Source organism: Chenopodium album, chromosome 18 (genome assembly GCF_948465745.1).
Source record: "Chenopodium album chromosome 18, dcCheAlbu1.1, whole genome shotgun sequence".
Lineage (NCBI taxonomy): Eukaryota > Viridiplantae > Streptophyta > Magnoliopsida > Caryophyllales > Amaranthaceae > Chenopodium > Chenopodium album.
The window spans coordinates 49,670,969-49,743,057 of NC_137851.1; the positions used below are offsets into that span (position 1 = coordinate 49,670,969).

Here is a 72,089-nt window from a genome sequence, read left to right on the forward strand (position 1 = left end):
GGGTAGAACTTATTATTCTTGAACTGGACTCATTAGACTTTTAATAAGTGAAAATAAGATGGTTGTTGAAATGTACAGGCTCTAATATTACTTAGCTAGGTTTGCTTTCTTTTAGTGTGTGTTACAAGTGTATTTATTTTATTTGGTGCTATTCAAATATTGCAGTAATTTGGATAAACAAACGTTAGTCAATAATATAATGCTTGTTGTTTTGAGTTAACTAGCTTGAAAAGTTTTGTTGAGTGTATGAATGTCCATTTCTTTAACCATACAGCCTATTCAAGCATTATTGAAGACCTCCTTTATTTTTATTTTTATTTATTTATTTATTTATTTTTTTTAATAGAAGACATAACTTCAAATGAATCCTTCGAACCAACTAACATTCTCACGACGCTAGCAAATAAGTTGTCAATTTTTTCTTAACGTGTTAATTTCTTTAGAAATATACAAGTATACTGTACCAAAAGTTAGTTTTGCAAGCTAAAGAATGGACTGAAGCAGTTTACAAGACAATGGCATAGTACAAGAGTTTACTCAATGATTCTGTATGATTGTTGTACTCATTACAATATATCTGGTCTTGTACCTAGATGGTATGTTGGTTTGTAGAGAAAAGGTGTGATATTAAGAAATTGAATTAAAGTGTCTCTCAAACACTAAATTTAATTTGAGATGAATGATATATATGTAGGGATAAAGGTTAGAAAATAAATAAGTAACTAATTATCTCATAACCGTGTATTATTGTTAAGTAGTATCAGTAAGCCTAAAAATTTAAATACTCTCCAATTAATTGCAAATATTCAAATTTCTACTATGTTTCCATTTTAAATCATGGAGACAACATCCCCCATTGATCTTATTAATAAACATTTGGTGTTGATTTGATGGCGAATTTGTAAATAAAAGAATTAGTGGAACCACACACGTCAGATTTGTGGTGTTCATGTTTCATGCGTTGATAGACTAATGTGCTGAGCTAGATCGACCTCCTTTCTTCCTTCCACGATCTCTACTGACACTTCCACCAACAACCTCACCATTTTCAGCGGTTTTGATGCCATATTAAATGAAAATTCTATGAAAAATGTGAAATTCAAGGCATTGTTAATCCCAAAGGATATGAGTGTCCATGTCACGAAGCAACATTTTAGGATATGCTTCTGGTTGATCGACAATTTGTTGGAAAGCTGGTAGTGGTGGCGATGATGGGTTCAGGCAAGCGATTAAGAATATCGATGATGGCGGTAATGGGTTTCAAAGAGGAAAGGGGAACATTGAAGGAAATAGTGCTTCATTGGTAGGAAGATGGAGGAAGGTGGTGGTGGCAACAGTTAGTTATAGAGGAAATAGAAGCTTGTTTTCATTGGGAAGAAAAAGGGGAATAATCTGACTCAATGTATAAGCTTGCAGTTTAATGAACTGTCAGCAGTCCATCGTTGCTTCGACCACTAGATTAACAAACTTCATTGATTAAAAAGATCATCTTGTATTTCCTCATAATCATGTATGGAATACCTAGCAAGAGCCTAGTTGTTAGGGATAGAGAAATTGGGAAGGCGAAATTTGAACATGTGTCTCTTAGTACAAATAACTAAGTCAAGACCTTGTATATATGTCCTATTTTTTTATAATTTGATTTAATAATTTGTTAATCAAATAAATAATTCTAGTTGTCCTTTTTAAAATTTAACTTTAATCAATAGTATTCACTCTACTATAATTCTTTTTATCTAAGGATAGAGAACATAAGTAGGAGAGATTCGGGCTTGCGTCACACAGTTTTATACACTAGGCCGACACCTTATATACATTCTACCTTTTTCAATTGTGTAGGACTAGTCATATTAACCGGATAAACAAGTTCAATTGGTTTTTTTTTTTAATTCAAATTTAGTAATAATATCCACTTTATATTCAAAAAAAAAAAAATCCTGTACCTAAAAAAAAAGATACACGACACATTTATCAAGAAATATAGAAAATCATTGATACATAATCAGGTATCCCATCCCATACAAAATAATACTCCGTAAAATATTCCGTTAGGCAACAAGCACAATAAAAAAAAACTCAAACATAACGGTCGAAAAAAAATGAACAAATCAACTCAATGAAGAAAAAATTCCGTTAGGCAACAAGCACAATAGAAAACACAACAACAAAAAAAAAATAAATAAAAAAATCGATGAATCCGAAAAATATCTCCGAAAACCAATCCAAAACCGAGCACACGGATCAGTGACGTGTCAAGCAACAATAAAAAAAAAAAAATCCCGCCTAAAAATCCTAAGCTTTAATGAAATTGTATTCCACTTCAGAAAGAGAAAACTGAAAAACACTCGCGTAGGAATATCAATTCAAATTCCCACAAAACCCCTCCTCTTCTCCCCTTTTATCCCTCCGCTCCTTTCAACTTCTCTTCTTGTCATTCTCTCTCTCAATTTCGCATTTCTCTCCTCTAACCGCATATCTCTCTCTCTCTCTCTCTCTCTTCCTTCAAACCCTAACCCTAGCCTCCAGGTACCTCTTTCTTCCCAGATTTTCTCCTTTTTTCGCTTTTTTTCTGCTTGTTTTTCGCTGATCTTTCGATTTTTTGTTGATTTTTTTGATTTTGATTTTTTTGTTTTTGCTGTTGTTGTAGATATGAAGGGAGGAAAAGCTAAGGCTGATACCAGGAGAGGCGGCGATGCTAAGTATGTTAATTATTTATTTTTCAAGTTTTTTGGTTTTTTAATTGTTGTTGAAATTGATTGTTTGTGCTTTGCTTCTGGTTGTTGATCTTTCGGTATTGATGAGTTTCGGTTTGAGATTGTTTTCCTCATTATTCAGCATATTTGAGATTTTTTCCCCGATCTCTGAGCATATTTGTGATGTTTTTCGGATTGTTGAGCATATTTGAGATTTTTTTTGGATTATTGTGTATATTTGTGATTTTTTTTCGGACTATTGAGCATATATGTGGTATTTGATTTGTTTGAATTGTTTCGTAATTGGTTGAATTTGAGATTTGTAGCGTTGTTAATTTTTTAATTTATTTCCGCCTAATTTTTGAGCATATTTGTGCTTATTGATCTGTTGTTTCTCAATTGTATTTGGTAAATTGTTGAATTTGAGATTCTTAGATTTCTATATGATTTTTGAGCATATTTTGAGGCTTTAGTATGATGTTTTACGTAGATTTGTTGATATTCAGATGTGCGGTGAATTTATTTTGATTTTTGTTTATGTTTATAATTATGAGCATGATTGTGTTGGTTATCAACCTTAAGATTGAGATTGGAGGATTTGGTAGTTTTTGCTTTCTAGATCTGAGATCTTCATGTAATTTGTCTGTTATATTGTTTGTTTACCCGATTGCAGCGATTAAATTGAGTGTTTACTTTATTATTCAGGCTTTCTGTGAAGAAAGGAGCCGCGGCTAAGAAGGGGAAGCCAGCAAAGGACCCTAACAAGCCAAAGAGGCCCCCAAGTGCCTTCTTTGTTTTCATGTATAACTCTAATTCTCGCTCATTTTTCAGTTTTTCTGTTTGTTGATTCTGGAAATATGCTTTGTTTGCTCATATTGACTTGTTGATTGTGAATTATAGGGAGGAGTTTAGAGTGACATACAAGCAGAAGCATCCCAACAACAAATCTGTTGCTGCTGTGAGTCTCGATTTTGCCATTTGCCTTTTGAATTATTTGATTTTGCTAGTTTGTCATTTGATGGAATTTGATTTTATATTTAGGTTGGGAAAGCTGGTGGTGAGAAGTGGAAATCATTGACTGATGCTGTAAGTTTGATCCTGATTATTCTCTGCTGGGTTGACTTTTGTATGTGATTCGAAATAATTGAACTAATTATTGTTTTGTAATTGATTTCAGGAAAAGGCTCCCTACATCCAGAAAGCAGAGAAGAGGAAGGCTGATTATGAAAAGAGCATGAACGTATACAACAAGAAATTGGTATAGTCTAATTAAACTCCATTTTACTTTTGAAAATTTGATATTCGTGCTGTTATCATTAGAATTGATATTGGAGAATCAAAGTGTTAATCACTGGTATGTAAATGAAATGCAGGCTGAAGGTAAAGATGCTGAGGAAGAAGAGGAGTCAGACAAGTCTAGGTCTGAGGTGAATGATGAGGATGACGAAGAAGGCAGTGGCGAGGTATATGATCTTTAGTGGTCTGTGTTCTTAGTTTATGGATTGGGTTTCATTGCTGAAAATTTGCTGATTGTGTGTTTTTTTGCTTTGATCAAATATATAGGAGGAAGAAGATGATGATTAGTGTTCCACTGAGCGGGGATGATGAAGGTGTTTTGTGGTTTTGGAGCGCCTCATCTTGATTGGAAGTATAAACTGTTGGTAGTTTTAATGTAAGGAATCAAGGAAAAAAATCATCACTCTGTATTTTAAGTCTTAACTTTGACTTGATTTAGCTTTTGGCATCTTTGCCCTGTAGAGCAAGTAGTGATTTACTTTCGTTCTTAGTTTAAACATGATTAAGATCGCGTTGGGTTAGCTGAATGGTAATCTTAAATACAGTAGTTGTTTTTCTGTGCCCAATTCTCTCAAGTAAATTGAATGTCATCTATCCTTTTCATTATCTGTTTGTTGTTTGGCTGCTGGTAATTTATTGTTGTGGAACTTATTGCTCTTTTGGCCTTTGCCTTCCTTTTCCCTTTGCTCATGACCGATTTGTGAAAGCTGATCTCATTGAACTCTTAAATTGGCAAATTTGCTGTAACTGTTTTTGAAACCAACACACGGATAGTCGAATACCAGTACTAGTTTAAATTATATTCCGTGATCCGGGTACACAGATGCTTATCTAGCTGTTTTATCAACTTTGATTCTGTTAAGTGTGCTGTGTTTCAGTTATTTTAGTGAAGTGTTGTGCCTGAGTTCTGGTATGTGGGATTTTTGAAGTACTGGTATTTTGCAAACTTTGTCGCAAGTACAAAGAACTTAAGAAAGCCATTGCATTTCAACGATTGTTTCCTTCTTGTTATTCTTATTTAGGAAACTCGATTTTAACTGTGGAAACTCTAAACGTTTGATCGTATAGGCAATTAGGCAGGCAACATTAGTACTCCACTACTGTAATATTTAATTACTCCAAGTCAAAGTTAGTAATTGATCATTTGATTAGTTGATTTAAATATGATTTGATAATTTAATGTCTTAGTAGGAGTATTATTCTGTGAATATTAAAGATAATCGATCCATTATTCCATTGAAGTTTAATATACTTGAAAGTTGAAAGTCAATGTAATTAGACAGGACAATCTTTGAACAGTGATTAGATAATAAAACTTCTATTTCATATTACTCTCTGTAGTTGACAAGTTATATTAAATCACATTTGCCTATGCTGCTATCCATGAAATGAATAAAACTATATTTTTAGATGAATCAATAGAGAAAGCTATACTTTTAGGGTCTGTTCATATTTACTAAACTGAGCTGAACTGAACTGAACTGAACTGATTGGAGCTGAACTGAACTGAACTGAACTGAATTGAGTTGAAATGAATATTTTATGTGAGAGGGAAATTAAGAGCTGAACTGAACTGAACTGAACTGAACTGATTGGAGCTGAACTGAACTGAACTGAAATTAAGTAAATATGAACAGGCCCTTAGATGAATTAATAGTTTGTCATGTATAAAAATCAAAGTAGCCTATATAAATACTGTTAAAGTCAAAATGCATAAATTAAACTACAGAGTAATAACAAATGGAATATGTCTACTTCACGGTCCCAAAACAAGTATAACTTGCTGGTTTGCTCAGCATTGTAATTTTTTTTATTTTTATTTTTTGACATAAGCATTGTTATGGTTAAGAAGGCTATGTTCAATTCATGTGTATTTTTTTATAACTTAAAAGGGTATTTTAGAAATGACTAATTAAATAAGATCATACTTAATTTTTTTGTTAGTTGCAAGTCTTGTAACTATTTGGCTTATGTACCATAAGTCCATAACCCTTTATTTATTTATTTATTTTTTTAAGATAAGATAGTCGTATGAGTTTTTTTAGATTACTTTATGTTGCTATCGTGTAAAGCGGTCGAGAAATACTTTAGCTCATTTTGTGGCTAGATGGGATACTAGCGGTTGTGATGAGTTTGTAAGTTTGGTCCATTCCCAAGGCCTATTGTCTTTGGCAAACATTGAACTTTATTAATATATTCCCGAGCTATTTTTCAAAAAATATTGACATTTTATTTTGGTAATCCATATATGGAGTAATTTTTTTCAACAAAAATCAATAACATAATATTAAAACAGACACCAGGAATGACACGTGTCACTTCCTGGTGCTGTTTTTTCCCTTCAAAACTCCCTCTCCCTTTTTAGCAAAACAAATCTTCTATTTTTGTAATATTTGTATAATACAATTACAATTATATATTATTCCTAATCTTATATGTTATCTTTATAATAATTGTATTCCTTTTTAGTTTGTGTTCTATTTATTTAAAATAGTTACTACAGATTTTGAGAACTTTTAATTTTTTTTTTTTGAGGAAAAGTCAGCCGAAAATATTATTGCAAATCAAGTTCCGCCAAAGTTATGATACTTTGGGGGAAGGAGTTCATACACAAACGTTCGGAACAATCATTAGTGTCCCACCTAGCTACTAAGTGAGCCACGGCATTTCCGGCCCTTTGAACATGAGTAATAATAATAAAAAAGCTAAACAAGTTTGACAGCTTTTTGATGTCTTCATACAAGAGGTAAGTTGGAGCTCTTCCAGTATCATCTTGCTTGACGTTCTTTACAACTGACAACGCATCACACTCAACCCATACATCCATGTAGCCAAGTCTGTGTAAGCCTGTAAGGTCTGTAGTCCATACCGTACTGCTGCTGCTTCAGCCAACTCTGCAGGCCAATCAACACTTAGGCGTTTCACTGCAGCGAGAACAATCTCACCCTTGTAATCCCTTGCTACAATGCCAAGCCCCACATACCCATTTCCAGTCACATGTGCATCAACATTGAGCTTAATAATGCCTTCAGGGGGTGCAGCCCAACCTGATGGGGAATTGCAACGTTGTGTACTGGGGTAGCAGCTTCGAACCTTCTGATTATACTCTCTATAATCCTCAACAAGTTGGACAAAGCCTCTTGTAATCATTCCCATGTCCAAACTCACCTGTTCATGCACCCATTTGTTTCTCCCGAACCAAATAGCCCACATCACAGCTAGGATTTTCCTTACCTCCTTCTTTTCATATTTGTCAGCCCACCAGAGTAACATTGCAGCAAAAGTATCCCTCGGTGCATCTATAACTGCATTGGAAAGCTCATACCCTTCCCAAATCAATCTTACCTCTTCACATTCAAAAAAGGCATGATCAATAGTTTCTGCTTCAATACCACATCGAGGACAAAGTTCGTCATTAGCAATGTGTCTCCTGAACATTTCAGCTTTGACAGCCACAGTACCTCTGCAAATTTGCCACACAAAATGTGAGAACTTTTAATTAATGTAGAACTAGATTAACCCTGTGTGATACACGGTTTAAAAATAAGAATTGAATTATAGACTTTTAACACATACTGAAAGAAAAATATACATCCTCAGTTTTCCTAACTAATTTCTAATTAAATACGAATATACAATTCCCAAAAGTGCGTTATTTTCATATTTAATTAGGAAATTTCAATTAAATTATATTATTAACTATTATTAACAACTCGTAAATAACTAAATAGCATAATATGTGTAGAAAACCCAAAATTTAAAATTTAAAAATTCAAATGGAATATATTTTCAAAGCTATGTTAAATAGGGTAGCTTAAAAAGGATTAAAAAATATGACATCATCCTTGCATTTTGGAGGGAAAAAATAAAAATAAAAAAGTTACACGTAGACAGTGATGACATCAACGGTTGTTATTTTAGTGTATATATATATATATATATATATATATATATATATATATATATATATATATATATATATATATAAATATAAATATAAATATAAATTATAATTTAGAAGTTTGATATATGGTGGAGATCAAGTATAAACTAACGGAGCCAAAAAACTACAATATTAATATTTATCAATAACATTATACTAAAACAGACACCAGAAATGACACGTGTCATTTCCCGGTGCTGTTTTTTTCCCTCCAAAACTCCCTCTCCCTTTTTAGAAAAACAAATCTTCTATTTTTGTATTATTTGTATTATACAATTATAATGATATATTATTCCTAATCTTATATATTATCTTTCTAATAATTGTATTCCTTTTTAGTTTGTGTTCTATTTATTTAAAATAGTTACAATAGATTTTGAGACCTTTTAATTAATGGAGAATAAATTATAATTCAGAATCTTGATATATGGTGGAGATCAAGTATAAACTAACGGAGCCAAAAAACTACAATATTAACATTTAAATTATCATTATATTTTTTTAGACAAAAATTACCATTATATAGTTGTAAAATCTTATGAAATAATAATAATTGAGTTAGTTTTCGTTCATGTGATAATTTTTATTGTAACTTATAACTTTTTTTCCTTAAATCAATTAACTATTATTAAAGCAGGTCTTGCTTACATCGATCGATTTGGACATAGTCGCTATCCTTAAAAAATTTCTCGCTAATAAAAAATATGATGTCAACTTTAATTTTTTTTAGTTATTCTACTTAGCTTATTTATTGGAAGTACTATAGTGTATTTATTTTTTAAACTAAATTAATTTATTATCAAAAAGATACAACATCTACATTATTTAGTTTTATTGGGAATAACATACTTCATTAATGTAACATAATGTATACTATTTATAAATACTTTCAACACGACTAATAAAAAATAATTTTTTTTTCTCAATTGTAGTTTTAATAATTATTGCCTCATAATTGAATTTGTTAATAATTCCACATGAGTTGCTTCATTTTTGTATTATATCAGAAATTAATTAATGGAAAAAAGGCTATTACTACCATGCATCGCACGGGCACTAATCTAATTAGTGTTACAAATAAAGTTAAAGCTTAATTATGTCAGGAAAATAAATATTCGTAAAATGGCCACATTAATGTGGATATATTGACATGATTTATTTGGTACTTCACATATGAAGTAATTTTTTTCAACAAAAATTAGTGTAAAACTAAGGTCAAAGCTTAATTATGTCAGGAAATCAGATTGGTTATATAAAAAATTCAATGCAATTGATATCAATCAAATCAATAGAGCTAAATATAGCTATATACTTATTACAAATTAATCATGGTTCAAGAATTGAATTAGCTACCTATCACATAACTCTTGTAGTTAGGTCCTATGTTAGGGCCTGTTCTCTTTAATTGAACTCAGTTGAACTGAATTGAAGTGAGCTGAACTGAACTGAATTTCAACGTAAGAGAACATACCCTTAGTAATCAAAATCAATAGTGTCTCTACTTTGTGGGTGAGTTAATCTTTAGTTGTGAAAATGTGAATCTTTGATGTTTGCAGACTGGACACAGGCCCAACAAACTATAGGCTTTGTGCCATTACTTAAAAAGTCTCGAGGCCGTGTTTATAGGCCGTGCAAAGTTGCCTAATTATATGATTCGTAAGTTAGTTAGTTAGGGTTTCTTTCCCTCATTTTCTCTCTCTTATCTTCTCTTTCATCAATCCTCTCAACAATCGACAATAGGCAATCAAAAATTTACAATAGATAATTAACAAATAACAATCAAAATTAATCTCAAATTGATGATTTGTTTTGTTGTTGTTTTTTAATTATATATTTATTTTAAAAATTCGCATGATTAATTGTTTTAATGGCTATATCCGTGATTAATCAAAGTCTTCTATACATTTTGTCAATCTTAATTTTATTTTCTGTGATGGATTGTACTGTATTTTCTAAATAAATTACATGCTGTTAATTGTTTAGGTTGATTGCAAACGTGCAATGTGGCTCAAAGTCGATTGCTATTTCTGCTATCAGATGTTGCATTTTCGCTGTCTATGGACTTTGAGAATGTCGCATCCGATGGCTGATGGATGGCTTTTGGTATGGTATGGTATGGGTCACTCTCAGATACAGATAGATCATTACAACGATAATGGAGGAATCTGCTGAAATTCTAATCATCGTTGAGATCAAGGTCTGTTTTTTTGTTTATTTATGCCATGGATTTGCTACTATTCAATTGATTTGCTACAGTTTTCACATAATTATTAATTAGATCCATTTTATTAAATTTGAGTTTATATTAATTGAGATCATTAGAGATTTTGAATTGGATTAGATGGAAGAAACCAATGCCTCTGTTTTGATTGATTATCACGATTCACGATTGTGGGTTTATGCTTAGAGCGTTTATATAAAATTATTATTTTCAATTATCTTTAAAAATTGGAATTAAAATCATAATCAAGAAATTAGAAAATATTAATTAATTTCTCACTCTTTCTTCCTTGCAATCTGTTACCTGTTCTTACATTTATATACGTTTATTGTGTTATTTTCCGAGTTCACTGTGATTGGCACACCTTAATTAGGCCTGTACAAAACTATCCGAAAATCCGATAATCCGATCCGCAACCGATCCGAATTTTTGGATATCCGATCCGAGTTTTCATTTCGGATCGGATATCCGATCCGAAAAAGCGGATATCGGATGCGGATTTGGATATTAATTTTCATAATTTCGGATATCCGATATCCGAAAGATATCCGAAATATAAAGCCTAAAATAGTGAAATATATATAAAATTTTTAAATTGTTCATATAAAACTAACCCTGTATTATTAACTTATTGTAATATTCTTAATATATTTGATGATAATATTAATTGCGAAAGGACTACTATTTTTGTTAAAATATTTTGTACAACTTAGCGATAAAAAAACGGTAAAATTAGTGAAATTTAGAAAGTAATCATAACAATTTTACTTAATATTGGATAATGGATATCCGAAGCATCCGATCCGAAAATTTTGGATATCCGAATATCGGATATCCGAATTTTTCAAATCGGATTTGGATATCAATTTTTGATATCCGAGTCTTCGAATATCCGATCCGAAATCACATTTCGGATCGGATATCCGATCCGTGAACAGGCCTAACCTTAATCCATAGGAGTTATGATACTCCCAAAATGGCAACCCACCACCTTCTCGAACCCCGTGCCCAGTTACAACCACACAATGAGATTCAGCCTTTCAATCTCTGTCTTCAAATCTTCATGATTTATCCAAATAAAGGATAATAATTCTTTCACTCCTCTTCCTTTTCAAATATAGGCTCTGTTTGTTTGGTTGAGTGTAAGATATGTTCAATGTAAAACAATTTACAATGGAAAAAACAAGTGTAAGATTAGTTTTCCATTATTTTAATTTGTTCCATATTAGAAATATGATGAAAAATGAAAGAGAAATCGAAAAGATCGTGAAAAGAGTGTACAAGAAAGGTAGAGAAAATGAAAGAAAATAATTTTGAGGGGAAAATAGTTTTCTTTTATTTTAAGAGACAATTTACTAGGGTAAACTTCTTTGCCAGCCTATCAAACAGAGTTAGTGTAACTATGTCCCTCAAAAGGTGTGCTTAGGTTGATAATATTGTATTAAAGGGTATTAAAGTCATAATAGAGAAATATGAAAGTGAACAAATTAAGGGGGCTTGCCCAGTTGATTTTCATGATTAACATATTTTGTCAATCTAGTGCTTACTCATACTAGCCAGCTCATACTAATGCTTCGTCAGCCGCTTAATCACCAAGAATGCAAGCATATCCTAACTTTGTTTACTAACAGTAACAATAGTGGTGTTCAAGCTGCTTCCTCCATTGAAGCTACCACACCACCATCTTCATCATATCCAAGCTTTATCCAATAAACCGACCACCGACACCATCATTTTCAGCGCTGAATCAAACGAAAACCCTAGGAAGAAAAGGTGAAATTAAGGGCTTAATCAACTCCAAAGGGTAAGAGTGATCATTTTTCCTTGAATTTACTAACCTAGGGAGCTTTGTTAGGACATAATTCTTGCCGACGCGCGGATGTGAGATTGATTTAAGTACAGACACCACCACCACCCGTTGCCGGAGTCATAGCTAGTTGTCGCCAAGTACTAATTTAAGTGTCATTGTCACCGCTACACCTACCCTCCATCGCCGGAGGTACTACACACCTGCCATTGTTGAGACTTTGATAAAGAGGAGAGAGGAGAGAGGATAGGGATGTCAATGGGGCGGGGCGGGGCGGGGCGGGGCGGATATTGGCCTTCCCATCCTCATCCCCACTTAAAATTTCCATCCCCATCTCCGCGGCGGGTCCAATGTTCATCCCCATCCCCGCCCCGACGGGTACAACTCCAAAACCATCCCCGCCCCACCCTCCACTTGGATATCCATCCCCACCTAATCCCCACCAAAGACCCGCCTAATCCCCACCTAAGACCCACCTAATCTCCGTCTCTCAAATACACAATCCTACGTAATTAATACGGATTATGATAAAAAAAAAACATTTTTAATATTACACACATTTTTGTTTATAATATAAGTGTAGTACAAAGTATTATAACTAATATTTTATTTCACATTATTATTTTATATAATAGTATAAAGTATATAATTTTGCTTGTTAAGATATATAGACATGGGTATGTGGTGGGGATGGGGCGGGTACGAAGTAGGGCGGGTGGGGCGGGGCGAGTACAACTTAAAATCCACCCTCGCCCCATCACCCATGACGGATATGGTTTTTATCCCCATCCCCGCCCCACCACCCGCCAAATCGAGACCCATCCCCGCCTTAGGGGATGGGGCGGGTCTCCTACTTGACCAGCCCCATTGACATCTCTAAGAGAGGAGGAGGGTGGGGATTTGGGGCTTTGACCCTAACTTTGTTGTTAATACCATCAAACCTCAACTAACACAATATTGCATAGGTGGAAATATGAACATGTCAGCACATGTGCAATGACATTACTATCCTTCACTTAATGAATGAAAAGACACCATCACCCCTATGATTGACAAATTATGTTGATCATGAAGATCAACCAGTATTTTCCCCAAATTAAGATGGAAAGAGGGAAACTGAAAGTAAATAATGAAATGACCTTGTGATGAGAATACAAAGATGGAGGAGATATCCCAAATGAGAGTATTAAGGCCTGTTCTGATTGATTGAACTGAACTTATTGGAGCTGAGCTGAATAGAATATTTTATGAGAGAGAAAAATTAAGATAAGAACTTAACTGAACTTATTGAAGCTAAATTGAACTGCTGAAATTAAGATGAAGAGAACAGACCCTTAGTTACCCACTTTTTATAAGGTGGAATATATTCCTCTACCTTTCCTTTTTCCTCACCCATACTATTTTTGTCCCCTCCACATATAATAACCTCATGCTCTTTATCACCACTTTAATCTACCTTCGTTTGTTTTAGTTATAGTCTAATATAACAAGGTAATATAGCAAATATAAAACAGTTTGAGAAGGTATATATTTTAACACTTTGACCAGGTGAGTATGATTTTCTGTACTCTTATCACACCAAGGAGTGCCAAAATCCCAATATCATATCGGAAGGCATGAATATTGAATACCACATCCCTTTAGAATAATGTTGACTTCGTTTAGCAGAATGTAAAATGAATATTCATGTTCAACATTTTACAATACAATGGGAAAACAAGTTGAAGGGAAAGGGAAAGGATGAATAAGAACACTTTTGCTTTCCATGGAAAATTGTTTTACATCAAGTGAAAAATGATGTTAATTCAAATTTCTAATTTTGCAAATTAAATTAAAATGAGATAATAATGATAAAATGAGATAAAATAAAAACTCTTGTAATTTTGCAAATTTCTACTCCCTCCATTTTTAAATACTTGCTTCATTTCTCCATGCGCGGAGTTTTAGGAGAAATTGGAGAAAGTAATCAAATATGGAGGTAGTGGGGTAGTTGAGAAAATAAAAAATTGTAAAAAGCAAAAATAGTGGAAGAATAGGAGGAGAGAGAGTATTATATTGGGTCCACTAAGTGTGAGAAATGAATTAAATATTGTAAAAGTTTTCCAAAAAAAGAAATGGAACAAGTATTTAAAAACGGCCGGAAAAGAAAAGTGGAGCAAGTATTTAAAAACGGAGGGAGTACTTACGTATTATACTAGTGTTAGATTTTCCTTCTCTTTGATTGTATGTTTTTCTATCCTCTTTGTTGGACATGAGTATTTTATATCCTAAGTACATACCAATGTTCCCATTCCACATATTTGATGCTCCCTCTGAATCATACCTACTCTATCGGGCTGAAGTTTAAAGTTTATCCTAAGTACTTTGATGATGATGCTACTCCGTATTAGTAGGTCAAAAGAGGTTGACAGTTTTTTTTTTTCAATTCGATTTTTTATACTGTATTTTTTTAATATTTTAAGAAGTTCAATTTTATACGAGTACATAATATTTTTGTTGATACTTTAATTTGAATTTTACCTTTGCTAGGAAATTGAGGCACCACCACTTCATATTCAAGTTATGCCTTTACTTACGCTGCCATGGCACCACCACTGTCACCATCATGATGCCCACCCCATCTGTGCTACGACTAGCCTTGATAGCACCACTAGAAAGACGCATTGCTGTCACCTAAGACAACATGAGCAGCAGGTGATCTTTTTAACCAAATTTTTGCCCAAAGCCCCATATGGTAGTGGTATTGGGAAATTTCACTGCCGATCATGGTCAATTTTTGAATTTTGACACGCCACGGCCATGGTAATGGTAATATTTCCACATGTCACTACTATTTTCTTACTTTCTCTGTTTTTTTAGATACAACACTTAATCAAAATTGTGCATTTTGATCATAATGTAGCACCTTAAAAAAGAACGGAATTGTCAAAAAAAAAAAAAAAAAAACGGAGGAAATAATTGTTTCCTTAACTTTCTAGTTATCTTTGTTTTTCCACTTATACTAATTGTTATCCTCTCTATCCATTACTTTTGCTACAAACAATAATAAAGATACAATTTTTAAAAGGCACACAATTTAACAACATATTTGATTGTCTTGCATCCTTTAATTAACTAGGTATATATTTATAAGAGATGCTCTCAAGTTATGGTTGGTAATATATTATACTCCCTCTGTTTTATTGTGATTAGTGGAGCTTTTATTGTGATTAGTGGAGCTACTATTTAAGGGGAAAATTTAGGAATAATGCATTATTATAATGGGAGTGAAGTTAAAAAGTAAGAATAAATTTGAGAGAAAAATGTGTAAATGGGGAAAAGTGGGGAAAATGGTAGGCAAATCTTAATAAAAATATAGTAAAACGCGGAGTATATACTACCTCTGATTTTTTGTAGTTACAACTTTAGAATATTTTACTACCTCCGTTACATATTATTTGCAACGATTAGACATTTTCCCTCTCTACTTTATGTCAAATCGTTGCAAATAATATGTAACGGAGGTAGTATATCTCTCAAATAATACCCCAAAGTTGCAACTTAAAAAAATCGGAGATAGTACATGTTAATTGCATAATTTGATTGCATATAGTATTCAATAGGGCATCTATTGTAGAAAACCAATAAAGAAGTTATAAGTTACCATTTACGTAAGTAAAATACAAGTAAAAGCTATCTTTGTATTGCATGAGCTAGCTAATTCAACTTATGAGTTGTGAAGGATTGTATGGTGAGGATAAATTTACTTTTTGGGTGGCCGTGGCTTATAAATTTGATCGTAAGTAAAATGCCCGATTCTTTTCAACTCATTTTCCGTTTACTTCAGCTTAATTCAATTTTTTGTTAGTTTATTTTTACAATACATTTTAGTACAGCTCTATTCAGTTTTTTTAGCTCTAAAGAACACAACCTTAATTTTAAAAGTAGGTACTTGTATAGTTGTATGTATTTGAATTCATAATTGTGAATTTAGAACTACTAGTATAGATATATAATAAATAACTATAATATTACTCTTTAGTATAATTTTGTCTAAATTGTTGTGGTCGGCTAGTGTGTTTCCAATTTAACTCTACATCAAACGTATTGAAATTTTAGTGAGGTAACTATAGTGATTTAAGTGAGAGTTTAAAGTCTTGTATAATTGAACCGAATTAAAATGTAGTGTGAAAATGAATTGAACTTGTCTAAACTAAAACAAACACTATAAACTTCATACCAAAAATTCAGGCCTAAATTTACACTACTATGTAATAGCCCAAGTAACAATAGCATTCCCCAAACTTTAGGCACATATTAGAGAAGAAGAGAAGAACTAAGCTAAAACCCTAAACCTCATCCTCAGATTTTTCACATATCATTTATCAGGTAAATTTTCTTTGTTAATTTCCTTATTATGTCTTCTTCTTGAATTTTACTAAAGTTCTTCTTTCTCATATTATCATGTAATGTTTATTACCATTTAATCAACAGTCTTATCTTTCTAAATCTGATTAAATCACCCCAAAATTTTTAACTTATGAATTTAATTGATTAACATTTTTGTAAATAAAGGTGAAATTTACACAATCTCATTTCTACAAAGGGAAAAAGGCGCTAGCTTTAGGCCTATAGCACAATTACCAAGCTGAAAAATCTACTTTCCTCTCTTTATTACTGCTTGTATCTCTATTTTTCTTACATTGATTTTTGACGGTGAAGGGAGAAGAGAAGATTAAGTCGTTGGTTGGAATTGTGGGTGTTACTATTAGGGTTTTGCCTTTGGAGGAGCATTCTCTTTGTGCTGATATTACTGGTGATTTGATTCAGGTATATGTTTTTCATCTTTTTGTTTTGTTTGATTGATTTTTTTTATTTGAAGTGGAATTAGTGAGATTAGGAATAATATTATAATCCTTGCTTATTATTGTTGTGATCCACGTCTGAATTTTAGTTGATATAGTTCATTAAATTTTGGTTATTCTTGGATTATAATTCATGTAGCCAACCCCGTCGTTAGGATTAAGAATTTCAGGCTGATAATGTTGTTTTTTAAAGAATGATTTATGTTTTCAAGGTATAATTAATCTGATTAGCCGAGTTTATTTTTGGAATTGGGAAGTGGGGACTTGGATGTTGGTCCCAAATTCCCAATTGCCTTCCCTACCTTTTACTTTTTTTTTGAAGGCTCCCTACCTTTTACTTAATTATGTAGAGTAGTAAAAATTTAAAGATTTGATATTCCAAATATATACAATAATGTAAATCTAACAACTTACTTTTTATCGCTTTGCGTCAAAAAAAAAAAGAGGGTCAAAGTTATAAAATAGTCTATAGGTGTCAATTATTATGAAAAGAATGGAGTAATTAAAATTTGCAATTAGATGTGATACTAATTTTAGATTTTTTCAATGAAATGTGATTGTAGAGTTTATTCTAGTTGCAATGCATCATGTTGTTTAGGTTTTGGGTTATTTATTTGAACAAATATGTATAATATCAGTTGTAGTAGATGATATGTGTAAAGTTGTAAACTCATATATTGGCAACATTGCTTTGTTGTCAAACACATAGCAAACCATTTTGGGAAATGTTAAGTAGAGTGTTTGTTGTCAAACACATTGCTTCTATTGTTGTTGTTTGAGAGGGAAAAACAATTGTTTTCAGCTCACAAAAGTCACAAGTCTCACAACCATTGCATTTAGACTTCAGTTAGGGACAGAAAATGCTGGCCCATATCAACCTTTAATGGTATCAACATGTCATCTTTGGACCTTCATGGCTAAATAGTTATTCAAATGAATATTCTTACTGTGCTTTCCCCCATCTTTCTGTTGGTGGTTCCCTTGAATTCGATTATGTACTTTTAGATTTTTATCTTTGTTAATCCTTTATTTTTAGACGATCTACTGCCCTTTTCTTTCCAAAACTGACCAAATGACTCTCAAAAGTTATATTCTGGTTTGTATGGTTGACTGTACTCTAGTTCTATCTTGGTTCTTTGTTTTATCAAGACTTCATGGTTTAAGCTTGTGGGTTATTGGATATAGTTTGGATTTTAAATGCTTTCTCCCACAGTGGGTTGTTCACATCTTAGGTTTGTATGGTTGCCCTAATTGATTAAATTTGTTTTGATTAAAGTGTGCATTTTATAAAAAGTATGCTAACCAGAGCAAAAAGGAAGAGGGTGGAGGGTCAATTATGGAGCTATTCAACAATTGACCCTAGAAACAAGAGAAGAAGGAAGTCCATCGTTTCTTGTAGTCTTCTTGAACCTGCCCTAAATCAGGGAAGAGGTATGATAATCTTTTTATGGAGTATTTTTAATCAATTTTTGAAATCTTTTGCTCTTTGAATAATCATTTTGTTTTTACGAATTTTGATTGATTCATTTTGTTTCTCAATTAATGCAGATGGAACTTGCATTAATCATTCGTATACTCGAGCTATGTATTATCGTGCAAAATTGAACAAATGTCTTGAAACAAAGAAGTGTTGGTCAAGGGAGCATGTTCTTTCTACCGCTAGACACAATATTCCTAAAGGTCAAAAAGATCGATCTCTCGTATAATGCAACAAATATTTGAAAAAACTAATGAGCAAGGCATTATCTTGAGGGAAAGTAATGGAGTTGTGAAGGCTACAAAAGCAAGTTTTATTAGTTGTCCTGATGAGTCTGACAGGGCTGATGTTGATAGGAAATTGGTCACTGAGTTAGAAGATAATGGGCCCTTTGTGATTAGGTTCGCCATGCGGGATCATTTCTATCAAACAAGACTTCAAGAGAGCCGGGATTTTGTGTATGTGTCAAGTCCACCAGGATATGAAGATAGAGATCGAGATCGGAAGGTTGAATCTCATTGTGTGGTTGTAACTGGGCATGGGGTTCGAGAAGGTGATGGGTTGCCATTTTGGGAGTATCAAAACTCCTATGGAACTTCATTTCGCAATATTTCTGCTCTTCCAGAAGAGAAAGGCTTAGGTCTTGGTCGGGTTGCCATGGATTCCGTAGTGGTTGCTGTTGTTCCACATGATTGTCGTGTGAGCAGTGAAGGAGAATCTAGTCTTGTTCAACAAGAAGTGAGCAGCCATGGAGGGGAAGAAGTAGGCAATTGATAATACTTTTTAGTGTTATAAATTATTGTGAGATTATGTAGTGGATATGCCAAGTGTTTTGATCTTCTAATTGGGAATTGAGTACTTCTGTTAAAAACTTTCAGAATATTTTGTAATGATACAACATTCTGTACCAATTCCTTAGTTATTCAAGCAGTTTAGGTTTCTGCGCTTCTTCCTTTTGTGGGTATCAAACATCAGAGATTATCTGCAATGGTGTCCTTTTCTTCTCTCTTTTTAATCCCTGTTTTTCTTCTTGCCTCATGTTTCATATGTTAGATGAGGTTTCTTCCTGTGATTGAAGTTTTCATGTTTTCATTGATGCCTGTTCAATTATTATACGAAGTAGTTAGTTATGTGTTGCAGTCATCTAGCATGTTGAGACAACAATTCTGGAGTAAACTAACATGATTCAGGACGAGTTTGATAAAATAAGGGACCTTTGTCTCATGCAATCATCACTAATATGAGAACCTCTGAAGACATCATTTGCCAAAGCACCTCAACTGATTTAGGAAAATATAAATGGAAATGTAGGATTAAACTAGAATATAAATGACCTCTCTTACAGCTGAAACCACCACACAAACATTCCCGCTCACAATAGTGTACCAATTGCACAAGCTATGTGGACAACATGAAACATCATTAATGGTTGGATTTAGCACTTTAGCTAAACACGTCTGATGCATAATATTGCCAATGAATTAAGTTTCTACTAGGTATGAATGTCTCTTCTTCAACATATTTCATACTCTTATTGAAGAATTACTGCATTGGATCATTAGATAGGTGTCAGCAAGAGCGTAGAGCCTAAGCCTAGCATGTTCATGAAATCTGTTAACATACAGGGGCTTTTCTCCTGATTTTCTGTACCATTGGTAATTATAAACATGCTAGGTCATGTAGACTCATTTACTTGGACTAGTCGGACATCCCCTCAGATAATGCATCTCTTGTGCAGAACAAGCCATAAAATTACTGCAATGGCACCAAAATCCTGCATATAGTACTATTCTTGTATTGCTTGAATCAGTCAGGAAGTCAGCCAATAACCTATTTTGGATATCACTATACAACTAAACTTACAATGAGCTTCTTCAGAAATTTGCAGGATCAACTAGTTTGTCTCTAGGAAGTCTTACAGATTCACTTAAAAGGCAACGATGTGCTCGTAGAATTCAGGCATTGATCACATTTCAATAATCTCTACTTATGTGTGATCTGACATCATGACATGAAATAAAGAACTCAAGATCAAGACCTTCTTGAGCACTGATCCTTAATCTCGGAAAGTAGATCTAAAATCGAATCAGGGAAAACATCAAGGAGATCTGGTCTCCTTGTGTTTATTATACACCAATCCCTTACTGTCATTGAGGGTAAGAAACCTATAATCAGAAGTTCCTGCAATGAAATTTGGCCATTAAAAGTGTAAGTATTCATATGCTTGAACAACCAAATTTATCTCATTATTAAAACTACGGAATTGATTCAAGAATAGATATAATTAATTTACCTCTTGTAAGGAAGATTCGCAGTAACTTCGCCACTTCCCACAGCTCCTCATTTCCCAATAGGTTTACTACGTTCTCCATGTTTCTACAATGATTAACACAAACGAGCCAAAGCTTATTGGTGACCTACAAATACATGCTTGGACAACAAAAAAAGAACATGCTTTACTGTTCTGGGTCATCGTGAAATACATTTCTCCACTTGTCAAGTAAGGGTACACCGACTGACCAAACATCAAACTTAGGACCTTGATGCAAAGATCTAAGCAAGACCTGTAAAAGTGTAAAGATTTAGAGAATTAAGTATCTAGTTCAATGATTTATGGTGTAATAGATGCATGTATACTAACGATCCTCACAGCATAAAAACATTGAGCCTAGCCTATAATTATATTTGTTATGTATACTTGCTGATAGAATAAATAATCATTACATGCAACTCATTTAACCGAAGGATGTATATTTAGTACGTATAATTAATTTGGCATTTCCCATTATACCTTTGCAAGCAAAAATTTACTTCCAAGAACATATTGACAGAACAGGAACACTAAATTATTTCGAAAGGTACTCCTTGTCTAACTCTCTAATGCACACAGTGACATTAGGGAAAGTCTTGGAGAGCTACATAATACAGAAGCGCGCACCATAGATAGTACAACATTATAAATTTAGTAGTCTTACCTCTGGAGCATGAAAGCCTTTTGTTCCAGTGCATGGGCCATCTTTAATTTGCTTGACATCTACTATATATGAGAGTAGAGATAAACACATCAGATATTATAGCAAGCAGAAGAATATTGCAAATTTCATGCAGCAAACCTCTGTTATTCAGTGTCCCAGCGCCAGGAATCGCAATACCAGAAGAGTGAAATGGAGTTGGAGAGGGATATATGTGTTTTCTGTTTGAGATCACAGGTGAAGCAGCAACCCTTTCACGATTAGATGCTGGAGCTTTTTAGCGCTCCGAGATTCAGGTTTCGCATTGCTTCCTGAGCCAGGATGATCAGTGCCTTACGACCTTTACACCGGAGAGGTTAGCGATCCCTGCATCTTTCTATTGAAGGAGTTCGAGTACTGGTCATGTCCCTCATAGAAGTTAAGCCAGACCCATCTGAACCTTGGCTTGTCAGAGAATTGCAACGACCTAAATCTTCATAGGTCTTTAATTTATCAACTGCCTTCTTGTAAAGCATCTTGCTCTTCAGAACACAGTGGAAACCACAAATTGCTGCTTCCTTGAATGATGAGAATTTTAGCACCCTGATTCTGTAATAGGAGGTATTAGTTAGTTGTAAGCTATGCTGAGTCAGCAAAGTTAGTTTTAACATGTAATTAGTATGACAGGTTGTTAGATTTATGTCGATGATTACAAGGAATAATCAAATTTGGTTCATGTTAGCCGACCCCACTTATGGGATTAAGGCTTAGATTGATTGATTGATTCTAAGTCTTTTACAAGGTATAAGTACCTGTAATCATTGTATTAAACTCATTCAATCATTTTTGACTTGTCAAATAAAAATCCCTTTCTTCTTCCGCAACATTCTCTCTGTAAAACCTTGTATTCTTCTCAGCTCATCAATGGAGTTCCTTCATTGATTTCACTTGTTCTTAGTGAATTTAGAGTGAGATTCCAGTTCACACCTTGTGTACTGTTACATTGGTATCAAGAAAACTCATTTCAAGAGCTCCAATCTCTTGAAAATACCCAAATCGATTGAAATTCGTTTTTCATTCGAAAGTTTAAGATTCTTGAAATCGAATTCTGGCACTGATCACTGTCAAAAGAATGGTGTTTGTTGAGCAGCAAGTTAAAGAGCTTGAATTGCGACTGGGTGAGCAGCATAAAGTTAGCTCGATTTTTCAAGAACGTGTGTTGAAGATGATGCATGATTTGAGTGCGAAATTGGATGAAGTTGGGGGCAGAAATCACCTCCAGTGAGAGCTGCTGAAGTAGGGTCCAATCCAACCAGGACTCTTGGGTATGTTCCTAAACTCGAGTTTCCTAAGTTTGATGGCATGAATTGTAGAATGTGGGTCAAGAAATGCAACAAGTATTTTAAGTTGTGCAAGATTTGTGATGAACAGAAAGTAGATCTAGCTAGCTTGTATATGATTGAAAAGGCTGAAGTATGGGTAGCTAGTTATTTGGCTGGGAGGAGTAATGTTGATTGGACTGAATTTGTGGTTGACTTAACTGCTAGATTTAAAGATTCTAAATCTGATAATGCAATAGAGAATTTTAATAAATTACAGCAAGTGGGTACAATAGAATCTTATGTTGATGATTTTGAGGAGTTGACATCTTTTGATGTTGCACAGAATCCTTGGTTAACTATTCTTACTTTATTGCAAGTTTTATTGGGGGTCTTAAATTTAATGTTAAGCCCTTTTTTAAGCCTCAGACTCTAGCAGAAGCTGTTGAGTTTGCTAGATTATAGGAGGAAAGTTTAGAGGCAGCTAAGAATGTGGATATACCTTACAATTCATACAGTTCTAAGACTTCCTTTCCTGCTACTTCCACCTCAAAACCCAGCACTGTAAACTCTGGAGCTATGGTTCCTTTTCAACCTAGCAAAACTTCTCAGAAACCCCATACCACCCTTATGGCAGTAGAAAGGAGGGAAAAATAACTCAAGGGGTTGTGTTACTTTTGTGATCAGCCCTATGAGAGGAATCACAATTCACAAATGCCCACTTAAACAAACCCAATTGTTTTTAGTTGAGATACCTAGAGAAGATGAAAGTGATGGGGAAGATATGGCAGAAGTTGATCATACCTTGGGTAATGATTTGGAGAATATGGAACCTCATACCTCCATGAATTCTTTGAGTGGCAATCACAATTTTCAGACTATGAGAGTTATTGGATTTGTTGGGAAGAAACCTTTACATATACTTATTGATTCAGGCAGTACACAATTTTCTTGATTTGGAAGTAGCAAAACGTTTGGGTTTACAGACTGAAAGCATTTCTCCCTAAGTTGTCACTGTTGCAGATGGGAATCATTTGGCATGTTAGAGTGTTTGTAAGGATTTTGTATGGTCACTAGTCTGATATGCTTCTTATTTCCTTAGGAAATTGCGATATGGTGCTTGAAGTACAATGGCTTAGTACACTTGGAACTGTAAATTGGAATTTCAAGAAATTGATCATGGAATTTGATTATCATGGTGAACACCATGTTTAACAGGGTGAGAAACCTAAAAGACCTTGTTTCTATGAGTTAGAATACTGAAAAGTTACTCAATCAACCTGTACAACTATATATCCTACGAACATGACACTTCTAGAATTTTTTGCTGTAATACCGAGGTTTCTAGTGATCCTGCTGTTGTGGCTGATCTTTTGCAAGAATATAAGGACATTTTTTAGGAACCTAAGTCTCTACCACCTAGTAGGGGAGTTTTTGATCATAGAATTCCTTTAGAATTTGGGACAAATCCAGTAAGTATCAGTCCCTACAAGTATCCTTTAGCTCAAAGTGATATCATTGAAAAATTAGAGCAGGAAGCCAAGAAATGCTTGATCAAGGCATAATTCAGCTGCACCCTTTTGCCTCTCCAGTTATTTTGGCGGGGAAGAAAGATGGGACTTGGAGGCTATGTGTGGATTATAGGGAGCTTATTAAGAAGACAGTGAAGGACAAGTTTCGAATTCTTGTAGTAGATGAGCTTATTGATGAGCTAGCTGGGTCATGGGTGTTTAGTAAGATTGATCTAAGGGCTCGTTATCATCAGTTGAGAGTTCATGATGGTGATGTGTTCAAGGCTGCATTTAAAACCCAGAATGGTCAATATGAGTTTTTAGTAATGCCATTTGGGCTTACAAATGCCCAGCTTCCTTCCAAAGTTGGATGAATCACATTTCCAGACCACTTCTAAGAAAATGTGTGTTAGTCTTCTTTGATGATATATTGATCTATAGTAGGTCTCTCAAGGAGCATTTGATTCACCTTAAATTTGTTTTTGATGAAGCAGCATACTTTGTATGCAAATATGAGTAAATGTTGTTTTGCTATCGACAAGGTTGAATATTTGGGTCACTTTATCTCTGGAATGGGGGTAGAAACTGATCCTAGGAAGATTGAAGCTATTAGGAATTGGCCTATTCCTAAGAATGTTAAGGAATTGAGAAGTTTCTTGGGTTGGCTGGTTACCTATAGAAAGTTTGCTAGAGGTTATGGCTATATCAGCAAACCTTTGACTTAATTATTGAAGAAGAGAGAGTTCAAATGGAATGATATACAACAGCAAGCTTTTGAAGAATTAAGTTGGCTTTGAGTTCAGCTCCATTTTTAGCTCTACTAGATTTTTCAAAAGCATTTGAGGTTGAAACTGATGCTTCAAATAAAGGTATTGGAGCAGTTCCGATGCAAGCTGGTCATCCTTTGGCATTCTTGAGTAAGACATTGGGACCTAGAGCAGAAGTTATCTGTCTATGAAAAAGAACTACTTACTTAATGGGGCAACATTTTATCATTAGAACTTATCAGAAGAGTCTCAAGTGGCTTTTACAACAAAAGATCTCAACCCCATTTCAGCAGCTATGGTTGTCTAAGCTTATGGGATTCAGTTATGAGATTGTATACAAGAAAGGAAGTGAGAATATGGTAGCAGATGCCTTGTCAAGGGTAACTGGTGCAGAATTATTGTGCATGGCATTGACAGTGGCACGCACAAAAGCTGAGGGACAGTTATGAGCTAGACTTGAACACTATTGCTTTGTTTCAGTTTCTTTCTTAGCGTATGCAACTCATAACTATGCTATATAAGATGGGTTGTTGAGAAGAAAAGGCAAGTTAGTGGTGGGACCAAATGATGAGCTGAAAGTGGCAATACTTTAATGGTTACAAAGACAAGGTGGACATTCTGGTAGAGATGCTACTTTAGTGAAAGATTCTATTGGAACGGAATGACCACTTTTGTCATTCACTTTGTGAGAAATTGTTTAGTCTGTGAGGCTAATCAGGCTAATAAAACTGAGAATGCTGTTAGTCCTGGTTTTTTACAACCCCTGCCAATTCCTCAAGAAGTGTGGGTTGATATTTCCATGGACTTTATTAGAGGGCTACCTGTCTCTTTTGGAAAGAATGTCATTTTTGTTGTGGTTGACAGATTAGCAAGTATGCTCATTTTATGGCTTGGTCTCATCCTTATACAATACTGAGTAGCCAAACCTTATTTGGATGGGGTGTTCAAGCTACATATCTGGCCTAGATCAATAGTTAGTGATAGGGATGCAGTATTTTTAAGCAATTTCTGGAAAGCTTTGTTTGAGTTGCAGGGCACTAATTTGCTATTATCTTCAGCTTACCATACAGATAGTCAAACTAAAGGGTGAATAGATGTTTGGAGACCTATTTGACCAGTGAATTCCCTAAGAATTGGAGTAAATGGCTACCATTGGCGGAGTGGTGGTACAATACAAATTTTCACACATCATCTTAGATGACTCCATATGAGATTGTGTACAATCAACCACCTCCTTTGCATTTGTCATATCTGCCCGGAGAATCTAAAGTTGTTGCTGTTGATAGGTCTTTACAAAAATGGGAAGAAGATGAAGGCTCAAGCTAATAAAAAGAGAAGTGACAAAGAGTTTACTGTAGGAAGTTGGGTTTGGCTAAAACGACAAGCTTACAAACATAAAACTCTTAGGCAAGGATCACATGATAAGCTGTCTTCGAAGTTTTATGGTCCTTTTCAGGTTGCTGAAGTTATTGAGAAGGTGACTTATAAACTGAAGTTACCTCAGGATGATCAGAGACATCCAATCTTCCATGTTTCTCAACTGAAGAAATTTAAAGGAGTGATCCCTGCAGTTGCTCACATTCCATCATGGTTGCATGGTATGGATGAAGAAGAAGAGTAGACTATTCTAAATAGAAGAACTGTTAAGCACCAAAATCGAGCTGCTGTACAATATTTGGTCAAATGGAAGAACTGTCCTACTTCAGAGGCTACTTGGGAGTTTGCTGAAATTTTTGAGGCTAAATTTCCTGATTTTGTAGTTCAAACTTGAGGGCAAGTTTGTTTTCAACGGGGGAGCATTGTAATAGGAAGTATTAGTTATTTGTAAGCTTTGCTGAGTCAGCAAAGTTAGTTTTAACATATGACAGGTTGTTAGAGATATTTTTAGATATGTCTAAGTCTTTTACAGGGTATAAATACCTATAATCATTGTATTAAACTCATTTAATCAAATTTATAAAATAAAAATCCCTTTCTTCTTCCTCAACATTCTCTCTGTAAAACCTTGTATTCTTCTCAGCTCATCAATGGAGTTTCTTCATTGATTTCGCTTGTTCTTAGTAAATTTAGAGTGAGATTCCAGTTCACACCTTGTGTACCAATATAGATTCTTCGTTAGTTTGTCAGGGGAAGTGGATTTAAAATGTACTGATGGAATTTGTTGAATAGCTATAGGCTATAGCACCTTTGTGCTGTAATTTCTCTGACATAACAAAAATATGTTTCATGAATAGAAAGTCTTATGTGTCCAATGTCATTACAATTTGCAAGTACCAAACTGAACAGTCAGGAATTATGTACTGCAAGCAGTCAAGCACTTAATGAGACACTTTTTTTTATTTTTTATTTATTTATTTTAATTTTTGGGCAACAAATGAATCACTTGAATGAGTTACCTTTCAGACACATAAAGGACCAAATTCGAAGGGCAACAGGGGTTGTACAAACTTTTTATGCAGATAAGTGTCATCTCTTCCTTATTTAAAGATCTAAAAAGGGCAGATATTGAATGTAGCTTCATGAGCAAATCAAGTAAGGATATCAATATCAATCACCTTCAAGTTTAACAACGCACAAAAGAGAGAGTAAATGAGGCATGCATATAAAGAAACACTGGGAATTTTTTTTGGAGTTTTTGGTTTGGATCAACTCACCAATATTCCCATCCATATGATTTAAATCCTGTAATTAGAGGAGGAGGAATTGGTAAGCAAATGCTAGTTTTACAAAAGATCCTGGTAAATAAAAAATGTGCAGATCACACTGAAAAGCTTTAACATATACTAAGTGCTCACCTTAGCGAGATTGAAGTCAATTAGATACACATTTACGGATTTTGATGAGAATAAAAAATTTCTTGGTTTTCTGTCTCTGTGAAACACACCCTGCAACTCCTCAAAAAAAAAAAAAAAAAAAAAAAGGGAAGAAACACACCATGCAAACATGTATCTGTACTTATACATAAGAATTTGCAAAGTAATAAATCTAAACAGCAACATTATCCCAACCCACTTATGGAGTCCAAAGAGTGCTTTGAACATGCAGTAACCATACCATTGAAGCTGAAATATGCCAATCTCCTGTTTTGAAACCTGCAGCAGAATCATATTATGCATGGGTCAAAATCATAATTTTTAAGATACTACACAATTGAAAATAAAACTCCAAAAGGATCAACTTACTTCAGGCCTTTCATGCTCAACATGCTGTAGAATAAAGAAGTTAGAATTTTCACTCTTGAGAGAACAGTCCAGATTTATCACATAATTCTTCCCCCTGATAAACCAAATTTCCAAAATATTACTCGGACCACATGAATTATATCTCATAACAGTGAACTTTAAAGTCAAGACCACACTAACCCAAATCGTTGAAGCATCATAAGCTCATTCTTGACATGATGTATTTGTGTGAGGACCTACATTTCCACAAACAAAATTCCATCAGTCAGCATAGTCGTTGCAGTTAAGAGACATATCAATGGTAACCTTATAAAAGCAAAAGCAGTGTGTGAAATATGAGCAGCTACATGAATTATAAAGTATGTCATCTATTATTCCCGAACGTCAGATTTTGCTCATGTGTTTTGTTCAATTTTTCCAGAACCAAACCCTATGCAGAATAACTAGTGACTTATAAAAACATAGATTATGTCCAATACTAGCAAAGCAACCACAAAAGTATTTTCCCGTTACCCTGCCAAAAGGCTCAAAACAGTAGATATCTGTAATTTAGGACAGTCTGTTGACTTTATAGGCTGAGCATTAATAGACAGCTAATTTTCCTGCTACTCCAGGAAAACCTCATCCTCTCTTTTTGTTGTGAAACCTGAAATAGATTGAATATTGTACTCTTATGCTTTTTAACTTTGATATATGAATTGCAGTTAATTCTGGAGTATTTTTGCAAGATATAATTAAGCTAATGTAGAAATTTATAGAAGTATATATAAGGGCAGACATAACAAAATGGTTACGGTACTATGGGAGGCCTAACTCCTATGCTTATAGACTTATAAATAGTTTAAGTGATGGGTCAAACTCTCCTTGGGTTCCAAGCACCAGTAAGATAAAGAACGGAATACTTGTTAGTGTACAGTCACACCAAAGAAAGGAAAGGAACAGTAGAAATAATATACACAGAGTAAATAGATTTCAAAGTAAAGCTTAATAACTTGAATGAGATAAAACCAAAATACACATTACAGTCAAATTGCACAGAAAGAGGCCTACCTTGGAAGGCTTGTGAACATTGTCACATCTTTCTTGCATTGACGCATTGTTCTTAACAATGTGGTTGGAATTGTCCAATGGAACAATATCTTTCTGATGCTTTAGAACATTCCGTTCTTTATGGATAATAATTGGGTTATCCTGTATTATCTTGGAAGGAGTTTGCTGCTTTTTTGTTGAACATTTTTCAGATCCAAATATTTTCTCCTTGACTTTTGAGCACTAAATGTGGATCTCCATAAAGGTTTGATATTTATTAGCTCCTCCTTCGCAGTATTTGTCCTATCCCCTGAAATTTTTCTATTTGCCTCACATAATTTGTCCACGGAGGTAAAAATTCTTGCTGCATGAGCCAAAGAAGACACTCTCGACCCTTTCTTCAGGACTAGCATTACCTAACAATGGCTGTTCACTCATTACTCCAATTTTATTTCTTGCATCTGAATGGTTACTTAAGTTGTTAGAGACATTTATAACAGCAGTATAATCCACTGATAACTTTTCACCAGGTTGATTATGTTCTACAAGCAGAGGCCCTTCAATAGTCATTCCACCCACCAAACTTGACGACTCCTCTTTATTTTCCTTTTATCAGGGGTTTACATTCTGCCATTGTTTGTGAAAGAAGAGTGTTAGATATTCCCCCATGATAAGTTGAACAATCTAAATATTCTTCCACAATGATATTAACCAAATCATCGACCACATTTGATTTTTCATTGTTTTTACCCCTTTCCTGATCTTCATTGATCTTTAACTGATGATCCAACAACCCAACAAATGAGGCCACAACCATGTCACCAATGTTTAACTGCTTCGAAAGATCTGTCGTATGTAAGATGATTTGAGACTCTGTCAATGTTTAGATCGATTTCCTGCATGAAATCACAAAGAGCAGCATAAAAATTTACAGAAAAGAGATTTGAACACAGTGAAAAAAGATAAACAATGATTGTAAGATTTGTAACTAATTATCTTCAGTGAACACGTCAAATGCCTTTATAACATGACTAGGCATAAAAAGATTAGATGTAGTAGTGTGCCTGGAGTGTTTGTAACCGATGAGCTTTGAGAGGGTCTTCCTACACTCCATGAATAAGAGTGAGAAAACGAGAGGAAAAGAACAATGGTGACAGAGATATGCAATGTCACTAAATCTATATGACTACTGAAGGATGAAGGTTCAAGTCCGTAATTAGGTTATAGACCGCATCTTAACTTCTTACTCCGTACTATGTCCTTCGTACCACCTAGGGAAGCTCTCCGGCCTCTTGATTGCAGTCACTTATAGATACTCATTGTCTATAAATTTTCAATGACCAGTCTCAAATTCTAACTGAAAATTTTGGACCAGGTTCGGATTGGTTCTTCTTAATTCAGCAATCACCATGGTTAAAGAATAGCTGGTTAAAAAGATAAATCCTAGACTAATGATACAATAACTTCAATGATCCAATTGTTCAATCAATTGCGACCTGTAATAACCTAGTGTTCTAACATCAGAACAAAGCTCTTGGAGATCAGTTAGCATCTCAGCCATTTCAATAAATAATCTTTAAATCATAAGCTTATCAAGTTATCAGTTTGCAGAATGCAGACACACTATTATTTAATAACTCAAAATCAATCTTCATACTTCGCAAATCACATATCATCAGCCAAATTGAGAAAAACCTAAACTTGTATAGATATCATTATATCATAAAATCTAACATCTTACCAGCAAAATTAATCTCAAACAAACAATTAAATTAGTACCTTCACGCAACAGCAATCGAGGTCGTTGATTCCTCTTAGTTGCAACAAAGACATAAAAAAAATTATTTAAAAAAAAAATAAAAAACCAATATCCCTTTGATGCAGTTAATAAGACCCTTTGATGTAGCTAAATGGAAACGAAGAACCCTATCCAAAAAAAAAAGGAAACAAAGGAAATATCATAATCAGACAATCTTTAAAAATTATATTCTGAGATATAATAACAAAAGGCTAAAGCATAATATATCATCTCTTTTCATGGCTATAAATTTTTAATTGAGTAATATAGAAGTATAACACGAATAAAATTTCCATCAAAACGTTTATAAATCAACCAGAACCCAAAGGGAAATACTGCTCTATGTGCTGCTCTTATTTGTGGTAATGAAGACGTTGCGACCTTTTTGGTAAAAAGGGATGGTGGCTTAGCTCGTATTGTCAATAACTCACAGGAAACACCCATCATCAGTAAATTAGCATTTATGCAATCGCATGCCTAAACTCATATACTCACCAAAAAAGACCTCCACTGTGAAGAGCTAAAGTTGAACACTTCCCACAAACTCGTTCTAACAAACTACACAAATTTCATATGAATAGCTCCCATTTCCCTACAACACAAATGTCATATAATAACTTTCATTGCCCTAAACATGTCCAAGACTAGTACAACACCTCCAACATAGAAACAAACTTAGAAAATGGCACAAAATAAATTAGCTTCCATTGCCCTAAAACAAGTCCAAGATAGTTACAAATGTAGGGGTTGCAACTAGAATGAATATCATCAACTAAAGCAACAAGCTGAGGATGGCCAAGAAGCATCTGCAGGATGAGCAATCTCTTTGGGACAGAAATCACAATGGCCAGAAAGGTGCGACTAATCCAGAATCCTGCAGACAGAGACTTCAGGATCCTGCAAACCTATGACTTCAGCAAAAAACAACTCAAGCTTTTGATCCATCGTGCATTCGACAATGAAGTTGCAGTGGGACGTGTACTTTTGAATAATTTTTGAGTCGTGTCCAAGACATTTCACAAGCTTATATTTGGCACCCTGCGAGATTTAGAATTCATCCAAATTCAGAGGACAAGAATACAAACATATTGAAAAATAAGACAGGAAATAAAATAAAGAAAAAGAAACTGATGGTGGCAGAAAGACATTTGTGATGCTATTGTAGTGTTCCAAAGCAGTTTTAGCAAGAAAAAAATCCTTCTCATGAAGCAAATCCTCCTCACGCCCTTCTATAGATTGTAACTCCTTTGCCTTCATGCCGTACTCAGTAAAATAATCAACATTTTTGAGTTTCTTTCTACCAATGTAAGAGCAATGCATAAGAACTATTGCAGAAACTTTGAATACAATTCCTATAATGTACAATTTCTATAATATCAAGCACAACTCTAGGAAGGTAATCGTAGCTTGTTGCAAGTAAACAATAAGAAAAGCAGGTAATATGTGTAAGATAAAGCCTGATTTACAGCTACTTGGTGTATTCAGATATGCGTAAATAAGATTGTTCGACTAACTGAGGCTCAGCTTCCCTTGCTAATTCCTATTGCTACTAACCCTGCCACAACACTTTAAGCCAACAACCAAGCTAGGCGCCTCAAGCCCACCAATTCACTTTTGGTCCATGATATGGGTCCAATAATGGTTAAGTTGGATGGGGCTTGAAAAGACCTTTCCAACAATATATTATAAGTCCAATTCCGATGAATAATGAGGAAGTTATGGCCAAAATACTAAACTGAGCCCGGTTTGGTTCTTATATGCGGCCCAATGATCTAGAGGAGGGCCTATTATGAATTATCATTCCTAATGCAATTAGGATTGATTATAGTCTTCTAGAATCTTCTAGAAGGTTCTTTTGAATCCTAAAGGGATTAGGATTGATAATTATGTTTTATGAGTTTTATTTGGAATAAAAGAAGTGTTTTAAATGAAATTACGATTTTACCCTTCGTACGGATTTTACGACTTGATTTTATCGAAAATAGATTCCGCGTTGAAAACGCGTGGAAAACCTTCTGCATCGCCAACGACAGTTTCGTCGCCTGGCGACGATCTCTGTCGCTGGCGACAGAAGAGTGTTTTATTCCTTTTCGAACTCTGATTCTTTTCTGTCGATTCCGGACTATTTTCTTATAAATAGGGTCCCTGGACCTCCGTTTTTCAATAACCAGAATTCTCTAATTCCTCTCTCTCTCTCTCTAAGCTAAAGCTTATTTTCTTTCTCCCTCTTTCTAACCAACCCTTTTACAAACACAATTTCGCATTCACAAGAACTAGACACACCTAGCCAAGTTCGAAGTTGCCTTCACCATAGACGTGAAAGGTTTGATATTTCTGAGGGTTTGGTTCCAAATCCAGTCTAAACTTTTTAACTCTTTCTTTCAATTATTTAATTTAATTCTTTAATTTTATTATTTTCCTTGAATTTACTAACGTGTGCATTTTGTTATTAAAAAGAGGTACGAGGCATCGAAGTAAGTAATTTAATTGTTTCATTAATCTTATGATATAGAAATCATGCTTAGATTGTTTTGTTGATTCCTAGTATCATGTTATGATGTTTTATTGCTTCCTAGTATCATGTTTAGGGTAATTTCTTATATCAATTATGATTTCTGTGATGCTTCCTATTTTCTTTCCTAATAGCATGTTAGTGTCATGTTAGGGCTAAACCTTTGATCTTTATTGTTTAGTGACATGTTAGAGTTTGTTATTAATCTTGTTAGTATCATGCCTAGGATCTTGCTAATAATATCATGCTTTAACATGATTATTTATTTTTATAATTGTTATTATGATTATGATTATAATTATTATTATAATTTATTATTATGTTGCTTGATATATATTATTGTTATTGCTTGATCACGCCTTTTATGTATGTTTAAAGGGAATATGTACTTGTAATCACGCTTAATAAGATTATTAATAATCTTGTTTAGGTTAATATGATTATAATTCAAGTGATCGCCAATAATAGATTTATTTGTGCATTAATATTCAACCAACATAGTTAAACAGGTTTAGGGTTAATCTATTAATTGCATGTTAGTCATGAAGCGCACATGAATACGAGAAGAATAAAGTAGAGGCCTATTATTAGGGCAGGTTCTTTCTCTTTTAGATTGGATTTGTACCTTCATCCCTGAACTTCCAGTCATGGTTCCAAACCTATTGGAGTTAACGATCTCCTGGATCGTTAAGGGGCGTACCCTTCACCCTGTGAACGGTTTACACGTTCCTAAAACATGTTGGCAACTCTTTTGCTCTAGCTTCCTTCCCTTTAGACGCAACCATACTTAAATGTATGATCACAGTGGGGTTCAAGTATGGGATTGCTTGAAATATTCCCTACAGTTTTTTGGTGACTCCACTGGGGAGGATTTCTATTTTAATTCCTGAAATTTATTTTGGCAATGATTTAGAATGAGTGGATGAGACTCGAAAAGTTCTAAGTATTTCATGTGCATAATTTTGATTAACATTATTGTCATATGCATAAAAAAGGTTCTCATTGGAAAGACCATCCGTAATGAGTCAAAAACATAATATTTTCACACGTAGGAAATTTGAGAAATATCTTTCACAACTAGAATCGAAATAATACTGTGAAAACTGGAAAATTCTAAGAACACAGAAAGCTGCTGAGGCATGTAGGAACTAGCGTCTAGAAAACAGAGTGCGTCGCTTGAAAAATGGCCTCGTCGCCTAGCGACGAAGTCATTTTCTAGCGACAGATTCTGTTGTCTGGCGCCAAGTTCTTCCAATATCGAGCCAGAACTCTGCCTTCTTGTTTTGACTAGTTCTAGCACTGTTGGCTCGATTCTACTTCCTGATTGAGTTTTTCTCTCTTTTCTAAAACCCATATTTGTTCTACATATGGACATAACCCTCTGGAAATTCATGCTCCATCTACCCAATCGAACGCTTTGAGCAACGAAGGGTAAATCCGAGAATGTTGAATTCACCAAACCATGGAAGCGAGTTTAACTCGCGGGATCCCATCCACACGCGCTAACCCTTCCAAAGGAAGGCTTCCGCACGGTGCATCCGGACTCATAACCATGGAACCTCTTTGACTAACCCATATCCTGAACTTTAGAGAACTAGAGCAGTGGTTAGGTTGCAAACTCATTGCATCATATCGTGCCTACTTGACTACTTGTGCATTATTTGTTGTGCATACTCTATGTGTTTTTTCCTAATTGTTTGTTTGACTTGTGATTAAGTCTAAATAAAGTAATTAATGACTAAAAGGATTGCCTAATTAATTAATTTGAGTAATTAAAGGCTAATAAATTAATCAAACTGACTTAGTACGACTTTAGGCCTGTCCCTTTAGAGTAAAAATACTGAAAACAGTCCCAAATCGATGTTCCAGTAATGGCGCAAAAATCTGGGCTGTGGCGCCAAACGCTGCTGTGCAACGCCAAGCGACAACCCTGTCGTCTGGCGCTGCACTGCAGTGTGCGGCTACAATCCTGTTGTTTTGGCGACAGTTCAGTTTGTTGCTCGAGTCATCGTGACGAGTCTAATTAAACAGTTTATTAATCAGTTTGATCAGTTTATTAATGGCAGTAGCCATATTTAGTCCTTAAATGAGTCTAAGCACTTAGTTCCATGGTCATACACAAGAGTCAAAGCATGTCACTTGCACTCACTAATAAGGCACACCCTAATATGTCACATTTTGACCATGTCTAGAGAGTCTCGTATGCGCGTCATTTCCGTCATTTGAGTTGGGGGTCCACTTTATTCCTAAATTCTTCTATATATTCCCATATACATCATTTTTTCACTCTCTACATACTTTTTCATACCTATCATTCTCCCCTTTTTTTCCATGATCTCTTCCCATCTATTGCATGTTGAATAGAGCCTGAGTCAAAAATGAAAAACTTATCCATAATTTCCCTTCCCACAACACTTGGTCAAGGAGAGAAAGGCGCTTAATTAAGGACAATACATTCTTTCAAATACTCCTTTTTGATAAACCAGTCAGTCGAAAAAGAAAAGCTAAGAAGATAATGGCAAGTCAAGAAGAAGTCAATGAGCTTAAGAAGAAAATGGCTAACATGACTGAGGTGTTGAAGACTTTAACCCTTCAAATCAATGACCCTGTGAAACAACAACAAATGGAGCTCATGCAAGAAAGCTTGAGCAAAATATCCAATGACTATAGATTCCAGGTGTAGACACCCAAATGTGTCTCCCCAAAAACAAACCCAGTGATGAATACCTTTTGCGTCGAATGATTATCGAACGAGGTCAAAGTGTGAAATGTCAAGTGTTGCGGTTAGTTTTTATTAAAATTCTTTCTTTTTGTTTTCAAAAAACAACTCTATTTTATGAAAACAGCCAATCCAGTTTATTTTGGTCCATGAAGGGTCCAATAATGGTGTAGTTGGATGGGGCTTGCATAGAGATTTCCAACGATATATTATAAGCCTAATTCCGATGAATAATGAGGAAGTTATGGCCAAAATACTAAACTGGGCCCGGTTTGATCTTTACATGCGGCCAATGATCTAGGGGAGGGCCCAATGATAATTATTATTCCTAAAGTTATTAGAATTAATTATAGTCTTCTAGAATTCTTTAGAAGGTTCTCTTTAATCCTAATAAGATTAGAATTAATAATTATATTTTGATAAGTTTTATTTGGAATAAAATATTATTTTATGAAAAATACAATTTCGATTTCGATACGGACTTCACAAATCGATTTTGATTGATAAGTGGACTCCGTTTTTGAAAGCGCGTAGGAATCCAGGCTGTCGCCACGTGACAAGCCTTGTCGCCACGCGACAGACCCTGTCGCCAAGCGACAAGGTCGGTTTTGCAGCGACAGCGTGGAGTTTTATTCCTTATCAAATTCTACCTATTTCCGGACTGTTTTCTTATAAATGGGGTCCTGAACCTCCGTTTTCATTCACGATCTACAATCTACACCAATCATCTCTCTCTAAAACTAGAAGCTTTCTCTCTATTCTTTTTCTAAACCTTTTCCCTCAAACAAAATTCCGCATTCACGAGATCTAGACACACCTAGCCGAGTTCGAAGTCGCCTTCGCCCTAGACGTGAAAGGTTATAATTTCTGAGGGTTTGGTCCCTAATCTCTATTTTCATTATTTAATTTAATTGTTTGATTTCATATTTTCCTTGAAGTTACTAACGCGTGTATTTTGTTATTAGAAAGAGGTACGAGGCATCAAAGTATGTAATCTTATTGCTCTATTCTTGTAGAAAGCATGTTTAAATTTGGTTTAATTCCTAGCATCATGTTAGGATGTCTTTATTGATTTCTAGTATCATGTTTAGGGTGCCTTTTACTCTTTTCTAATATCATGTTAATATCATGTTAGGGTTAAAGTTTTGATCTTTATTGCTTAGTGACATGCTAGGATTTGTTATTAATCTTGTTAGTATCATGCCTAGGATCTTGCTATTATATTTAAGCTTTATTATTAACATGATTATTATTGTTATAATTATTGTTTTAATAATTATGATGATTGTTATGTTGCTTATTGATTATTTATTGTTATTGCTTGATCACGCCTTTTATGCAGGTTTAAAGGGAATTTGTACTTGTAATCACGCTTAATAAGATAATTAATAATCTTGTTTAGGGTTAATTTGATTATAATTCAAGTGATCGCCAATAATAGTTTTGCTTGTGCATTAATATTCAACCAACATAGATAAACAGGTTTAGGGTTAATCTGTTGATTGCATGTTAGTCAAAAAGCGCACATGAATACGAGAAAAATAAAGTAGAGGCCTATTCAGGGCAGGTTCAATCTCTTTTAGGTTGGATTTGTACCTTCATCCCCGAACTCTATTTGGTTTAAGACCTTTTGGAGTTGAAGATCTCCTAGATCGTTGAGGGGTGTAATCTTCACCTTGTGAACGGTTTACAAGTTCCTAAAACTTGTTGGCGACTCTTTTGCTCTAGCTTCCTTCCCTTTGGACGCCACCATGCTTTAGTGTATGATCACAGTGGGGTTCAAGCTTGGGGTTAATGGCTTGAAATATTCCCTACACCAGGGCATTAGCTCGCAAGGGGTCTTAGTGGACAAAGAACTCCTTCCGCAGAAGTTCAATGCCACTGACGTTCAAGGCAACAGATAATCCTTACTTCCACTTAAGGGCATTCGAGACAATAATGAATATTAAGGGGATAGATAAGAAAATTTTTCATACATTGTTTTCTTTATCACTTGAAACCGTTTGTAAACAATGGTTCTTTTCTCTAGATAAAGAGAAAACCTCTATTTGGGATGCTTGAAATATTCCCTACAGTTTTTTGGCGACTCTATTGGGGATGCTGTTGTAAACGCTTTCATTGATAGATATAAATGTAATATTCAAGTCGAAACCGACTATAGACAACTTGAGATGCTAAGACAAAAAGAGAATGAAGGCTTTACTTTTTTCTTTAACAAGTGGAGGGAAACTTCCGCCAACATGGTCGAGGTGCCCACCGAAAAAGAATCTGTAAGGATGTTCATCAAGAACCTTCAAGACAAGTATTCGAAGCATTTGAAATATCAACACAACTTGAATACTTTCAAAGTCGTCTATGACATAGGTATTGAAATCGAAGATGACCTTGCAAAGCAAAAAACTGCTAACAATAGCAACAACAGTGGCTAGAAAGGAAAGAAGAACGACAATCCTTCTTCTTCCGAAAACGCCCACTCTAGTAACAATGTTAGTACCTTTGATCTCAATGAAGTCTTAGCCATGGAAAATCAAGGGTCTGAAAAGCAACTAAGGAAAGATTTAACTCCTATTAGGATGAGCTATGATACTGCCTTCGATCGACTCCATGCCAAGGGACTCATTACTCCCATTGGACCTATTCAAGATCCCGTACCTGAGAAGAGATTGCCTAGTTGGAACCCAGATGCACATTGCAAGTACCATCAAGGTAGGGGTCATACTACTGAGAGCTGTTGGTAGCTAAAGGAGGCCATCCAATACTTGATCGATAATAACAAGCTTCCCATACCTCCAGCTAGCAAGAAGACCAAGTGATAATAAGAGCGCAAGACACGAGGCGATCTTCAACGACAAGATTTCGTGACCTCTTTTTCTATTTCTTTTATTCATCCTTTCCCCAATAAGTCTAGCATAGACACCTTTTATTTTCCTTAGATTTTATTATGTAGGTTTTTTCTTTTTTCCCTTTTAATAAAATGAGCATTTCTTTTCTTGCATATGATTATTTCATTACATACCAAAAAAAAAAAAAAAAATTCATGTCGAACTAAGCACAAGGTATACTTATGATTAGAGGCACCCCTTGTAGCCATATCATATTACTTTTCACCCTTCAAATATATAATCCATTCTTGACAAACCACTTGGAACCTTGTCTAATGATAGACCTTTCTTTCTTCGACCCACATCTACCTAACCTTGGGATAGGATGGTGTGCAACTTATGCAATTTTCAAAGAACAAAAGCTTGAGTGTTTTCAAAAGATCAAAAAAGCACTAAGCAAAAAAATAATAAAAGTGTACAAAAGGGCAAGTGTTCCAATGTCTTTGATATGAAAATATCTTTGATAAGAACACGTCTCAGATTGCATTTCTTATCGAGTGCTCGGTACCGTGCCTGAGAAACATGAATGCCAAGTGAGTGATAGACCGCATGATCGGGATTGCCCACACTTATAAAAATAAAATAAATGCAAAGGCAAAAGAGAGAGCCAAATATAAACGAAAAAAAGAAAAGAGAGCTAAAAAAAAGAGTTAAAACCCTCGAGCATAAAAATATAAAGATTCAAAAGCAAGGTTGCACACCTTTAGGGCTTATCGAGGGTCTTGAGCCTTTATCCCCTTCTTCTTCAAACCTTTGGCCTAACCACGTTGCAACCCTTCAAAAGACCTTTTTGAGGTATACACACTTGTGCGAGGTTCGGCTAGAGCTACGTTCGATCTGATTCCTAACGGATACGTAGGCAACCTCACATCGAGGTGCGGCTGTAATAAAAATGCATTCATATTTGTGTTCATAATTGATCATATCAAGGAATTTCCTATGCTCATCCCTATCCATTTAGAGCTAGACTTGGGGGCTTAATCCCTACATTATTAGCCTACCCAGCCTAAGAGTCACCACCATTTGACTCTTTTCAATATATTTTTCCACACACTTAGCCTTTGCAGCCTAGCTTTAGTGTCACTTTCACACACATCACAGATACATGACCAAATAGTCCTTCCCTTAGGAACCCTTTGTCATGAAATCTTAACACAACGTTGAAGCATACTTTGTCATAACAAAATCACTCATCACTCATCATTACATCACAAAGTATGAAGTGCTTAGCCTCCATGCCTAAGTTACCCAAATACTTTCATCATTGAGTCAACAATTGAGATAGCCTAGGATGAATTAATCCTTGCACCTTGAGAGATAGTATTAAACAACATTTAACTAAGCTCATTCAACATGCACCATCAAAAACTTCTTCCTTTTTGTGTCTTTCTTTTTCGGGAGAAAGTCGGTACCCTCCACAAAAAAAATGACGAAATTTTTTGCTTTTTTGCATTTTTTGAGTCGCACGATCACACTATAATGCACACACGAGTCATGAACGTTGAGTTATGTCGTGTCATATCATCTTAAATTGAGTCTAACACATGTGTCAAGCACTTTGAGTCGAGTCATGACAAGTCATATGTGTTAAAGACACATTAAGTCTTAACTAAGCCTTAGGTCAACCCTAAGATAACTAAAAAGATCAGCAAAGTCCTATAGTCCAAAATATAAATGCAGGTACATCCCAGCAAGCAAGAACATTCCCGAATTTTTTCGAAAAACCGCGAATATGACACATGAGATTCTTCCAAGATGAGAGGAGTTTGAGCAAAATTACATGGATCAGTAAATTAGAGATGAAGAGCTTTAATTTACAAAAGATTTGAGCGGATTTGGAAACGACCAAGTTCAATGTTCGGAGTGAAACCGAGTAACGAACAGCAGCAGCAAAAGAAAAATAGGGAAGACCCGACTCCAGTGCCAAATGACAAGGCTGTCGCCTAGCGACAGAAGAAAAGTGCGACGAAACATTTTCTAACGGGCGCAGGTGCAGCGACACAATGCGTGGCCCTCATATTAGATTATGCGGACCTAGTGCAGCAATTTTCGGGTTCCTTGGTACGCCAGTTAGCCCCTATAAGAAATTTGACATGATTAAGTAGTCGGCTTGATTACAATCGCAATAAGTGATCGACCTGACAAAAGATCGTCTCACTTAGCTTAAAGCGCCTAAGAATTGGCTCATCGCAAACACCGAAGTATTGGTTCACAAAGAATTCCTAGGATGGGAGATTTTCACTAATCAATTTGAAGCCTTTTAGAATCTTAGATATGGTTCTTGAGAAGGATTTTCCAAAGATAGAAGGGTCAATTTGAAGATTCAAGATGAAGAAGTCTTTAACAGGGGGACTTTAAGATTAAAGGGTCTCTCGCTTAGATTGAGAAGATAGCACGAGATAGGCGGTCTTCGACAGCATTCGCTAAGATTATGGAGGTTGTCACCAAGATTTGAGAAGATAGCACGAGATGGGCGGTCTTCGACAGCATTCGCTAAGATTGTGGAGGTTGCCACCAAGATTTGAGAAGATAGCACGAGATGAGTGGTCTTCGACAGCATTCGCTAAGATTGTGGAGGTTGTCACCAAGATTTGAGAAGATAGCACGAGATGAGCGATATTCGACAGCATTCGCTAAGATTGTGGAGGTTGTCACCAAGATTTGAGAAGATAGCACGAGATGGACGGTCTTCAACGACATTTTCTAAGATTGTGGAGGTTGTCACCAAGATTTGAGAAGAGCGGCTCGTGATGAGGCAGTCTTCGACGACTTTTGCTATGATTGGGAAGGTTGTCACTATGATTCAAGAAAAAAGCTCGAGATGTAGCAGCAATGATAGACGACGTTCCCTAGGATGTGGAGAGTTATCACAAAATTGAAGATGGCTACAAGCAGAGTTATCTTCAACGGCGTTCCCTAGGATGTGGAAGGCTGTCAGAAAGCAGGAGATGGCTTCAAGCGGAGTTATCTTCGATCATATTCCCTAGGATGTGGAAGATGGTCATAAAACAGCGGAAATTGAAGGATGTTACAAGCGTAGCAGTCTTTAGGCGGTATCCCCTAGCTTGAGGAAGATCGTCACAACAAACCGGTTACCTTCAGAGACGTGTGCTCGACGGTGCAAGATACGCGTTTCTTAACTCTCTTATCTGTTTTAACTAATGCTAGTTTGCAGGTATCGACGTTGCAAGAATGATTTGGGATCGCAGAACGTTCTAAATCATTCTCCATCCCTTTCGCTACTTTGACTTTTGTTTTCGAAACATAAGTTTCTCCAAACTCAGTCAAAGTGGAGGCTTCTATAGACACCCAAGCGTGTCTCCCCAAAACCAAACCCAGTGATGAATACCTTTCATGTCATTTGATTATCGAACAAAGCGAAAGTGTGAAAAGTCTAGTGATGAGGATGTTTTTATTAAAATATCTCTTCTTTCTATTTTAAAAGTATTTCTTTTCTTACCCTATTTATGAAAAACGTGCATTCTATTTTAGTTTGGTCCATGATATGGGTCCAATAATGGTTTAGTTGGATGAGGCTTGAAAAGACCTTTCCAACAATATATTATAAGTCCAATTCCGATGAATAATGAGGAAGTTATGGCCAAAATACTAAACCGGGCCCGGTTTGGTTCTTATATGCGGCCCAATGATGTAGAGGAGGGCCTATAATGAATTATCATTCCTAATGCAATTAGGATTGATTATAGTCTTCTAGAATCTTCTAGAAGGTTCTTTTGAATCCTAAAGGGATTAGGATTGATAATTATGTTTTATGAGTTTTATTTGGAATAAAAGAAGTGTTTTAAACGAAATTACGATTTTACGACTTGATTTTATCGAAAAATAGATTCCGCGTTGAAAACGTGTGGAAAACCTTCTGCATCGCCAAACGACAATTTCGTCGCCTGGCGACGATCTCTGTCGCTGGCGACAGAAGAGTGTTTTATTCCTTTTCGAACTCTGATTCTTTTCTGTCGATTCCGGACTATTTTCTTATAAATAGGGTCCCTAGACCTCTGTTTTTCAATAACCAGAATTCTCTAATTCCTCTCTCTCTCTCTAAGCTAAAGCTTATTTTCTTTCTCCCTCTTTCTAACCAACCCTTTTACAAACACAATTCCGCATTCACAAGATCTAGACACACCTAGCCAAGTTTGAAGTTGCCTTTGCCCTAGACATGAAAGGTTTGATATTTCTGAGGATTTGGTTCCAAATCTAATCTAAACTTTTTAACTCTTTCTTTCAATTATTTAATTTAATTCTTTAATTTTATTATTTTCCTTGAAGTTACTAACGTGTGTATTTTGTTATTAGAAAGAGGTATGAGGCATCGAAGTAAGTAATTTAATTGTTTCATTAATCTTATGATATAGAAATCATGCTTAGATTGTTTTGTTGATTCCTAGTATCATGTTATGATGTTTTATTGCTTCCTAGTATCATATTTAGGGTAATTTCTTATATCAATTATGATTTTTATAATGCTTCCTATTTTCTTTCCTAATAGCATGTTAGTGTCATGTTAGGGCTAAAGCTTTGATCTTTATTGTTTAGTGACATGTTAGAGTTTGTTATTAATCTTGTTAGTATCATGCCTATGATCTTGCTAATAATATTATGCTTTAACATGATTATTTATTTTTATAATTGTTATTATGATTATGATTATAATTATTTTTATAATTTATTATTATGTTGCTTGATATATATTATTTTTATTGCTTGATCACGCCTTTTATGTATGTTTAAAGGGAATTTGTACTTGTAATCTCGCTTAATAAGATATTTAATAATCTTGTTTAGGCTAATATGATTATAATTCAAGTGATCGCCAATAATAGATTTACTTGTGCATTAATATTCAACCAACATAGTTAAACAGGTTTAGGGTTAATCTATTGATTGCATGTTAGTCAGAAAGCGTACATGAATACGAGAAGAATAAAGTAGAGGCCTATTATTAGGGCAGGTTCTTTCTCTTTTAGATTAGATTTGTACCTTCATTCCCAAACTACCATTCATGGTTACAGACCTATTGGAGTTAACGATCTTCTGGATCGTTAAGGGGTGTAACCTTCACCCTGTGAACGGTTTACTAGTTCCTAAAACTTGTTGGCAACTCTTTTGCTCTAGCTTCCTTCCCTTTGGACGCCACCATACTTAAATGTATGATCACAGTGGGGTTCAAGTGTGGGATTGCTTGAAATATATCCTACACATACTTGAATCTTTCATTCATTTCTTTTTGAAGGAGATTCTTGTCAAAGAGATCAAAAAATCTGCTTTGAACATTAGTGCGCTGGTTCTCAATCCAAGTGATGTGTTCCTTGCAGACTTTGAGAGCTTTTTCACATTCATTTAGCTTTTTAATATCAATTCTACAGTTATCTTGAATTTCTAAAATAAAATCAATAATCACTCCTTTAGAGAGAGTTCTAAGGTGATTGGGAACAATGAATACCTCTTTAGCCAGTTCTTCATTGTAGGCCTTCTCATCACACTTGGTGTAGACATCCAAATGTGTCTCCCCAAAACCAAACCCAGTGATGAATACCTTTCACGCCATTTGATTATCGAACAAAGTGAAAGTGTGAAAATTCTAGGGATGTGGATGTTTTTTTATTAAAATGTCTCTCTTTTGGTTTTTGAAAATATTCCTTTCTGTACTCTATTTAGGAAAATGTTCAGTCCGGTTTAGTTTGGTCCATGATAAGGGTCCAATAATAGTGTAGTTGGATTGGGCCCGAAAAGAGCTTTCCAACGATATATTATAAGCCCAATTCCGATGAATAATGAGGAAGTTATGGCCTAAATACTAAATTGGGCTCGAAATGAATTTTATATGTGACCCAATGATCTAGAGGAAGGCCTATTAATTATTATTCCTAAAGCTGTTAGAATTGATTTTAATCTTCTAGAATATTTAGAAGGTTCTTTTAAATTCTAATAGTATTAGGATTGATAATTATATTTTTGAAGAGTTTTATTTGGAATAAAATAAGTGTTTTATGATAAACCTGATTTTAATTTAATAAACACGGAATTTGCTGCTTAATCATATTAAGAAAAGGATTCCGTACAAAGCGCGTTTTATCTTTTAATTAGCGCCAAACGACAGAGTTTGTCGCCTGACGCTAATGTTTGTCGCCCGGCGCTAATGTCGTCGCCTAGGGACAAATGCCAGTTTTATTTCGCATAGAATTTGAAGTATTTTCTATCGTTTCGGACTATTTTTCTATAAATAGGGGTCATATCTCCCCGTTTTGAATCATCAATTATTCACAACAATCATCTATTCTCTTCTCTCTCTTAAAGCTAGAAGCTTTCTCTTCTCTTTCTAAACCTTCCCTCATACAAAATTCCGCATTCACGAGTCTTAGACACACCTAGCCAAGTTCGAAGTTCCCTTCGCCCTAGACCTGAAAGGTTGATAATTTCTAAGGGTTTGGTCCTAAATCTCTATTTCAATTATTTAATTTAATTGTTTGATTTATTGTTTTCCTTGAAGTTACTAACGGGTGTATTTTGTTATTAGAAAGAGGTACGAGGCATCGAATTAAGTAATTTAATTGTTATTTTGATATAGAAATCATGCTTTGATTGCTTTTCTTCCTAGTATCATGTTTAGGGTAATAATTAAGATTTCTAATATCATGTATGATGCTTCCTATTCTTTCTAATATCATGTTAGTATCATGCAAGGAATAAAGCTTCGATCTTTATTGCTTAATGACATGCTAGGGTTTATTATTAATCTTGTTAGTATCATGCCTAGGATCTTGCTAATGTTATTATGCTTTATTGAGATTGAGATTATTATGATGATGATTGTTAGTATGTTGCTTGATATATATTGTTATTGTTATTGCTTGATCACGCCCTCTCTTGCAGGTTTAAAGGGAATTTATACTTATAATCACGCTTAATAAGATAATTAATAATCTTATTTAGGGCTAATATTATTATAATTCAAGTGATCACCAATAACAGATTTGTTTGTGCATTAAATTTCTACCCACATAGATTAAACAGGTTTAGGGTTAATTTATTGGTTGTATGTTGGTCAGAAAGCGCACATGGATATGAGAAGAATAAAGTAGAGGCCTATTATTAGGGCATGTTCAATCTCTTTTAGGTTGGATTTGTACCTTCATCCCCGAATATCCAGTCATGGTTCCAGACCTATGGAGTTAGCAATCTTATGGATCGTGAAGGGGTGTAACCTTCACCCTGTGAACGGTTTACAAGTTCCTAAAACTTGTTGGCGACTCTTTTACTCTAGCTTCCTTGCCTTTGGACGCCACCTTGCTTAAGTGTATGATCACAGTGAGGCTCAAGTGTGGGATGCTTGAAATATTCCCTATAGTTTTTTGGCAACTCCACTGGGGAAGATTTCTATTTTAATTCCTAAAATTTATTTTGGCAATGAATTAGAATGAGTGGACTAGACTCGAAAAGTTCTAAGTATTTCATGTGCTTAATTTTGATTAACATTATTGGCATAAGCATAAAAAAGGTCCGCATTGGAAAGACCATCTGTAATGTGTCAAAAACATAGGATTTTTACACGTAAGAAATTAGGGAAATATCTTTCACAACTAAAGTCGAAATAACGCTGCGAAAAACTGGAAAATTCAAGAACAGAAAGCTGTCGAGGCATGTAGGAATTAGCGCTGAGTAAACAGTGTCATCGCCAAGCGATGGCTCTGTCGCCTGGCGACAGTTCCATCGTCTGGCGATAGAAGATATTTTCTTGCGTCGAATTCCTCTAATACCGAGCCAGAAATCTACCTTTTTGTTTCGACTAGTTTCTAGTACTATTTGCTCGATTTTACTTCCTGATTGAGTTTTTCTCTTTTTTCTGAAATCCATATGTGTTCTACATATGGCCATAACCCTATGGGGATTCACACTCCATCTACCCAATCGAACGCTCCTGGCAACGAACGGTACATTTGAGTTTGTTGAATTCACCAAACCGTGAAAGCGAGTTTAACTCGCAGGGTCCCATCCACTCGCGCCAACCCTTCCAAAGGTAAGGCTTCCACGCGGTGCATCCGGACTCATAACCATGGACCCTCTTTGACTAACCCATATCCTGAACTTTAGAGAACTAGAGCCATGGTTAGGTTGCAAACTCATTGCATCATATTATGACTATTAGACTATTTGTGCATTATTTATTTGTGCATAACCTATATGTGTTTCTACTAACCGTTTATTTTACTCGTGAATGAGTTTAAATGAACTAATTAATGACTAAAGGACTTTGCTAAATTAATAAATGATTAAAGTCTAAATAAATTGATCAAAATTGACTTAGTACGACTTTAGGCTTGTCCCTTTAAAGTAAAATACTGGAAACAGTCCCAAACCAATGTTCCAGCAATGGCGCAAAGTTTGGGCTGTAGCGCCATGCGCTAGTCATTAGCGCTGGGCGACAATGTTATCGTCTGGCTCTAGTCTTTAGCGTTTGGCGACAGTTCTGTTGCTCCGGCGACAGTCCATGTTTTTGCTCGAGTCTTCACGACGAGTCTAATTAATCAGTTCGCTTAATCGGTTTAATCAGTTTATTAATGACAATAGTCATGTTTAGTCCTTAATTAAGTCTAGTCCCATGGTCATGACACGAGTCAAACATGTCACCTACACTCACTAGTCTTAGCACACACTTTGTGTATATGTCATCATGACCATGTCTTAGGTTCATGCATGAGTCGATTTTTCCGTCATTTGAGTTGGGGGTACATTTTATTCCTAATTCTTTCATATCTCTCCATCTACATCGTCTTTCCATTCTCTACATGCTTTCTCCATATCACAACCTCCATTCTTCCTACCTCCTTCCATCTACTGCATGTTGAAATAACACCTTTGTTCAAATAGTACTTTTTAACAAACCAATTAGTCGGAAAAGAAAAGCTAAGAAGATAATGGCGTCTCATGAAGAAGTTAACGAACTTAGGAAGGACGTGGCCAACTTAACCAAATTGATGAAGGCTCTGGCCCTTCAAATCAATGACCCTGTGAAACAACAACAAATGGAGCTCATGCAAGAAAGCCTAAGAAAACTCTTCAGTGACTATAGATTCCAGAGCATTAGCTCACAAGGGGTCTCGGTGGACAGGGAGCTTCTTCCGAAGAAGTTCAATGCCAATGACATCCCTAAGTTCAAGCCAACAGACAATCCTTATTTTCACTTAAGGTCTTTTGAAACCATAATGAATATTAAAGGGATTGATAGGAAAGTCTTTCATTCTTTGTTTTCTTTATCTCTTGAAACAGTTTGTCAACAATGGTTCTTTTCCATTGACAAAGAAAAAACCTCTACTTGGGACGGAATAGTAAACGCTTTCATTGATAGATACAAATGTAACATTCAAGTTGAAACTGACCATAGACAACTCGAGATACTAAAGAAAAAAGAAAATGAAGGGTTCACCTCTTTCTTCAACAAGTGGAGGGAAACTTCCGCTAATATGATTGAAGTTCCTACTGAAAAGGAGTCTGTAAGGATGTTCATCAAGAACCTTCAAGACAAGTATTCAAAACATTTGAAATATCAACATAATTTGAATACTTTCAAGGCCATCTACGAAATAGGTATTGAAATCGAAGATGACCTTGCAAAACAGAAAGCTATTAACAGTAGTAACAATAGTGACTGGAAAGAAAAGAAGAAAGACAATCCTTCTTCTTCCGAAAACACCTACTCTAGTAACAATGTTAGTACCTTTGACCATAACGGTGTCTTAGCCATGGATAATCAAGGATCTAAAAGGAAACCCAAAAGAGAGTTCAAACCTATTGGCCCTACTGAAGATCCAATGCTAGAAAAGCGATCTTCGAGATGGAATCCCAACTCTTATTGCAAGTACCATCAAGGAAATGGTCATACCACGGATGAATGTTACAGATTTCAAAATCTCATAGAAGCAAACAAGATCTCATTGCCTCTAGCTAGCAAGAAGACCGGGTGATGATCAAGCAAACGACACAAGGCGAGCTTCAACGACAAGATCTCATGACCTCTTTTTCTTTTTTTTTTTTTTAATTTTTTCTATCCCCATTAAGTCTAGCATAGGCACCTTTTATTTTTCATTAGATTTATTTTATAGGATCTTTCTTTTCCCTTTAATAAAATGAGCATTTATTTTCTTGCATATCATTATCGCATTGCATTGCACAAAAAAAAAAAAAAAAAAAAAAAAAAAAAAAAAATTCCATGTCGAACTAAGCACAAGGTATACCAATGATTCGAGGCACCCCTTGTAGCCTATCATATTACCTTTCACCCTTCAAATATACAATCCTTTCTTGATAAACCACTTTGAGCCTCGTCTAACGATAGACCTTCTTTCTTTGACCCACATCTACCTAACCTTGGGATGAAATGATGTGCAATTTATGCAATTTTCAAAGAATAAAAGCTTGAGTGATATTATAAAATTTTCAAAAGAATAAAATATCAATAAAAGTGTGCAAAAGGGCAAGTGTTCCAATGTCTTTGATATGAATATATCTTTGATAAGAACACGTCTCAGATTGCATCTCTTATCGAGTGCTAGGTACCGTGCCTGAGATACATGAATGCCAAGTGAGTGATAGACAGCATGATTGGGATTTCCCACACTTATCAAAATAAAAAATGCAAAAGCAAAAAAAGAGAGCAAAAAAAAATATAAACAAAAGAGAGTTAAAAAGTGAGGAAACCTCAAGCATAAAAATATAAAGATTTCAAAAGCAAGGTTGCACACCTTGGGGGCTTATCTAGGGTCTTGAGCCTTTATCCCCTTCTTCTTCTAACCTTTAGCCTTACCATGTTACAACCCTTAAAAGATCTCTTTGAGGTATACACACACTTGTGCGAGGTTCGGCTAGACCTACGTTTGGCCTGATTCCTAACGGATACGTAGGCAACCTCAAATTGGGGTGCGGCTGTAATAAAAAAGCATTCATATTCACATTCATGCATGATCATATCAAGGGATCCCCAATGCTCATCCCTATCCATTTAGAGCTAGACTTGGGGGCTTGATCCCTACATTATTAACTTACCTAGCCTAAGAGTCACCACTACTTGACTCTTTTCAAAAAATATTCCATACACTTAGTCTTTGCAGCCCAGCTTTAGTGCCACTTTCACACACATCACAGATACGTAGACAAATAATCCTACCTTTAGGAACCCTTTGTCATGAAATCTTAACACAACGGTGAAGCACGCCTTGTCATATCAAGATCACTCATTATCATTGCATCACAAAGTATGAAGTACTTAGCCTCCGTGCCTAAGTTACCCAAATACTTTCATCATTGAGTCAACAATTGAGATAGCCTAAGATGAACTAATCTTTGTACTATGAGATACAACATTGACACATACATTTAACTAAGCTCATTCAACATGCACCTCAAATACCCACTTCGATTCTTTTTAGTGTCTTTCTTTTTCGGGAGAAAGTCGGTACCCTCCACAAAAATGACGAAATTTTTTTGCTTTTCTGCATTTTGAGTCAAACACATCACAATACAATGCAAACGCGAGTCATGCACATTGAGTCATGTCGTGTCCAAACACAGTGAGTCAACCTCAAGTCAGTCAATCACGATGAGTCAAGTATAACAAACCCTAGGTCAACCCTAAGAAAAACATGAGCAAAGTCCTATAGTCTAAAATATAAATGCAAGCACACTAAGTCCCAGACGAACAGGTGATTTTTACAAAAAATTTGAAGCAAAAGGACGCAAACAACTTAGCAAATCAACTAGAGTCAAATGGTCATATTGATTGATTGGGTTCCTTGGTACGCCAGTTAGCCCCTATAAGCAAATTGACATGATTAATAGTCAGCTCGATTACAATCGCAATCAGTGATCGGCCTGACAATGATCATCTCACTTAGGTTAAGCGCCTAATCATTGGCTCATTACAAGCACCAAGGCATTGGTTCAAAAACAAACACATCACCAAAACGACAATATTTCCAAGAGTGAATTGTCGAGCATCATTCTTCAACCACAAATTTTCCAAGATTGGATTGTCCCCTTTGGCAATGTTTCTAAGCGTGGATTGTCGTACTCCTTCTCAATTTGGCAAGTTTTTCCAAGTTCGAATTGTCATACATTCATCAAATCTTCCACAATTTTTCCAAGATTGGATTGTCATCACCCCCAAGGCATCAACACAGCAAATATTCAAGCAAAGCACTGAAGATGGCTACAAGCAGTCACCTTTGACGATGTTCTCGAGGTACTGTGGAGGATTGTCACAAACAATAGAAGATGGCTACAAGAGGAGTTATCTTCGATGGTGTTCCATAAGATGTGGAAGACTAAAACAGCAGAAATTGAAGGCGGCTACAAGCGGAGCAGTCATTAGGCGATGTCCCCTAGCTTGAGGAAGATCGTCAAACAAAATCAGTTACTCTAGAGGCGTGTACTCGACGGTGCAAGATACGCATTTCTTAACTCTTTTATCTGTTTAACTAACGCTAGTTTGCACGTATCGGCGTTACAAGAATGATTTAGGATCCCAGCACGTTCTGAATCATTCTTCGTCCCTATCGCTACTTTGACTTTCGTTTTCGAAACATGTGTTTCTCCAAACTCAGTCAAAGTAGGGGCTTCTGTAGACACCCAAATGTGTCTCCCCAAAACCAAACCTAGTGATGAATACCTTTCACGTCATTTGATTATCGAACAAAGTGAAAGTGTGAAAAGTCTAGTGATGTGGATGTTTTTTATTAAAATATCTCTCTTTTTGTTTTTGAAAATATTCCTTTCTATACTCTATTTATGAAAATAGCTAGTCTGTTTTAGTTTGGTCCATGATAAGGGTCCAATAATAGTGTAGTTGGATCGGGCCCGAAAAAAGCTTTCCAACGATATATTATAAGCCCAATTCCGATGAATAATGAGGAAGTTATGGCCTAAATACTAAATTGGGCTCGAAATGAATTTTATATGTGGCCCAATGATCTAGAGGAGGGCCTATTAATTATTATTCCTAAAAAGGATTGATTTTACTCTTCTAGAATATTTAGAAGGTTCTTTTAAATTCTAATAGTATTAGAATTGATAATTATATTTTTGAAGAGTTTTATTTGGAATAAAATAAGTGTTTTATGATAAACCTGATTTTAATTTAATAAACCCGGAATTTGCTGCTTAATCATATTAAGAAAAGGATTCCGTACAAAGAGCGTTTTATCTTTTAATTAGCGCCAAACGACAGAGTTTGTCGCCTGGCGCTAATGTCTGTCGCCTGGCGCTGATGTCGTCGCCTGGCGACAGATGCCAGTTTTATTCCGTATAGAATTTGAAGTATTTTCTATTGTTTTAGACTATTTTTCTATAAATAGGGGTCGTATCTCCCCGTTTTGAATCATCAATTATTCACAACAATCATCTATTCTCTTCTCTCTCTTAAAGCTAGAATCTTTCTCTTCTCTTTCTAAACCTTCCCTCATACAAAATTCCGCATTCACAAGTTTTAGACACACCTAGCCAAGTTCGAAGTTGTCTTCGCCCTAGACGTGAAAGGTTGATAATTTCTGAGGGTTTGGTCCCAAATCTCTATTTCAATTATTTAATTTAATAGTTTGATTTATTGTTTTCTTTGAAGTTACTAACACGTGTATTTTGCTATTAGAAAGAGGTACGAGGCATTGAAGTAAGTAATTTAATTGTTATTTTGATATAGAAATCATGCTTTGATTGTTTTTCTTCCTAGTATCATGTTTAGGGTAATAATTAAGATTTCTAATATCATGTATGATGTTTCCTATTCTTTCTAATATCATGTTAGATTCATGCAAGGAATAAAGCTTCGATCTTTATTGCTTAGTGACATGCTAGGGTTTGTTATTAATCATGTTAGTATCATGCCTAGGATCTTGCTAGTGTTATTATGCTTTATTGAGATTGAGATTATTTTGATGGTTATTGTTGTTATGTTGCTTGATATGTATTGTTATTGTTATTGCTTGATCACTCCCTCTCTTTCAGGTTTAAAGGGAATTTGTACTTGTAATCACGCTTAATAAGATAATTAATAATCTTGTTTAGGGCTAATACGATTATAATTCAAGTGATCACCAATAATAGATTTGTTTATGCATTAAATTTCAACCCACATAGATTAAACAGGTTTAGGGTTAATTTATTGGTTGTTTGTTGGTCAGAAAGTGCACATGGATATGAGAAGAATAAAGTAGACGCCTATTATTAGGGCAGGTTCAATCTCTTTTAGGTTTGATTTGTACCTTCATCCCCGAATATCCAGTCATGGTTTCAGACCTATGAAGTTAGTGATCTTATGGATCGTGAAGGGGTATAACCTTCACCCTGTGAACGGTTTACAAGTTCCTAAAACTTATTGGCGACTCTTTTACTCTAGCTTCCTTCCCTTTGGACCCCACCATGCTTAAGTGTATGATCACAGTGGGGCTCAAGTGTGGAATTCTTGAAATATTCCCTGCACTTGGCCATTAGATAGAGATTGGCTGTTTCTTCTTCAGGTTGTTCCTCCTCATCTTCACTCTCAGAATCTCCCCAAGAAGCTATCATAGCCTTCCTAATGTCTGTCTTGTTGAAAGGAGTTTTGTTGCTCTTGTTTTGTTCCTTTGCCTTCCCTTTTCCTTTCTCAGTCTCCCATAGAGGACATTCTTGAATAAAGTGATCTAGAGATCCACATTTGTGACATCTAGAGTTAGCTTTTGAAGAAGAGGACTTTTTGGTGAAGTTCCTTGTTCGATTGTTTCGATTGAACATTCTTTTGAACCTTCTCACCAACATGGTAGCCTCTTCTTCATCTACCTCTAAATCCTCTTGTTCTCCAGCTTTGAGAGCCAGGCCTTTTCCTTTGTTCCCTTCAAGGTTGTTGGTTCCTAGATGTAACTCATGATTCATGAGGGAACCAGCAAGTTGCTTGATGTTGAACTTAGTGAATTCTTTAGTTTCCTGCAAGGCGGTCACCTTGGCTCTCCATCTCTCATCTTGAGGGAGACTTATCAGAACTTTCCTAACCTGCTCATCAATAGGGATTTGCTTTCCAAGAGAAACAAGCTCATTAATAACGTTAGTAAACCTGGTTAACATTTCTTGGATTGTTTCTTATGGCTGCATTTCAAACCGTTCATATTTGGACATAAGCAAATCAATTTTAGAGTGTTTCACCTCGTTAGTTCCTTCATGTGTTACTTGAAGTAAATCCCAAATTTCTTTAGCATTTTTACACCCCATAACACGATTGTGTTCATGGGGTCCAAGACCACAATGAAGTAATTTAACAGCAAGTGCATTAATTTCCATTTTTTCAAAGTATTCTTTATCAAACTCAGACATAGGTTTAGGAACTACCTCATTTTCACCAACGGTTTAGGTGATTTCGAAATCACCAACCTCAATGACTCTCAAAACTTGGTAGTTGTCAGCTTTGATAAAAATCTCCATCTTGTTCTTCCAATAGGTGTAGAACTTCCCATTGAACGTAGGAGGTCGCTACGTAGAGTAACCTTCTTCCAGCTTCTCGTGATTGTTCATCTTGATTCCAAGAACTTAACTCGAGGAACTAGCTCTGATACCAATTGTTAACTCGAATGAACAATACAAGAAGGGGGGTGAATTGTATTGTAGAGGAACTAGGGTAATTTTTGTGAAATCAATGAAGAAACTCAAACAAAAACTTATAGTGCAAAGAGAGATTTTACATGGAAAACTTCTTACCCCTAATCAAGAAGAAAAATCACGACCACAAGGGATTTTAAACTCAACTCTTAATAATAATAGGACAAACAACCTATACAAATTAAGACTCTAAACTCGAGTTCCTCAACGAAATCAAGTTCCCTTTCAACTGATCCCTCAACCAGTTGAATACTCTCAACTCTCTCTTTCTCCTTGCTTCACTCAAAGCAATAAACACTCTAGAGTTTACCCAAACTCTAACCCAATACAACTCAAGATTAAACTCTAAATGCTAAGTATTAAGACACTCAAGTACTTAAGTGGATTAAGACTCTTTTCGAAAGCTAGAATATTGCAATGCTCAAGTGTGTTTTGCTTAACAAAAAACCGAGTCAATTTATAGAAAATAGAGGAAGTTAAAACTGTCGTTGCCTCAATCTCCATGAAGCCACAACTTCCTTAGAATTAGGAAGTGCAAGTAGTTGGAGCTTGGGCAGCAAGCAAAACCGTTTTAACAGGAAGTAGTTTTACTGCTTCCCTAAATTTCTCAACCTCTTTGACAAAGTAAAACACACGTTTAAAAATATTTTCTAAAACTGATTTTTCCAATAGATAAACATAATAAAATCAGAAAATCTTTTTAACAAGAAGATATTTTATAAAAGATATTTTTTGAAATTATTTCCTCAAAAATAACCAAGTTAAAATAAAATCCACTTAAATCCTATCTAACATCAAAGTACTTAGCATGAATACAAGAGGCCTAAAATACAGAAAAATAAATTAGACTTCTTGAAACTCTGAGAAGCTTCAACTCTGGAGCTTCAGTTCCTCACTCAAGGAACTTGACTTCTGATTGTCTTCTTTATCCTTCCATAGCAGACCTAGACCTTGTTCCATGCTCCATTCTTACTCTAGAATTTCTTAGCATAAACCTGTCATCAATCATAGCTAAAAACGAAAGTTAAATTAATATGGATTTGCTTAGGTTTCTTTGAGTCATCATCAAAACTTAGGGTCAACAAAAACTCCACGTAGAATTAATAATTTTAAAACGCTACAATAAGATTATGCCACGTAAGATTAATTTTAGAGCGTCGCATAGTTATATTTTAGCCAATGAAAAAAAAAGAATTGCAATTTATTTTAGATAAAAAAATTTAACTAATCATAAAAATAAAATTAGCGCGTTTTTGTGTGGCTGGCCATATCGTGTGGTTAGCTGAGATAGACCGAAACACTGATCGAGTAACCCCTAACCCTTGATCAACCAAGTAACTGTACTCCTAACCAAGTAATCCAAACCAAACGGTGTGACCAGCCATATGAAACTTTGTGAAATAAAATATTATCTTTTTATATTACGAATTTTATCTAAATATGAGAAACAAAGTTAATAATTCATTTTATAATTAAAAATTCAAGTAGTAAGCAAGAAAATATCACAAAGATTATTAGATAAATATATATTTAATATATTTGAAAAAATACAAAAAAATCGTGCATCGTACGGGTTTCATCTAGTTACATTATATTTTCCTCTCCATATTCTCGGCCAATTGACCAGATTGGTAAATAAAAAACACCCCTATCGACAATTTGGTAAAAAAACTCGACGACAATTTGGTAAAAAAAGCTAACCATATGCGACAATTTGGTAAAAATAATAAACTCCGGCGACATTTAGACCAAAAAATCTAATTTTTCCAACAAACTCTTTAAAAATCCTAATCTAATTTGTCTTTGTGTTTTGAAATTTAATTTTCCCTTTTAAAATTTTAAATTAATATGTCATCTCCTTTTTATTTTGCTAAATTGCGATACCAAATTTATTTCCAACCCCTTCTTTAAAACATTTCATTAAAAAAGGGTATGAAACTTAAGTGAAAATTGGTACTTACCAAGTTTTTTTTTTTTTCTTGTAATTGTTATTCCATAAAAAGGGTTGGTAAAAAAAAAACCACGAAAAACGAACTAATTTAAGTATTCACGAGTAATTTGTCAGAAAGTTTTGTATTTTTTAGCTTAAATGTCGCCTGGGATAATTTTATTTTCCAAATTGTTGCTTAGGGTTAAGATTTTTTTTTACCAAATTGTCGCCTGAGTTAATTTTTTTTACCAAATTGTCACCGAGGGTCGTTTTTATTTACCAATTTGGTCAATTGGCCCCATATTCTCTCTCTCAAAACCGGCATTCAACTCTAAGAAAGTGAAAGGTTCTCCTATCAAGCTAGCTTTGGTGGAGCATTGTTATGCTTGAGGGTCTTTATCTCCCGTAGAGAAGAAAGCATAAAGGAATTCACACATCAAGGGTTAATTCTAAACCATTATGTGATCCTTTAATTGTATATGTTTGAGATCTTGTTTAGGTGCCTATGAATATGATTCATAAAATTTCGCTTAGAATACCTAAAAATCCTACAAATAATAAACTGTATTATTGAAAAAAAAAAAAAAATCTCCTGAGTTTGGAGTATATCAGTAAATGCATCATGCATGCACGATCAATGGCGTGGAAACTGCACCCTAATCGGAATAATAATGCTTAAATATAACAACTGGATTAAAATCCAAAACTATATATGCTGAATCTGGAACCGATTACACTACTTAGTATTGACTTTGATCTAAATTAATATAATAATAATAGCTTCTTGATCATGCTTGATTTTAAATAATGAGTATTTTCGTAGAATAAAAACTTTAAAAATTAAATATGTTTTGAAGCTGGCAGCCAGCCAGCCAGCTTATAGAAGTACTTACAAGTTACAACATGGGAGCACTTTATTTCCATGCATGCTAATCTATCATATTAAAGGAAATTAATTTTTGAATTAAGATGCCCTTTAGTATTTCACTGTTTGACATTATTGTCTTGCTTGATTTTCTTCTCTTCTCCAATATAATGTTTGTGTTTGCTTCTTAAATTGAATCTCCAATTAAAATCGAGGACCAACTCAAAAAAAGTTTAAGATAATGGTGAAATCGTCCAAAATCGATTTATATACTCTATCATAGATAGTTATCCGACTAACCTATTTACATTATGTACAAAGTATTTTATATTCATATTGTACTAATTGATCGGAAAAAATAATAATAATAAAATATTACATATGGGTTGTTTCCGAGAGAATCTCATGTGGCAACACTCATTAAAGACTATTCGTGCATCTTATGTTATGTTAAATTTCGAAACAATATGAAATGGGCCTAGGCAACCCGAAACAAGGAGAAGGAGAGTTTGGTCCACAAACAAGGCTTAGGAGCTTCCATACTAAAACCAATTAGCAATAGTAGGAGTAAGACCCTGTTCACATCACCTTAAAAAAATAATTTTCAGTAAAAATCAGTAAATGTAAAGATGAAATATAATAGAGATTCAGTAAAAATAATTTCAGTTCAGCAAAAATAATTTCGATTCAGTAAAATTAATTTCAATTCAATAAAAATAATTTAAGTTTAGTAAAAATAATTTCAGTTCTGTAAAAATAATTTCAATTTAACAAAAAACAAGGTGAAGTGAACGGGGCCTAACCCATCTATCTTATAAAGTGGAACCACCTCTCCTCTTTCTCCAATGTGGGACACTTACAAGTGGGCTACAATGGGTTTCAACACTCCACCTCACTGGTGAGTGTCCTTAGAACTTGAGTACACTAGAAGGTACAATATAATCCTCATTGGGAATGAACATCTAATAGAGGCCCCTTAACCAATGGTTTGACAAATGCCCAATTATGAATGGCCCAACAAACCTGGAATCTAATACCATGTTAAATTTCAAAACAATATGAAATGGATCTGGGCAACCCGAAACAAGGTGTAGAAGAGCTTGGTCCACAAATAAGGCTTAGGAGCTTCCATACTAAAACCAAGTATGGAAGATCCTTAGCCTTGTTTGTAGACCAAACTCTCCTCCTCCTTGTTTGGGTTGTCCATACTCATTTCATATTCTCTTGAAATTTAACATGGTATAAGTCGTGTTATTTGAGCTACTAGTCAAAGTTTATTCTGCTGAATGCAACTTGTTAATAGTACATGTTGTTTGGGCCATTTGTCTTTATTAAATAGTTAAGTGAGAGTTGGAGGGTAATTAGAAGAAATAACGGAAACTAGAGGTTACTCACTCCGTCTCTACATTATATTCCTACTTTTAGCATTTATTCCACACATAATAGAGAGAAGTAAAAATGTAATTTAGGATTAAGTGTATTAGAGGTCTTTGGTTGTCTTCAACATAAAAAAAATTTATAAACAAGTTTAATGTGGCCAAGAAATTTTTAAGAGGATTTTTTCTGACAAGAACGTTGCTTTAAAAGGTTTTTCTTACAAATTTTTGTAGTCTTAATAATATATGCTTCGAGTCCTTTTTTATAAAAATAAAATAAAATAAAATAAACACATAACAGATTGATTTCAAAAAAAATTCTTATAATTTTAGGGTTAAAAACGGTAAAATATGTTAGCACGATGTCAAATGTTAGAAATTTTGCATTTAATAGACAGACATGCACGCTGGGAATCCCTCCCCCATAAAATGCTGTTATTGTAGTTTGACCTCTTAATTAATCTTGATGTTTTATTCATTTTACACTTCCTTCATTTTGTATTCATTTTACATTTCCTTCATTTTGTTTCAGTTTATATTAGGTTTGTATTATCACTTTTATCATTGGGTATGTTAAATCATTTATAACTTCAGTCATTTATAATTCAATATGTAAGCTAGTTAATATTTTAAAAGTATGTTTTTTTTTTTTATTGGTTTATAATAATGTCTCCCCCGAAATGAAGTGTTTATCTCCCTCGAAACATAAGTTTTTTTCGATCTCCTTCAAAAGATAAAGCTAGGTTTTATTTGCATTTGATATGTTCTTCAGTTGTGCAGAGCTACGATTAATTATTGCTCGACTTCGGGTTGCAAAATCTGTCATCACAAGATATATTTTTTTCACAATAATTATAAAGCGACGGCGGATCCACTCAAAAGGTTGTATGAGATAACGAATCCAGAATGTGCCAAATTGTTATATCTATGTATTTTGGATTCTTAGCCCTGATTAGTTCTTGTTTAATTTCGTTAAATCTGTTTTCATTACCGTGACTTTACCAATTATATATGTCATACGACTTTAATTAATGAAATATATACTTTAATTTGTCAATTATAATAATGTATGTGCTTGTAATATAATTAGTTATCGGCACGTTACATAAGATAGAAACTAGTAAAATAATTGAATGTGCAAATAATGTATCATACGCATGGACGGAATGGTCAATTGACTATTCCTAGTGGTGCTTCGGATGGTCGTTACTAGTCCTATGCACGATGGTAAGAATGTCTCATACGCAAACACATGATCTTATACTTGCTTTCATAAATTCGGATCCTAAAAGCTAGATTACTTATCACGTAGGATATATACTACGCAGAAATTTTCCCAACTTTTTTGCTAATGAAAAAGAAAATAAGCAGTCGAATCTTGTAATTTTATCATTGATTAAGAATTGTAAACAAAATAAACTTACGATAGTATAATCGAGTAATAAGAAATTTGCATAATCTTGGAAAAATACCTGTTGATTCCATGAATGATAATAGACAAATCAAGATCGAACTTCCCTTGGTACAAACTCGATCGCCATACTCGAATCATATTCCTGTCCTCCTTCTGTTGTGCCGTGATTTGGAACCCACTGACTTAGAAGCGAAATATGCCACCATCGGTACAGGTTTTCCAGTGACGCACGTCCCCCAAGTTTTACACAACGACCTTTGCAATTCGTGTACCCGAATCAAAGGTTGGAATTGCTCAAGAAGTGTTCAAATCTCAAAAGGGTAGGTTTGTGTTTAATGTGCTTAGGGTTTTTCGAAAGTTCAGTTTTTTATTAAAGAGACTCTTGTTTGTATTTATAAGTAATAAATCCAAACAACCTATCAGTTTATGTTGTGCCCATCTAGGCCCAATTGATAGCCACTCCAAACAGAATCTGACACACACGGTCATGTAGAAGAGAGTGCACGACCGTGTAGACATGTTCGTCTGCAAAACCACACGACCGTGTAGAGTAAGGTACATGACCAAGTATATCACACGGTCATGTAGTACAAGGTACACGGCCATGTAGCGGATATAGTTGATTTTTCAACCAAGGAGTTACTCTCACCTGCTCGATCGGACAAACCAACCCGACTCAGTTTGTGATAAAACCTTTCCAGTTGCATTACTAACTCCAACAATCCCCCACTAATGCAAACGGACTAGAGATCATGAAATCTGAACAGTAAATGAAAGTCTTAGTACTTAAATGCTAGTATCCGAAGATTTGAACTAACACATTAGTACACAAGGTTTTTAACACTTCCCTAGTGAATATCCTAAGATTTGAATTCCTATGAGCGAGGAAGGGACCTTGTAAACACATACCTTGACTTTAGAGCTTAATTAATTCCGCAAATCTTGGCTACACTTGGGATCTCATGAATACTTCAGAAGGATCACGCCCAATCCTCCCTAGAAGAGCGCCACTCTTCGTACCCACGTAGGTGTTCTCAGCATTCCCAGCAAATCCACGAACTATTCATGCAGACATGTGAAACTTCACATGCACCTTGCAAATCCAAGGACTATTTATGCAATGGACTAAACATTAAGAACATTTAAGTTCAACCTCCATCAATCAATAGTGCACCATCTAGCCGCAGCTCAACGAGCTTTCGGGCAAGATGCAGTCACCAGTGCACCATCTAGCCGCAGCTCATCGAGCTTTCAGGAAAGATGCACTCAATTCTTCGGTGTCTCTATCGGTCCCTGCTCAAGTAGTATCTGGGCTAATAGTTCTTAATCACTTAAGATCACTATAACTCCCTACTCTTGAGCCACTAGGCTAGAGGCATTAAGAGCTACACTCAACCTATCTCTTCGGTACCTCTCACATTCCCTACTCAAGCAGTCTCAAAGCTGACAGTCCAGGTCACTTAAGACCACCATCACTTCTCACTCTTGATTACCGGGATATAGGTATTAAGAGTATGCTCAACCTCTACGTCGGCGTCATTTTCAGTCTTATTCAAAGAATATCTGGACAAATGACATTAAGAGCAACACTTAGCCTGTCTCTGAATCACCTGGTCATAAAAAAACCACTCAAAAGAGTTAGATTCAACATACACCAACAGTGTAAAACAACAACGAGTCAACCAAACTAGGCTCCAGACTCAGTCAGAACAAAAGTTCAAGTTAAAAGCACATCGGTGCATCCATGTAAGTTGTCTCACCTGACCACCTAACCTGGGCCATGGACACATTAAGAGCACTAAAACTCAACCTGTTAATATCAAGCAGTATGTCTAGCAAGACATCTCATAACCATAAAAATTAAAGGGTTACCGAACCAGATACCTCAATTGCGTAGACTCATTATCTGACACTTCGTCATTGGAGTGGAACACCACATGGGATTTTTTTAAACACATTCCCTTAGACGATCAAACACTTACTTGTGCTCCATCCTTTTGTAAGGAACTGCTTGATTCTTCCTGCTTTTACATACTCTCACCGGAGTACCATTTCCACTAGCCCTGTCTTACTTTGTCACTACCTTCGTAGTTCCTGAAAACACACGCAAAGACACTTGTGAAAATAATGTAGAGAACATGAGGATCAACTTACCCCCACAATGGACAAACTTCTAGAGTTCACTTTGCAATAACTCATAATTTTGACATTTATCATCCCTAGATAGCAATTATCTTTGCTTCCTACCGAATAGTGTGTCACACTACTTTGTAATTTACTCAGAGTACAACCCATCAACCTATAAAACCATACACTGGCAGGGCAATCATAATTTCTTGTTGTTTACTTAACCTTTGACCCCTGCATTGCTCCAACTCCAACAACGATTGGACAATGCTATCTAGACAAATTAAGTGAACCAACAAATTCCTTTCTGCAAAGCTACATCATGTCTGTAATACCCCGTATTTTTGAAATGTATTTTCTAATTAGTATTCTCTTAAAAAGGGTATTTTAGTAATTTATTTTACTATTTGAATTTTGGAGCCAAAATGATATTTGAATTTTGGCGCCAAAAGTATTTTAAAACTCAGTAAATATTTTGGATTTTGGATAAAATTTATTATTCATTTATTTTATTTTAAAAATCGAATTATTTATATATATTTCGGATATTTTAATTTTAAAAAAAAAATATTATATTTTCTTATTTAATTTAAAAGGGCCGAATTTCCCTAATTAATTAGCTAAGATATTTGGATTTTCTAAGTAGAAATTATGATTTTTCTTAGTTAAATTAATTCGTGAATAATTGGTATTTTCCTAATTAATTATTTTATACAAAATATATTATTTACACAATTATTTTTAATTCATTAAAACTAGCAAATTAATTCCCTAAATATCTAAAGCCACCATGATGGATTTTTGGGTGACTTATTTTGGTAAATTATATTTTTAATTATCTCCCAAAAATCTCTTATTTTCCTTAATTCTAATTCTCCATCTTTTTAATATCTAATCATCATATTTTCTTGCCATTCATTCTTCTTAATTATTCCCCAAGTAATTCTAATTTTCTTATTATTTTTCATGACATATATATCTTTCATATTCAAGTATACACAATCACCTTAATATCCAAACTTTCCTTAATTATTTTACTCACTTCTCCAAGTAATCCCTTAAACCCTACTTGCCTTAATTCTTCCCACATTCTCTTGCCTTAAACCCCTTCATACCTCTCATATTCTTCACACCAAAAACCCAATTCTCTTCTTCTTTCTTCTTCTTCTTTTCCCTAAACCTTTTCATACTTTTCTTCTCCTCTTTTCATACAAATATTATCCCGTGTACCTTTGAAGCCAGTTTTCGGGTACTTCTGGTCAGTTTTGGGGGTATTGACGTTTCACAAAAAATTGTTCCTCTCGAAAAATCCTTGAGGTTAAGCTCAAGAATCACCCAATTCGGAGTTATATTGAAGGAGTTATGACCTCTGCAAGTTCTGCCTATTCTTTCCTACGAAAATCCAACTCTCTTTAATCCTATTCTTTTATCTTCTTCATGGTTAGTTTTCTAAAATACAAATAAGCTATAATTTTATTTTAAAGTATTATTTTAAAAGAGTTTTATAGTCCATGCACATTAGATTTGAGTTTATGTTGTGGTAACCTTATGGTTATGTTATTTGCAAGGTGTATTCGTGATTGAACTTTAAAAGTGCGAAGTATTGATTGATATTCGGAATCAAGGTTCTTGAGGCTCTTTTTGTGTGGTTTTTCAAGCAAGGATCAAGGTACGCTAGGTGGTTAGATACCTTGAAAAAAAAGATTGATTTGAAAGAGCATGTTTGAATGATTTTATGGTGATTGAATTAAATTGACTTGAATTATGGTTTATGAAATAAAAGTATGTTTAAAAGATTGGTTTTAATAATTAAATTGGAGTATTTATTTTTATAACATGTTTTGATTAATTAATTTATTATTCATGTTTAAAAAGGATTGGTTTTGAAAGCATGTTGGATTTATAAAAAAAAAAAAAGGGTTTGAATTATTATTATTAAAGGTTGGAATTATTGGATTTAAAGAGGATTTATTGAATTATTATTATTAATGCTTTATAAGCATGTTGGTAATCCCACTATACGGATTTGGTTTATTGATAAGGCCTTTGTATGACCGTGTCTTTCCTCAAGAATAACCTTGTAATATAAGGAGACTAGCTTGGGGGGTGTGCACACTTGGGTGAGGAATTGGATTAAAAGAAATTGGTTCTTAATAAAGGAATTGTTTTATTAACTATTATTATGAATGTTGAATCATTGAAATCGGTTTTGGAATAATGAGTTTGAAATTATTAGATTAATTATTGGAATTGATTTTTAAAGCATGTTTGCAAATAAATTGAGTTTACATTATCTTGCACTTATCGTACTTAGCATAATTTGCTAATCCGTATTTCTTATTTGTTTTGATTCGCCCTGTTTACCTTAATGGTAAGCGATGTTGACTATTTTCAGGTGGAGTCATGAATGAGCATATGGGAGTCCTGGGATTTGCTTTACCTAGTTTAGGAATGTTGGTTACGTCTTTATTTGAGTACTCATAACAATGTTACTATTTCTATAAGTATTAATAAAAGAAAGTTGAGTTTCCGCTGCAAGTTTTGTTATTGAGTTAAGTATTTTGAGTAGCCTTGCGTAATCACGCGGCGGTAACACGCTCAGGTCTATCTCTACGGTATAATTATACGTATTATACTGGTATTTCCGTAGAGAGAGATTTGGGGGTGTTACAATGTCAAGAATAAAATGTTAAACCAAATAACTTGTAAATCATTAGCATATTGAATCAAACATCAAAGCTAATCCACACTCTACAACTCTGGTTTTTAACATGATCAACATATTCACCATATTAAATTCTCTACATAGTCAGAATGAGTTCAATACATACCTTGGTCGATTCAATGATCTTACCATCCAGAATCACACCACTCATCTCATACTTTCATCTTGGCATATGTAAAAATTAGGACCTTCAATCTCAATCAACCAATACATGTGTAATCAATAGCAGATGATTAGACTAGCATCTGATTGACATCAATGCTCATCATAATAAACACACATATGAAATACATCAGTACATTAGCAAGCCAAGAAAGGAAAAACATTCGACACGGTTTGGGTACTTACACTTGACCCTCGCATGACTTGTCTAGTCCACTCACCATATTAACTGCAAAAGTTAATTCAATATATGAAGGTTATACCTCATACCTTGAGTTGTCTCCTATGATTGTATCACTAACAAACTCTATGTTCATTAGTCAATCATGCTAGGAAGCTTACACAACCTTACTGCAAAACAGACAAGCTCATAACACAGGTGAGTAATAAAATTGAGTCAATACTAAACTTACATGCATCTACATTGTGAAAATACAATATCTTACCATTAACCTCCTTTCAATGCAAACAAACACCCTTCAATTTCCTTAAAAGACACTTACAACTGAAGGACATATCGTGGAAAGGCAAGACATAAATCTCAAGTACATAAAGCTCAACAAGAACTTACTTTCAAGTTAACATGCTTCTTCTATTCAAAACTAGTTCAAGCTACGTAACATTCATCATGGTCTATCTATATGGTTCAGGATTCATATCCACCATTACTAGAATACCAAGAAATCAATCCATCTAAAACTTTCAAACAAGAAAGTAAACACAAGACGGAACTTAACTAGTTCAAGCTTTAATCATAATATTTATCTTAGTTGATTCACTCATCAACCATGCGGGTTAGACCAAAGCTTGAGAGACAAAAGAAACTAAATCATCAACCAAGGTTAACAACTTAACACAAGATATAAACTGTACTTGAGAAACTTCACATACATAGTTCGTCGTACCAAAGTCACATAGACTTACGCACATAGCTCATAGTTTAATAGATGCATCACCCACACATTTACATACTGGTAACACATGCCATATGAAACGTACTTTACTGAATAAAATTCATAGTTAGAAAACCCCCACATCACACACCTTGTGAAAAAACCTGACTCCTGTCAAAGTTTCAGGGAAAGACAACTAACCACTTGGGTGAACAACACTTTAATAGCATAACAACATGAACTATAAAGCTACCCCCATATAGCAAATATTCACAGAATATATAATCAACAATTAAGACATAGAAACTTACTTTCTATTCTTACCTCATGTGGAGTCCATAACAATTAGACTAGTATAACTTTACTAGTCATCGTCAAATCATACCTTTCACTTCTGCTCTCAAGCATGGAGGAAAAACTGATCACACTTAGACCTTCAACAAGAAAGGTTAAATGCTAGTCCTCTAGCAATTATACACAATTCAAGTTCTAAGATAAGCTAAACAAACCACAAGAATTAACAATAATAATTCTAAATCCTCTTTTTAAATTAAAAGGGACATCACAGGCTTATCACATACTCCATGCTCAACAATTATTATTCCAAGGTTAGGGAAACAATTCAACATAATACTATCAAAAGATAGAACAAATAACATCCCTAATCAACTAAAATAACAATGCCCATAATAACACATGATTAAACAAAGCACACAAACAAATAGCAGAAATAAGGTACTAGCAATTTAACAAAACAATTATCACTTAGCTTTAGACTAACATCTCAAGCAAAAAATTTCCTTTTCAAAAGACTAACTCAGCCCCCACATTGCAACGCAATACTTCATAATAATAAAATTATGCATACTTGGAGCACTTTATAATAATCATATTATATGGAGTTAGAAAATATTAACAATAAATTTGAGAGGAAACTTTCTTGATGTTTGGGACGTGTCCGATCACTAAAGCTAGCTAAAATGATTAAATTCTCTTGGCTCCTTTACTGGACCAAACTTGCTACATGGAAAACCGAAAGGCTATTTGTTAGAGTAGTCTTCATAATAGGTGTTTTGTGAATGATGGGAAATGAGTCCCACATTGGTAGAATAGAAGTTGGTTGTATAGGTTAGTCTATATAGCTTAAAATGTTGGGATGGAAGTCCCACATTGGTAGAATAGAAGAAGTTGCCTTGTTCAATTCTATTTAACATGTTGTTGGGAAGAAAGTCCCACATTGGTTGAATAGAGGATGATAGCTTACTCTATTCTATTTAACTTGAAGTTGGGAAAAAACTCCCACATTGGTTAAATAGAAAAGTATAGCTTGGAGCTAGTCTATAAGTTACTCTATTCTATTTAACTTGATGTTGGGAAGAAAACTCCCACATCGGTTAAATAGAAATGTTTAGCTTGGAGCTAGTCTAAAAGTTTAATATTTGGAGCAAAACAAAATTTTAACGTGAGTCATGGTTATGACCACGGGCCCGGTCGGACGGGCTTCGCCCGATCGGGCGCGAGTATAAACTTAGGAAAATAATATTTGCTCGCCCAATAGGGCTAAGTTAGCCCGATCAGGCGCGAGAGCAAATTTATTTTCTTTAGTGTAGATGGCCTGATCGGGCGAGCATTGCCCGGTCGGGCGCGAGCCTAGTTAAAAGATTCGTCCGTTTATTTGCCCGACCGGGCGGGCTTGGCCCAATCGGGCGAGTGTCACCAGTCACTTTCTTACGGTTAAATTAATTATGATAATAATGACTTTTGATTAAAAGTCAGATTATCTTAATTAATTATATTTAGGAAATAGTGACTCTTGGTTTAAAAGGTTATTCATTATATATAGTTAATTGCTCCAAAATTATTATGAACCTTTTTACTTTATCTTCTTCTTCCTTATCTATTCATATTGTTCTTAAAGTGTTCTTAGGGAGTTCAATTATATTGCTTTAATTGTTCTCAAACTTAGGGAAATCCTAGGAGCATATTAACTGGTAACCCATAGTAATCATAGTGGGGGTTAAAATTGCTTTAAGGAAAGTGTAAACACGTCCCTAATTATTCATCCCCATAATTATTTCCTAACAATCTTAAAGCAATTTTAAGAGAAAAATTTTGTCATGGAGAATGTCATGAAGAGTGTTGGTGACGCTGGAAAACTTGATCGGTTCGATGGTTCCAATTTTACTCGTTGGAAGGAGACCATGAAGTTCTTTCTCATCACAATGAAGTTGTTCTATATCCTTGATGTTGATCTTAAGCCCATTCCCGAACCGAAGCAAGATGAAACTGATGTTGTGAAGGCTGAACGCAAAAAGTGTGTTGAGGATGAAGCATTATGCCCTATTCTGAATCATCTTTCAGACTGCCTGTATGATCTCTACATACCGATGAAGAATCCAAAGGAAATCTGGGACTCTTTGGAAACTAAGTACAATTCTTAAAAACAAGGGGCGGATAAATTTATTACTATGCAATTTTTTGAATTTACTATGAATGATTCTTCATCTGTATTAGACCAAGTGCATGAATTTCTTATCTTGGCCTCTAAATTTAAGGATCTTGCTATAACCATTCCTGAAATACTACTAGTTGGAATGATTATAGGAAGAAACTTTTGCATACTTCTGAGGATTTTACTTTGGAACAAATTCAAAAACATTTACGGATTGAAGAGGAAACTCGAAATCGTGATAAGAAATCTGGTGGTGGTTCTAGTTCCAAAGTAAATTATGTAAGTAATGATCAGAAGGGGGAGGCAAGAAAAGAAAGTCTAATAATCAAAATAAGCAGAATAATTCCAACATGAAGCCTAGAAAGAATTTGTCTGATGTTGTTTGTTACAAGTGTGGCGAAAACGGACACATTAAGAAATATTGCAAGAACCCTAAGAAGACTAAAAAACAGAAAGAAGGTGGTGAGGCAAATGTTGTAGAGAATAACACCAATGATATTATTGCCATGATTTCTGAATTAAACATTGGTATGATTCAAGAAATGCATATGGCTTCACTCACTACAAGTGATGATTGGTGGTATGATTCGGGTGCTACAGCACATGTGTGCAACAACAAGGCTCTTTTCAAGACCTACACCGATTCTTCCCCTGATCATGAAGTTCTTATGGGTGACCATCATTTTTCCAAGGTCCAAGGTTCTGGAACAGTTGAAGTGCAATTTACTTTTGGGAAGAAAGTCATTCTCACCAATGTACTTCATGTGCCTTAAAATAGGAAGAATTTAATTTCTGGTTTTATGTTGTCTAAGAAGGGTTTGAAAGTTGTAATAGAATTTGACAATGTAATTCTATCTAAGGCTAGAACCTTTGTTGGAAAGGGCTATGCTTGTGATGGAATGTTCAAATTATCTATCAATAAAGTTGAAAATTCTGCTTACTTTGTTGTGCAAATTGCAGAATGTATTTCTTTCAATTTATGGCATAATCGTTTAGCACATACTAATTATAAGACTATGAAAATTATGTCAAAAATTGGTATGATTTCTTATGGCAATGATAGTCATGATAAATGTGAAGTTTGCGTGCAATCGAAAATGAAGAGAAAACCTTTTCCTAAAGTTGATAGAAATACTGAAATATTAGAACTTGTTCATTCTGATATTTGTGAGTTCAATGGAAATTTGACTAGAGGTGGTAATAGGTATTTCATAACTTTCTTTGATGATAGTTCTCGTTTTACCTATGTTTATTTGTTAAAGACAAAAGATCAGGCATTTGATATGTTTAAAGTGTATAAAGCCATGGTAGAAACACAAAAAGATAAGAAAATCAAGATATTACGAAGTGATAGAGGTGGAGAATATTTTCCCATGGAATTTCTTGATTTTTTTTAATCTAATGGCATTATACATCAGGTTAGTGCCCCATATAGACCCCAACAAAATTGAGTGGCTAAAATAAAGAATGGTGTATTAGGTGATATGGTAAATTCCATGCTTGTTAATGCAAATTTGCCGCTTAATTTGTGGGGGGAAGCTTTACTAACCGCATGTCATGTACACAATAGAATTCCTTCTAAGAAAAATAAGGTATCTCCACATGAGTTATGGAAAGGAAAGAAACCTAATATTAGCTATTTTAGAGTTTGGGGTTATGTTGCATATTATAAGGTTCCCGAACCTAAGAAAACTAAATTAGGTCCTAGAGCTTTAAAGAGTGTTTTTGTGGGATATGCTGAAAATTCAAAAGCCTATAGGTTTTTGGATTTGGATTCTAATGTTATAGTGGAATCACGAGATGCTAAATTCTTTGAGAATAAATTTCGTGGGGATTCCATAAACATTGATGATTCAGCACTACCACAAGTTTCTCCTAATGATGTTTCTAGCTCAAGTAATGTTAGGAAACTGTCCGATTTCTCTAGTGAACCTAGAAGAAGTGTAAGGGAAAGGAAGGAGAAAAATTTAGGTCCGGATTTTAATGATTCACAAGCTATTCTCTTTCTTGTAGAAGGTAATAGGTGTGAGGTTACTAATAAGATACCCATTCTACTTAATGTTGATGTTAATGTAAAGGATGATCCAAAAACGTTTAAAGAAGCAATGGCTTCTAGAAACGCAGCTTTTCGGAGTGAGGCAATAAATGATGAGATGGATTCCTTGATTTCAAATAATACTTGGTATCTCACAAATTTGCCACCTGGTTCCAAAGTTGTTGGATGTAAGTAGGTGTTTAGAATTAGAAAGGACACAAATAGGAAGATAATATCTTTTAAGGCTAGGTTGGTAGTACAAGGTTTTACTCAGAAGGAAGGGGTAGATTATTTTGATACTTATGTACCCGTTGCTAGAATTACATCCATTAGAGTCCTTACGGATTTAGCTTCTATGTATGGCTTGCTTGTTCATCAAATGGATGTAAAAACAGCTTTTCTAAATGGTGATTTAGATGAGGAAGTGTACATGAGGCAGCCTGAGGGTTTTGTTCTTTATGGTTATGAAAGTAAAGTTTGCAAATTGGTTAAGTCTTTGTATGGATTAAAACAGGCTCCAAAACAGTGGCATGAAAAATTTGATTCTGCAATTTTGTCACATGGTTTTACTCATAATTCTGCTGATAGATGCATTTATTCTAAGTTTACAAAAGATTATGGAGTCATTGTACGTTTATATGTTGATGATGTGTTAATCTTTGGGACAAATATAAAAGGCATTACTGAGACTAAGGAATATTTATCTTCTTGCTTCCAAATGAAAGATTTGGGTGAAGTGGATACAATATTAGGAATCAAAGCTATAAAACACAGTGGGGGTTATGCTTTGAGTCAGTCTCATTATGTTGATAAAATGCTTGATAAATTTAAGCATTTGAATATCAAAAAAGTCAATTCCCCTTATGATTCGTCATGTAAACTTGAAAAGAATAATGGTAGAGCAGTTGCTCAACTTGAGTATCCAAGTGCAATAGGTAGTTTAATGTATGCATCACATTGTACTAGGCCCGATATTGCATTAGCAGTTTGCAAACTTTCTAGATTTACTAGCAATCCTAGTGTTGAACATTGAAAAGCTATTGGTAGAGTTTTTGGTTTCTTAAAGAGAACAAAAAATCTTAGTTTGCATTATAATAGATTTCCATCTATTCTTGAGGGTTTTTCAGATGCTAGTTGGATTACTAGCACTAGTGATAATAAATCCACTAGTGGGTGGGTTTTTATGCTTGGTGGAGGTGTTGTTTCTTGGGCTTCAAAGAAGCAAACTTGTATTACTCATTCCACCATGGAGGCTGAATTTTCAGCCTTAGCAGCAGCAGGAAAAGAAGCAGAATGGCTAAGGAACATGTTATTAGATATAGAGTTGTGGCCACAACCAATGTCAGTTGTTTCTTTGAACTGTGATAGTGAAGCTACTTTGTCTAGAGCGTATAATAAGATTTATAATGAAAAATCTAGACATATTAGTTTGAGAAATGCATATGTACGTCAATTAATATCAGATGGGATAATAACTGTTGTGTATGTAAGGTCTTGCAATAATTTGGCAGATCCTTTTACAAAAGGAT

At 34.8% G+C, this 72,089-nt stretch overlaps 3 protein-coding genes and 2 long non-coding RNA genes across 14 annotated transcripts in view; 2 read left to right on the plus strand and 3 right to left on the minus strand.

Moving 5' to 3' along the window:
- Nucleotides 1-4,555, plus strand: part of LOC145592505 (high mobility group B protein 3-like) — a 24,318-nt gene extending 19,763 nt beyond the window's left edge. Inside the window, exons 1-8 of one of the 2 annotated variants that reach the window (XM_081648976.1) lie at nucleotides 2,357-2,526; nucleotides 2,648-2,699; nucleotides 3,399-3,494; nucleotides 3,594-3,651; nucleotides 3,735-3,779; nucleotides 3,871-3,951; nucleotides 4,067-4,156; nucleotides 4,257-4,555. In XM_081648976.1, coding sequence (XP_081505102.1) covers nucleotides 2,650-2,699; nucleotides 3,399-3,494; nucleotides 3,594-3,651; nucleotides 3,735-3,779; nucleotides 3,871-3,951; nucleotides 4,067-4,156; nucleotides 4,257-4,277 — 441 coding nt within the window. In that variant the 5' untranslated portion in view covers nucleotides 2,357-2,526; nucleotides 2,648-2,649 and the 3' untranslated portion in view covers nucleotides 4,278-4,555. Of the gene's footprint in view, nucleotides 1-2,356; nucleotides 2,527-2,647; nucleotides 2,700-3,398; nucleotides 3,495-3,593; nucleotides 3,652-3,734; nucleotides 3,780-3,870; nucleotides 3,952-4,066; nucleotides 4,157-4,256 lie in introns of those variants that run through there. The other variant, XM_081648978.1, reaches the window with a different exon arrangement.
- Nucleotides 4,556-6,776: 2,221 nt separating this feature from the next.
- On the minus strand, nucleotides 6,777-9,978 carry LOC145592312 (uncharacterized). The gene is made up of 2 exons (XM_081648754.1): nucleotides 9,929-9,978; nucleotides 6,777-7,452 (listed from the first exon to the last, which is right to left on the minus strand). The coding sequence occupies exons 1-2, from the start codon at nucleotides 9,976-9,978 to the stop codon at nucleotides 6,777-6,779; spliced, it is 726 nt and encodes a 241-aa protein (XP_081504880.1).
- On the plus strand, nucleotides 9,619-19,230 carry LOC145592506 (uncharacterized). Of its 9 annotated transcripts, none has more exons than XM_081648980.1 (6): nucleotides 9,626-10,129; nucleotides 14,490-14,654; nucleotides 16,250-16,328; nucleotides 16,662-16,769; nucleotides 18,081-18,235; nucleotides 18,353-19,230. In XM_081648980.1, exon 6 carries the CDS (start codon nucleotides 18,510-18,512, stop codon nucleotides 19,053-19,055), a length of 546 nt encoding a protein of 181 aa, XP_081505106.1. In that variant the 5' UTR covers nucleotides 9,626-10,129; nucleotides 14,490-14,654; nucleotides 16,250-16,328; nucleotides 16,662-16,769; nucleotides 18,081-18,235; nucleotides 18,353-18,509; the 3' UTR covers nucleotides 19,056-19,230. The 9 variants fall into 9 exon arrangements, with proteins under 9 accessions (XP_081505113.1, XP_081505111.1, XP_081505112.1 ...); XM_081648982.1 differs by having other exon boundaries at nucleotides 18,099-18,235; XM_081648987.1 differs by lacking the exon at nucleotides 16,250-16,328 and having other exon boundaries at nucleotides 9,619-10,129; nucleotides 18,111-18,235.
- A 1,502-nt stretch (nucleotides 19,231-20,732) lies between these two features.
- On the minus strand, nucleotides 20,733-21,836 carry LOC145591016 (uncharacterized). Its single transcript, XR_014102229.1, has 3 exons — nucleotides 21,395-21,836; nucleotides 21,257-21,318; nucleotides 20,733-20,845 (listed from the first exon to the last, which is right to left on the minus strand). It is a non-coding gene; the product is annotated as an uncharacterized LOC145591016 (long non-coding RNA).
- Nucleotides 21,837-31,442: 9,606 nt separating this feature from the next.
- On the minus strand, nucleotides 31,443-32,445 carry LOC145591017 (uncharacterized). Its single transcript, XR_014102230.1, has 2 exons — nucleotides 31,985-32,445; nucleotides 31,443-31,876 (listed from the first exon to the last, which is right to left on the minus strand). It is a non-coding gene; the product is annotated as an uncharacterized LOC145591017 (long non-coding RNA).
- Nucleotides 32,446-72,089: the final 39,644 nt, after the last annotated feature.

Excerpts from the sequence above, each read along its gene's own strand:
- LOC145592506 (XM_081648980.1), top strand. The coding sequence starts at position 18,510 with ATGCAACAAATATTTGAAAAAACTAATGAGCAAGGCATTATCTTGAGG.
- LOC145592312 (XM_081648754.1), bottom strand. The coding sequence starts at position 9,978 with ATGCAACATCTGATAGCAGAAATAGCAATCGACTTTGAGCCACATTGC. Across the intron at positions 7,453-9,928 it reads GACTTTGAGCCACATTGCAC|AGGTACTGTGGCTGTCAAAG; the intron begins GTTTGCAATCAA and ends GCAAATTTGCAG.